The sequence below is a fragment of the Apium graveolens genome, chromosome 6, assembly GCF_009905375.1.
Source record: "Apium graveolens cultivar Ventura chromosome 6, ASM990537v1, whole genome shotgun sequence".
Classification (NCBI taxonomy): Eukaryota; Viridiplantae; Streptophyta; class Magnoliopsida; order Apiales; family Apiaceae; genus Apium; species Apium graveolens.
Window position 1 is genome coordinate 193,396,318 of NC_133652.1, and position 72,089 is coordinate 193,468,406.

General features: G+C 35.4%; 4 protein-coding genes across 5 annotated transcripts; all 4 read left to right on the plus strand.

Annotated features, from left to right (window-relative positions):
- The first annotated feature begins 19,819 nt into the window (after positions 1–19,819).
- Positions 19,820–27,200, plus strand: LOC141668307 (histone acetyltransferase GCN5-like). Of its 2 annotated transcripts, none has more exons than XM_074475124.1 (13): positions 19,820–20,380; positions 21,690–21,754; positions 21,881–21,961; positions 22,575–22,646; positions 22,870–23,038; positions 23,204–23,247; positions 23,521–23,620; positions 23,927–23,995; positions 24,556–24,610; positions 25,117–25,235; positions 26,365–26,458; positions 26,817–26,889; positions 26,962–27,200. In XM_074475124.1, the coding sequence occupies exons 1-13, from the start codon at positions 19,919–19,921 to the stop codon at positions 27,026–27,028; spliced, it is 1,470 nt and encodes a 489-aa protein (XP_074331225.1). In that variant the 5' UTR covers positions 19,820–19,918; the 3' UTR covers positions 27,029–27,200. The 2 variants fall into 2 exon arrangements, with proteins under 2 accessions (XP_074331225.1, XP_074331224.1); XM_074475123.1 differs by having other exon boundaries at positions 19,821–20,380; positions 26,748–26,889.
- A 1,956-nt stretch (positions 27,201–29,156) lies between these two features.
- LOC141665648 (uncharacterized) lies at positions 29,157–32,156 on the plus strand. The gene is made up of 3 exons (XM_074471636.1): positions 29,157–30,089; positions 30,246–30,926; positions 31,347–32,156. Exons 1-3 carry the CDS (start codon positions 29,157–29,159, stop codon positions 32,154–32,156), a joined length of 2,424 nt encoding a protein of 807 aa, XP_074327737.1.
- Positions 32,157–32,591: 435 nt separating this feature from the next.
- Positions 32,592–33,158, plus strand: LOC141665650 (uncharacterized). The gene has a single exon (XM_074471637.1). It carries the CDS (start codon positions 32,592–32,594, stop codon positions 33,156–33,158), a length of 567 nt encoding a protein of 188 aa, XP_074327738.1.
- A 19-nt stretch (positions 33,159–33,177) lies between these two features.
- LOC141665651 (uncharacterized) lies at positions 33,178–33,582 on the plus strand. Its single transcript, XM_074471638.1, has one exon. It carries the CDS (start codon positions 33,178–33,180, stop codon positions 33,580–33,582), a length of 405 nt encoding a protein of 134 aa, XP_074327739.1.
- Positions 33,583–72,089: the final 38,507 nt, after the last annotated feature.

Consider the following 72,089-nt stretch of genomic DNA (forward strand, 5'->3'; position numbering starts at 1 on the left):
ACCTACATCTTCTTCACTATTTCTTCTTATTCGATTTACTTGATTTTGGAATTTCATTTGGTATTCCATGATAATAAATTCTTTCAGTGACCTCTGCGATTAGACAACCTTGATTATTGGAAGTAAATGAAAGTTGACTGTGAGGAAGAATGAAAGTCCTATATAAGGATGTTATTTTAAAATAATGGTAGCAGCAAGGATTCAGGATCTAATAATGGAGTTATAGCCTCTGGAAAGGTAATCCAGTGATTGATGAATCACTTGAGGGTGATAAGAAATCATCCTTGGAGGAATGGTTGGTTGAAATTTGGACTATGGTGCCTGGAAGAGTCTAGCGTTCCTTAAATTGATCTGATTTTTCAGTTTGTTTAATGTAGGTGGGTGATATAGCCAGCCAAGTCTTGTAGTATATTAAAGTTAATGTGGTAATTGAGTAGTGAAGGGAAGTTAGTCAGTTGCTGTTATATTGAGGAGTCGCGCGATGGTGTTTAATTTCTTCGTATTTTAGTCTTCCTGAACTGTTGTTGATTCTGCTACTGTCATTGTTGTTGTGATTGCTAGTGCTGTTAATCTAGATTTCTTTTATAAATGGGCCCCGATATTAAAGACATGGGTACTGTGATTGGGCAGCATTTTCCTGATACAGGTGCACCGTTTAAACGGTGATACCTGTTGTCAAATAATTTTTGTTATGTTTTGAATAAACTCATTTATATATTTCAGGAAGATGCCACCCAAGAAAGCTACCCGGTCTAAAGAAAATAGTAGTAGTTTTGCGGAGGGTCCAACTATAAATGAAATTCTAGACTTGTTGCGCCAGTAGCAGCAACAACAGTTGCAGTTAATCCAACAGGTTTAACAGCAGCAACTACTGTTGCAGCAACAACAGCGAGGAGTGAACCAAATTACTAATTTCAAATCTTTCCAGAGTGTTAAACCTCCTGAGTTTAAATGTGAACCTAATCCAGTAGCTTCTGGAGCATGGTTAAAGGAGATGGAGAAAGCTTTCAATCTTGTTCAAGTAAGTGATAATCTTAAGACTGATTATGCAAGCTACTTCTTAAAGAATGAAGTGAATTACTGGTGGGAGTCAACCAGAGTGTTAGAAGGAGAAGGCCATGTTCCATGGACTAGGTTTATTGAGTTGTTTTTGGAAAAGTATTTCCCAGATTGTGTGCGGAGTCAAATGGAGATTGAGTTCCTAGAATTGAAGTAAGGCGATAGAAATGTAGCTGAGTATGAGGCTAAGTTCACAGAGCTGACTAGGTTTGTACTAGATTATGTATGCTCTGAAGCTCAGAAGGCAAGGAGGTTTCAACAAGGATTGAAGCCTAAAATTCGTAGTGGAGTAGTGGCATTACAACTCAAGACGTATCCTTCCGTAGTTCAGGTTGCCTTAGTAATTGAATTTGATCAAAAGTTAGCCGCTAGAGAAAAAGAAGATAAGAAGCGAAAGATAGATGATGTGGAAGAAGCATCAGGTCAAGACGGCTCTAGCCAGAAGTCTCAGAAAAAGGTTGGAAGGAGTAAGAACAAAGAATTTAGAGGGCAATGTCTTTCTTTAAACATGATAAGTAACACCTCATCCGCTCTAATCAAGCCAAGTCAGTTAAGTCGCCTATATCGGAGTGTAAGCAATATGGTAAGAGGCATGGTAGAAGGTGTAAGTCAAAAACTGAATGTTTTAGGTGTGGGAAGAAAGGACACTACGCGTCAGAATGTAAGGTGGAAAATCCAAGAGTCACCTGTTACAACTGTGGCAAGGTGGGGCATGTTGCCAAGAACTGTAGAAGTGCTTCTCGAGATAGCATGAGAGGTAGTGCATCAAAAGGTTTGACGTCTAGTACAACCAAGGCTAAGACTTATAATATGAGCAAAAGATCAGATGCTCAAGACCCTCATAAAGAACTAGGGCAATGATTGATTACCAGAAGAAGCAAATAGTAATATCTACGGAAGCTAACAATAGGATGAGTATCCAAAGGCATAAGAAAGTATATAAGGCGTGACTAGCGCATGTAAGGGATAATAAGAAGAAAGCGCCTAAGTTGAAAAGAATCCAGATAGCAAGTGAGATCCCAAAGGTTTTATCGAATGACTTACCAGAATTACCTTGAAGTATAAGATATAATCTCTCATTAGTTACTAAACAGAGTCGGGTTGGTGTCAAAAGCCCGTATCGGATGGCCCAATAGGAATCAAGCAATTGATTAAGGGAAACTTCAGGATTGTGAGATAAAAGACTAATGAGACAAGGTGTAATCCGTGTTGTGAACTGATATGGTTTATAGAAAAAAGGAATGGATGTGTGATGTTACGTGCTGATTATCAAAAGTTGGAGAAATTGATGAAAAGAATTAAGTGATCCCTGCATACAATTAATTATCTATATGATTCAATTAAAAGGACGTGTTGGTTTGTGAAGGTTGACCTAAGATAAGGCTATCGTTAGCTAAGGTAAGCTTGAGGTCATACTAAAGACCGTGTTTAGAGCAAAGTATAGGCATTACGAGTTATGATGGTAATATTTGGATTAACAAATGCATTATTCGTATTTGAAGATTTATTGAACAAAGTGTATAAGGAGCACTTGCATTAGAGTAATTGTATTTATTGATAACATCCTCAGCCATTTAAAATCTAGAAAACCCATATAGAACGCCCAAGGATTTCCCTCCAAAGATTGGAAAAGGAGCAACTGTATGTTAAGATTTCAAGGTATGAATTATGGTCTCCTATTAACGATCACTCAAGAAAGACCAGTATATGTGATTAAGATCCCTGTGGAATTAACAAAAGAATCGGAAAGAGTGAGGGTTGAAGTTTGAACAATCGAAGGTGAAAAGAAGCCTCTATATGAAGTTCATCCTCAATTTAAATTGATTGAAAAGTTACAAAAATTGTTGGATCCTGAACCAGTTCACTAGATTATGAATACGGTATATTGATTGGGAAAGGTTAAAAGTAACTCATGGTATACCAAGGGCGAATGCGGATTCGTGTCAGAAGGATATATAGATAAAAGTTGGAACATTGATATCGCGGGAAGTTTTGTCTTAAAAAGGAATAGTAAGATTTGAGCATAAAAGTAAGCTAAGCCCTAGAAATTCAAAATCGTGTGAAATATTAAGAAAAGTAAATAAGTTGTCTATGAGCTAGCATTGTTGCCATAGCAGCAACACGCTCCTAATGTGTTTTGGGTCTTTATGTCAAGGTAAGGTATTCTTTATTTAATTAAAGCAAGGTGTATGACCCAATCTAGATACTAGATCATAGAAAACGAGACCTCAGGAATGCGTTTATTCCTATAGTGAGTATGTTTTGGAAGAATTCCCGAGCAGAAGGATCTACTTAAGAATTAGAGTCAGATATGCTTGACAAATATCCTCACTTATTTAGTTAGATCAGATTCTGAGGACAAAATCTTTTTAAGGGGAAAGAATATAACGCCTCGTGTATTTTTATATTATTTAAATATGTAATTATGGAATTATTAAATAAATAAAATATGTGTATAGCTTTTGTCAGCTCGGTGTTATTTTATTATTATTTATGTGTGATTTATGGGGTACCGGGTTGTTCGTGTAATTAATTATGGAGTTGTATTGAATTGTTTTCACTTTTAAAAGTGAATTTAATGCAAATTTATTTGCATAAATACTTAGAATGTCTCTAAATTTTTTTATGGTTTTATAATTATAATAATTATTTTTGGGATTTTACAAAATTTAGAAATAAATATTTCATCAATTATTTAGCCCTGTATGATTTTCTGATTTCATTTACTCGTAAAATCCGTATTTAACTCCAGAATTTTTCAAAAATTATGGAACTCATATTTATTTAAGTTTGGAATATTCAGTGAATTTTAAAATTATTCTGAAATTTTTTGGGATTAATTTCACCAAGCGTTGTTTCGTTAATTGTTAAAAAGAAGGTATAAATTGCGCTTCAAAAAAAATTAAAAAATTTATGTTTTTATAAACTTCGGGGTATTTGTAATATTTTAAGACTATTTTCGTGATTTTCTGAATTTGTTTTAAGTGCAGCTCGGCTCATTAATTGTGAAATACGGGTACGAGTCGCGTTTCAAAAATGCTTTAAAAATTATGAAAAATTGATTTTATTAGTTTTGGGATATTTATAAAATTTTAAAATTAATTTGGAATTTTTCGGGATTGTTTTCACTCGCGCGATGGTTCGTTAAAATTACAAAACGGGGTAAAATGGGGCTATTAGAAAGGGGAAACAACACGTGGCGGGTTTTTGGAAATGCAGCAGATACGTGGTGGTTGTTAATTGGTTGCAGTAGATTAAAAAAAATATTGATAATAAACCCAATTATCCCCTCCTCTGTTACTTCCTTACTCCTCCCTTTCTCTCTCTACTCCACCCCATTTCTTCTCTTCCTGTTATTGCTATTCATCGGTTTCCGGCGTGGTTTGGTAATTGGCTGTTATTATTGGTATGTATATATATATATGCACACGTCTGTATATATATTTTACTGTGAGACTGACTGTTTTCATTCCGTCTGGTTGCCGTCGCACTAATTTCTGGCGAGGCAACCCTGTTTTGTTGGGGCGGCGCGTGTGCGTTGCCAACTTGTTCAGTGTTGTGATTTGTGTTGTGACTGGGTGTGGCAGTTTGTGTATCTATTGATTGCCTGCTTGTTTTTTTCCGGTTAACTCCGGCTGTTGCAATTGTTTCTGGCCGATTAGGCTTTGTTTGGGCCCCTGACTGATTTCTTTTTACAGAACTATTCTTGATTATTTTTACGAAAATAATAAATATTTTATTTTGTAGGTTTATATTTAAATCGGTAAAATTCGTATTGGAAACCCAAACTAATTGGGCACCAACGAATTTTGCCGCCGTCGGCGATGAGCCTCGGCGAGCCGACGGTGGACTGTGATGACGCGATTCTGAGTCCTACGAGTTAAAAAAAATAAATATAAAATACGAATTATGATAGTAATTAATTGGTTTGAGTCGGAGATTAGGATTTATGGAATTGAATTTTGATTGGATTATTGTTGCGATGATTGTGATTGAAATTTGACGTCGAATTGCTCCGACGGGGTAATCCGATAAACGAAGGAGATGCTGCCCGATTTCCGGGAAATCGAACTACGGAAATACGGGAGCATATTCGGTGATTGTCGGGACTTCAAGTGAATATATAAATATATATATATGTGTGTGTGTGTGTGTGTGTGTGTGTGTTCTATGTGGAATTTGATTGTATGTTGTGATGAAATATTTTTATTGAAACCAATAACCAAACTTGTGGCGTGTGATATTATAATATGAATAATTACGAGTCGGGATTTAATATCGAATGGGTAGGTTGTTAGTGAGGATATGTCAAGCATACCTAGACGTCTAACGTAGGGTATTTCGACTCTGTTGGTTCCAGTCGAAGGACTCAAGAATTGATATCGAACTAAGATAACCTAGTGATCAATCGACAAGCGCAGTGAGGTTCCAAGCGAAGGACCTGAGCGTTGAAGTCGGATCAAGGATAGTCAAAAAGTAAAGCGATAAAGCCGAGTGTCCCAAATCGGTTCAAGGTCAATCAGAGATAGTTATAATGCTCTGCAAGGCAAGTACCCCTGACCATTCTTTTATGGTTCAGTATATATGAATAGCTGTTGTTTTATTCTCGTAATGGAACATAATATTTTAAGTTACGTATCCCCTGTATTATAAATCACTGTTTTCAATCTGTTTTAGGGGAAAAGTAACTTCTGAAAGCGCCTATCTCTAAACGTGATTAAAATGAAAAGAAGTTTTGAATAGTGTGTTGTGACATAATGGTTTTAAAAAGAGATAAGTGACAGTGATTTTAAAAACTGGATAAAGAGACTGTTTTAATCCACCTATGTCGTGGAATGTTTTGATCCACCTATGTCGTGGAACTTTGGGAAGAGAAAAAAGGGAATTCAGTTGATCTATTAGAATTAAGTAGGCGTAAGTGGCTAATTGGGTTGGGCATTCTGTTTAACCGATTAGTCCAGCGTTAGGGGAAAGACCTAGCTAGTCTTTTCCCAAGTTCCGGAACACATTATTTATTATGGATGGCCGTTAGTCGCTGTCCGGTGAGGGTGGACTGATCAGCTATCTTCACCCATTGAACGCCCAATAGATTTGATTGATTCGGTTTTGAAATTATTTAACAAATTAACTTGTTTGAGACAGATGATTTGAAAATAAAATAGCATGCTAAGATTTAATTATGGTATTTATACACAGCACACGACTGATATTTTTATTTTATCTCAGAGCATGCTAGTTTTGAATATCCAGTTTATGAATGTTTGCTTTTATGAACGAGTTATAATTTCTGTTCCTATCACTATTTTATCATAAATTGTTTTATCTGCTATTCTTATAGTGGTACTACTGAGCAATTGGTTGTTCACCCTTGCAGAATACTTTATATATGTATTGCAGATGCCTAGGAGATTCTTTCGCAGTAGTCAGGGCAGAGTTCCAGTTCCCTATGTATCAGGCTCCTCTGAGGTAGTTGTGTTCGACCAAAGATGGTCTATTGAGTTGCTGTATTTGGTTAGTTGAGTTTGAATGGTTTGTTGTACGTCAGGTTGTAATAGTTGTAACCTAAATCATACCTGAACCTGGAAAAGATCTTGGTAAAGGGGTCGTGGTTTTGTATAATTAATGATTTGGATTATGTTATGTTTATTATTATTATTGTTGGTGACGTCAACTCCTGACCCTGGGGTTGAGGTCGTCACATGTACCATTATAATGGCTTGATTTTCATAGTATTTTGACTGGTTTAAGTGATTTAAATTGATATGTTTTAATGATTAGTTTGCGTAATTGGCCAAAATTATAGACTAATTATATGCAATAATGGTGCTAGATCCAGAGATAATGTACTAATTAGAAGCACACATATGATTAGCTGAATGAATATGAATACTAGAGTATCATTGGATTTCTGAGAGCGTTAATACTTGAGAGAGATCGACATATATTCTAATCACTTGACCAATTAAATTACTACAAGTTATTATTGTGTAATCATGTTCCAAGTGTGTTAATACTTGAGAGAGATTGACAAACTCTAGTTGTGTGACCATTTTAGTCGCTTTAGCTTAGGAACTAGTTTGGTGTAAGCACAGTGAACCCAATTGCCTTGGACTTTTAATTAATTGATTCTCAAAATATAGTTATTTGCATTATTTAGTTATAGAAAATTCTCAACAATCATTATCACTGTAGGAGCAATTTGCAATAATTAGATTAAAATTCTTGAGATTTATCTCCTTGTGGATACGATATTTGCCTATATCTGCTAATAAAATACATCGTGCACTTGCAGTACTATATAAAATAACACATCAAGCCCCCTTGACATAAATGAACATATGAACCTAATATGGTGATAATTATTATTCCAAATTTTGGATTATTTGAATACATGTCACACCGTGAACAATGACTCAGTAAAGTTCAGATGGACATTATGGTGTTTGTCCTTCAGAAAAATTAACTAAGTTTTATAAATGAAGTAAATTATATGTCAAACCACCTAGTATGCATAACACCTCTTCCACCTATAATATATTATAGTTCATGCTTACATTGTAGCTCCCCACTTCGTACTCTTTTCAATAACAACTTCTTTTTGAGAAGTTCCTATTAGAGATGTGCTTATATCCATATTAACAAATGTATCCTTTTGAGAGGATACATTGTGGTTAGGCTGGTCCTCAATAACCTCACTCTCCTTATCCTTGGGGTTTTGTTGATGTTCCCTCCCCCAACACTCACCACCACCTGTGCACTCCCCTCTAGTTGAGATTTTACAATTTTTACAACAAATTTTTTTAGAGACATTTGAGGTGATTTTAGCCTTGGATTTAGGTTTTATTTTTGCTTTTAGCCAAGAGGCTGTTGGGTACTTTGCACCAGCTTCTATTGCAACACTAGAAGGTGATGAAATGAGAGATTGAGAAGAAGTCATGGAAAAGAGATATACCTGAACAATGGGTGGATAAACTAGTTCCACATTTTTATAAAAAATTCATTATGAGAAGGTCTGCAATGATCCTCCTATTTTGCACCCAACAATCAAATTTACTGGCTTTGTTCTCAACTACTAACTTGTTGTTAACATGGTTAGCAAATATCATAAAGAACCTAGCATAATATATTTTTCTAGCCCTATTTACTAGTTTACCTAACTTAGCAGCTAGTTTAAACAACACAAGCTCACCACAATTAAAGTACTTAACATTTAACAACATGTACACCATAATTAACATATAGTTTGTGATTGCATCAAAGTTACTGATCATTCATGAGAAAACCTTAATAAATACATCACAGAAAAAGCTCAACTCTTTCATTAATCATTTCATCTTAATATTTACCAAATTATCAGTCTTTAAAGAGAACCTATAGTTTGTAGCATACACTATAGCAACATTATCAAGCTCATTTAAACAATTATTCTCTAGAAAATGAAAGCAAACAATTATAGCGTCAGAATTAACATCATAATTTTCACCTTTGTGAGTAAATTTTAAGACTTTATTACTAGAATCATAAGTGGTTGTCCAAATTTCTTCAATCACTTCAAAATAGGTAGTGGGTGCCTCCAGCATGACATAAGAGAGCTTGCATCCCTTGATAAAAACTTCATTAGTACATGAACTTCTTGAGGAGTAAGGTAGTATCCACTAGAGCAACAAAGTTGTTCTGTTTAAAGATGAACCCATAACTGGACATGATTTTAACTACATGTGCCATTGAGAAATTTGAGTTAAAAGCTGAGAAATAGGGTTTTTTCTTGAGAGAGATAGGGGGGAGAGTTCTTGCTTATTTATTCAGAGATTTATAGAGTAAGATGAAAGTAGCTTTTATACTTACTAGAAATAATCACTAAAAATGATTAATAATTGTTAGATAAATTACCTGATTGGTGCAAAAATATAACCGTTAAATTACCTGAAAGTAGATTTTTGACTATAGCTTTTATACTAAGATCGATAATTATGGATATATTTATGATAAAAAATTAGACTCTTATACGTGATTATTCCAACAATTGATTTAAAACTGATTCAACCGATGATCTTTTCCATTAGTAATATATGCAGATCTCTTAACTGAAAAATTATGAAGTATAAACTGAAAAATATAGGTCCAAACATAGCCGATGTTGGATTACTTGCAAGAACCACTGCTGTAGCAACAATCATCCTGCTGTAATTACTTGGAAGAACAACCACTTGTAACATCTCACATCGATAAGATTAAGAGTGTTTGGGGCCTTTATAGATACAAGTAAACTGAAAGGAATATGTCCTAAGTCCAATCATGTATTAGGATTTAGGAATAACTTTTTATGTAATTTGTTTTGATTTCATTGATATTAATAAAAGACTTGTTTTGTTTTTATTACGGGCTTTATCTATTTAAGTGTTTAAATAAGATATACCATAGTTTAGAGTAAAACTTTTTATGGATTATGATGAGATCATAATAGTGAGACCTAAAATATGATAACTCTAAACTTAAATAGTTCCTGGTCATAGGATTACTAACTGGTAATTAATAATCCGTAAAGATCGGTACATACTATGCTTGCTTCATTATGAAGGATGTCTGTTCTCATAGACATTTGTGTGGTGACACTATAGCTAGTATGTAGGTGTTTATTATAGAATAAATTCACTGAACATGACTCGCACAGCTGAACAACTGATGGAGTTCACTCACGTGTCAGCAGTTGTTCACATAGTGATAGTTGTACAAGTATCCTTAGACTTGAGGTCATCATAGTCATCTTGTGTACACTGAACTATGCTTTGGTTTAGTTCTTAGTCTCCAGGGACAACTATTAGGGCTCTACTAGGTATAGAAATTTGTACACGAAGATAGTGTATGATCAATAAAGGATCTACACCTTCCAGTGAAGGAAGTGAATGTTCAAGGCTAATCCACTTATGCTAGTTCAGAAATCTCTGGCCAGAGTGAATGAAATTAGAAAGGAGTTTCTAATTTGCATAAAACTACGCATAGTAAATGCTAAGCAAGAGATTAAATTAGATAGGCTTGACACGAGATCCATGCCTTGTATTTAATCGGGACATTGTAGGGTAGAAGGAGTTTATTGTACGGTAACTATTCACTGAATAGGTTCTTGGTATTCTAAGGAGTGAATTCATATTATCCGGATAGTCGCGATATGCTGAGAAGTATCCCTCACGATGTAGAAAAAATGTGATTAATTAATTAATCATATTTAATAAATTAGAGAATTTATATAAATAATGATAAAATAGTTTTATTATTATTAATTTCTACTATCGGCTTAATATTGAACCTACAGGGTCATACCATAAAAAGAAAATGATTTAATGGTGGAGAAATTAATTAATAATGGCTGATAATTATTTATTTTTGAAATAAATAATTAATTGGCAAATTTAATAATTGATTAAATAAGATTTAATTGATTATAAATTAATTAAGAAAAGTTCTTAATATTATTAATTAAAGGATTTACTTTTTGGAAATTAAATCAAGAGAGAGAATTATTTCTAAAGTGTTTAGAAAAAGGATTAATAATTAAAAGGTGTTTTAATTATTAATGAGAATAATAAATGGGATAATAATAATATTATTTATGGGAAAATTTCAACTGAAATTTTGCCTATAAATATACTATTATAGACCCTATTTTCATTCGAACCCCAAAACCCAAAAAGTTTGGAAAACCCAATTATCTCCACCTCCTTCCTCCTCCTTAACATCGTTTTCTTGGTGGATAGCGGTGGAGTGCTTCACACTTGAGGAGCAACTGCTAAGGATCTCTGATCTTTGTCTCCGAATTATTTTAAAGGTTAGATTCGATCCCTCGAATTTTTATTCATGATCTGTATGCTTTTATTTGGATTTTATATGTGTAAAAGTGTTTTGCCATGGCCCGCTGCGATTAAAAATCCAACAATGGTATCAGAGCATAGGTTGTATGCATATAGATCTGTGGTAAAAATTTCAGAATTTTATGTGCTTGTATGAATTAATTATGATTTTTACAAATTATATTATGGATTAATTTTGTCTGATGAGAAATCATTTCTCAGAATAATTTTGAATGTTGATCTGGGTTCTAAAAGTGTTGTAGATCGTCTGGGTATTTTTTTCATAATTTTAGGATGTATAGATTTTTTATTATGAATTTTTGAAGTTCTTACAATTAAATTCGTAATTAAATAAATCATATATATATATATATATTGATAGTATGTATCTATATCTTCTGTTGCCTCTGTGATGTCTGACTGGTGCACGGAGAAAGCAGACAGAGAACAGTGGTGTCAGGCGGCTCGTTTTTCGAGGAAAGCAACGGCGGCTGCTGCAAAAGAAAAAAAAAGGGTGTCGCGCATTCCGGGAATGCGTTACACCCTGTGGCGCATTCACGGAATGCGTTACACCTTTTAATGGCTTAAAAGGCTTGTAACGCATCACCGGAATGCATTACAGGGCTTGTAACGCGTTCCTGTAATGCGTTACAGCCCGACTGTTTACATTAAAATTGATTTTCTGGGAGTTTTGTAACTCCGTTTTAGGCGTGCAATATACCGTTGGATTCGTTTTTCCGAGACGGATCTAATGGAGTGATCAATTTTAGTTTATATAAAAGTTTTGAACTGTTTATATTTCCATGAAGTGTTTTAAAGTTGTTTTTGACTGTTTTAGTTGCTTTTAAATGCTTCATGTGATACATAGAGATGTATAATGCTTAGACTAATGTTCTAGATGATATAACATGCCTACCTTGATGTTTATTCATGTTGATATATGTGATATATGCTTAGTTTATCATGCGATGATAGATTTAGGTGAACTTAAATGAACATAAGGCGTTTGTTAGACAACCTAGTATAGTGAAATTATTTCATAACCTTAATAACAATATTATGAATACAATCATGAGATTCTTGTGTTTGTGAAACACGTAATTGAATATGAATTTTCGATATGAGAGAAAGGATGATTTTGTCAACAACAGATTTCTATCTGTAAGAAAGGGTTATTAAGTGACGCCTCTTGACAATGCTCCACCCGATCTGGGAATCATCTGATTATTGATTATTGATTTGAAATATTTAATTTAAAAGGAAGAATCTCTTTATAATATGATTATGATTGTAACGTAATATAATCCCTCTAAAATTAAATAATATCAAGTAATAATTGGCCAATGATACAACGGGCTTGTGTCGGTCATAGCCTTCCAACATGATAGAAAGTAGTTCTTATTTTTGAATCATTGTCGGTTCGTGCTACAGCCGAGGGCTTTGATTTCGAAATAAGAAATACTTGTCTATTACATAGAGATGTGTACATTGAATAAGAATCTAAAGGTCGGTACGTGCTACAGCCGTGGGCCTTTGGGGACTGATTCAACTGTACGGAATGTTGGGTTAGACTTGACTTAGAATATTGAGTTTGTCGTGCCACAGCCGAGACTCAATTATTCAAGAGGCTAAAGTTTGATTAGGGAATAACATAAGATGTAATTGAGAAGAGTTGTCTGCCTACTGAACATTACATGGCGGTTCGTGCTACAGCCGGGGTTGTGTAATGGAATATAGGATCCCTATTCCCACTAGCATTATGAATGCTTAATTTTTCACGTAGGGGGTTGAATAAATTAGGTAAACTAGTGGGAGCCACTTATGAATAAAGACCCGATTCATATAGTGTTTTAATATGAAATCGAATATTTACTAAGTGTTGTTATGTGTTTATCATTTACAGATTTACTTTGTACGTTATGTCTTCTGCATTATCACTCAGGAGCATACTGGATGCTCACAAATTGACTGGTCCTAATTATGCTGACTGACTTCGAAACTTGAGAATTATTCTCAGGATTGAGAAGCTGGAATACGTGATTGACTCACCTAAGCCTACTGAACCTGCTAGTGATGCACATAATGATGAACATGTTGTGTATCGTAAGTGGATAGATGATGCAAATGTTGCTCAATGCATCATGCTAGCTTCCATGAACATTGAGCTACAGAAGCAACATGAGCATATGGATGCTCACACTATCCTCATGCATCTACAAGAGTTGTATGATGTGGCGGGGAGGACAGTTCGATATGAGATATCGAAGGAGTTGTTTGGTTGTAGGATGTCTGAGGGATCATCTGTGAATGACCATGTACTTAAGATGATCAATTTGAATGAACGTCTTGGACAACTTGGTTTTGCCATGGATGGGGAGCTGAGCCAAGACTTGGTCTTGCAATCGCTTCCGAGTTCGTTCTCGCAGTTTGTTGTGAACTTTCACATGAATAAGTTGGATGTCATCCTGACTGAACTCCACAACATGTTGAAGACTGCGGAATCGAATTTTCCCCCTAAGAAGAGTTCTGTTCTTCTAATTGGTGAAGGTTCCAATCCTAAGAAAAGGAAGAAGAACCCTTCCAAGAAGAAGAAAGTAGGTGAGAAAACGCCGGTTCCACCAAAAGCTGAAGACCCCAAGAGCAAAGTTATTTACTTTCACTGTAACAAGGTGGGGCACTGGAAGAGGAACTGCAAGGTTTACCTTGCAGAATTGAAGAAGAAGAAGGGTAGTGAGACTACCGCTTCTGATTCAGGTATGTTCATGATAGAAGTGAATATGTCATTAAATCAAATTTCTACTTGGGTATTAGATACCGCCTGTGATTCTCATATCTGCAATTTGTTGCAGGGACCAAGGAGAAGTAGGACTCTTGAGGAAGAGGAGGTGATTCTACTGATGGGAAATGGAGCAAGAGTTGCTGCTGAAGATGTAGAATCATTTCATTTACATATGCCTACGGGCAAGACTATTGTTTTAAATAATTGTTATTTTGTTCCCTCGATTGTCAGGAATATTATTCCCATGTTAGACTTGGCTGGATTTTCATTTATTATTGAGAATAATGAATGTTCTATTCTTAGAGATAATATTCTTTATGGACGTGGTACTTTAAATAATGGTCTGTATAAATGTGACATAATTTACTTCAGATTGAACAAACTTATAAAAGAAAAGGGATGATGAAAATCTCACTTCATAGTGGCACTGCAGTCTCCATTTAGTAGACATGGAGAGAGGACTGCAAATTTGCTAGGAATGGTACACACAGATGTATGTGGACCAATGTCTACGCAAGCCATGGGTGGATTTTCATACTTCATTACTTTCATAGATGATAGATCTGGATTCGGATATGTGTTTGATGAAACACAAGTCTGAGGCCTTTGAAAAGTTCAAAGAATATAAGTATGAAGTGGAGAAACAACCAAACATAGTATTATAACTCTTCGATCAGATCGAGGTGGTTAATACTTTAATGGAGTGTTTCTAGATTATCTCAAAGTAAATGGTATAGTCTCCCAGTGGACTCCTCCAGATTGGTATCTGAAAGGAGAAATCGAACTTTGTTAGACATAGTTCGGTCCATGATGAGCTATGCAAATCTTCCAGTATTCCTATGGGGTTATGCATTGGAAACCTCAGCATATTTACTGAATAAGGTGCCTTCCAAATCTGTTCCTCAAACTCCGTATGAGATATGGAAAGAAAGGAAACCGAGTCTTAAACACGTTAAGATTTGGGGATGTCCAGCTTATGTCAAGAAAGTTGACCCAGATAAGCTGAATATCGATCCGTAAAATGTAGTTCTGTGGGATATCCTAAAGAGACTCTAGGGTATTACTTTTACACCGATCATCGGGTGTTTGTCTCCAGACATGCTACCTTCTTGGAAAAGGAGTTTATCCTTGAAGGAAACAGTGGGAGCAAAATTGAACTTGATGAAGTTCAAGAAGCACAAACTACTACGGATCAAGTGGAAACACCTGTTCTGACTGAACAACCTTTTGTGGAACAGCCCATTCATAGATCAGGGAGAGTGTCTCGCCAACCTGAGAGGTAATATGGCCTTGTCATTGAGAATGACAATGAGTTGTCGATCATTGATGATGACGACCCTGTGACCTATAATGAGGCTATGAGTAGTGTTGACTCAGAGAAATGGCATAGTGCCATGAAATCCAGAATGGAATCTATGTATACGGTATAGAAAAGATAGATTATAGCAGATGGCCAGGTGGAGACCTATAAGGCCAGGCTTGTGGCAAAAGGATTCAAACAAAGGCAATGGATTGACTTTGATGAAACCTTTTACCTGTAGCCCTGTTAAAATAAGTTCGGATTTTGCTTGCGATTGCTGCTTACTACGACTATGAGATCTGGCAATTAGCCAGATGGTTTTCTTTCTAAGAGAAATGAAAACCTAGTGTGTAAGCTGCTGCGAACCATATGTGGTTTAAAGCAGGCTTCTCGAAAGATGGAACATTCGTTTTGATGAGACAATCAAAGAGTTTGATTTTATCAAAAACGTAGATGAACCATGCGTCTACAAAAGGGTTAGTGGGAGCGCGGTAACATTTCTTATATTATATTGAATTATAGTTGACACACATAACAACATAGCAGACCCACTCACAAAGCTACTTTCTGAAAGTCACTTTGATCGTCATAAAGACTAGATGGGTATTACATACCAGAGTGATTGGCTTTAGTACAAGTGGGAGATTGAAAGGAATATGTCCTAAGTCCAATCATGTATTGGGATTTAGGAATAACTTTTTATGTAATCTGTTTTGATTTCATTGATATTAATAAAAGGCTTGTTTTGTTTTTATTACGGGCTCTATCTATTTAAGTGTTTAAATAAGATATACCATAGTTTAGAGTAAAGCTTTTTATGGATTATGATGAGATCATAATAGTGAGACCTAAAAAGATGATAACTCTAAACTTAAATAGTTCCTGGTCATAGGATTACTAACTGGTAATTAATAATCCGTAAAGATCGGTACATACTATGCTTGCTTCATTATGAAGGATGTCTGTTCTCATAGACATTTGTGTGGTGACACTATAGCTAGTATGTAGGTGCTTATTATAGAATAAGTTCACTGAACATGACTCGCACAACTGAACAACTGATGGAGTTCACTCACGTGTCAGCAGTTGTTCACATAGTGATAGTTGTACAAGTATCCTTAGACTTGAGGTCATCATAGTCATCTTGTGTACACTGAACTATACTTTGGTTTAGTTCTTAGTCTCCGGGGACAATTATTAGGGCTCTACTGGGTATAGGAATTTGTACACGAAGATAGTGTATGATCAATAAAGGATCTACCCCTTCCAGTGAAGAAATCGAATGTTCAAGGCTAATCCACTTATGCTAGTTCAGGAATCTCTGGCCAGAGTGAATGAAATTAGAAAGGAGTTTCTAATTTGCATAGAACTACGCATAGTAAATGGTAAGCAAGAGATTAAATTAGATAGGCTTGACACGAGATCCATGCCTTGTATTTAATCGGGACATTGTAGGGTAGAAGGAGTTTATTGTACGGTAACTATTCACTGAATAGATTCTTGGTATTCTAAGCAGTGAATTCATATTATCCGGATAGTCGCGATATGCTGAGAAGTATCCCTCACGATGTAGAATAAATGTGATTAATTAATTAATCATATTTAATAAATTAGAGAATTTATATAAATAATGATAAAATAGTTTTATTATTATTTATTTCTACTACCGGCTTAATATTGAACCTACAGGGTCACACCATAAAAAGAGAATGATTTAATGGTGGAGGAATTAATTAATAATGGCTGATAATTATTTATTTATGAAATAAATAATTAATTGGCAAATTTAATAATTGATTAAATGAGATTTAATTAATTATAAATTAATTAAGAAAAGTTCTTAATATTATTAATTAAAGGATTTAATTTTTGGAAATTAAATCAAGAGAGAGAATTATTTCTAAAGTGTTTAGAAAAAGGATTAATAATTAAAAGGTGTTTTAATTATTAATGAGAATAATAAATGGGATAATAATATTATTATTTATGGGAAAATTTCAGCTGGAAATTTTGCCTATAAATATACTATTATAGACCCTATTTTCATTCGAACCCCAAAACCCAAAAAGTTTGGAAAACTCAATTCTCTCCACCTCCTTCCTCCTCCTTAACATCGTTTTCTTGGTGGATACCGGTGGAGTGCTTCACACTTGAGGAGCAACTGCTAAGGATCTCTGATCGTTGTCTCCGAATTATTTTAAAGGCTAGATTCGATCCCTCGAATTTTTATTCATGATCTGTATGCTTTTATTTGGATTTTATATGTGTAAAAGTGTTTTGTCATGCCCCGCTGCGATTAAAAATCCAACATAAACAACCAATGTATACCAAATTGATAGCTTTTTCGGACTAACATGTGGTGGCTTGTTGGATCCGGTATGCATTCGGTTGCGGAATTGAATGTTATAAATGGTATCAGAACTCTTCCCGGCTGGAAGTGCGGAGGCACTGTCTGGGTTCCGTATGTATGTTTGTGAGATCGACGAGAACGTCGATCCTATAAGAGGGGGTGTTTGTAATATTTCACATCGATAAGAATATGAGTATTTGAGGTTTTTATAGATACAAGTAACAACCAATGTACATAAAATTGTTAGCTTTTTCAGACTAACTTGTGGTAGATTTGGGTCCGGTATGCATTAGGTTGCAGGTTTGAATGTTATACCATTGTAGCAATTAAAATATACCAATAAAACCAAATAATTTTCAAGGTTAAAAAATAGCAACTATTGAAAGAAAAACATGTCTAGCAACCAATGTTTGTTAGAAATAAATTATTTTTTCAGTATTCTTCCATGACATACGAAAAGGAGCAGGTGGAAAAAGAGAGAGTAAAAGCCAAAAACTAACAATTTCGAAAGTTCAAACCTTTGTCCAAGAACAAAGTGTTTAGGAGGCAACAATCGAGTGTTGTATTCTTCTTGCTGATTTTCATGATTTGAAATTTTTGTATCCGGGGAGCGAGGGCTCTGATATCACTATTATGATTGAAGCTATTATAATTTTTATTAAGAAATTTAAAAGAAGAAAATACAGACAAGCAGGAAAAAGAAGAAGCAAGATAATAATATTCTCATTTTATAAGTCTTGACATGTTTAAATGTGTCATTTATTCTTTATTGAAGTACATTTCTTTTTGCCAGGTATACCTACACGTCGATAAATTGTATCAAGATACAATACACACGAGTGATTTCTTTCTTGCAATAACGTTTATCATTTAACCGAAAAATATATAAATATATCTTCGAACATTTAGACAATAAAGTTTTAATGACGAAAAGAAAAAATCCATAACATCAAGTCGCTTATCCCTTACTTTTGAAATCTTTTGTTTCTCCAAATTTACAGCCTGAAAAATATATGACAGTGAACACATTATTTAGTCTTATGTTATCATAACAATTATATGTATTAAATATTCTAGTAAAAAGAAACAACTACTCAACTTATATTCAATTTTATATATCTAGAAGGATAAAAGAAATAACTAAAGGTTTTATACCATGCTATAACAAAGATGAAAATATAACCAAGGAGGGTTACTTTGATTATACATGATACAAAGTGATTATAATTTAAGCAGTAATAATTGAGAAAATATACAAAAATCATCGCATACTTGAGAATTATGCTATGTACAACGACATACCAAAATATGTTTGATTTTTACAATAACAATTACCATGAACGGTATTCTGGTGTCGTTTGAAGACAAAAAAAAATCAACCACCATTGCCATAATGAAATTATAATGATTCATGGCACCAAAACTTGTAGCACACACATATCTCAATTAAAAAATTATATAACTAATAATTAAGAGAACAACTAAATATATTCAAAATTTTCAATTTAATAATCAATAAAATAATAAGAAATAAGAAATCTGGAAGCTTAGAAATCATAACTCCATATATAAATTTTAAAAAAAATTGTCTGCACTAAAAATAAATTGTCCAGAATTTATGAGCTATATATGAGTCGTAATTATAATTCAGGCGAATTTACCTATTTTTGGAGTAAATAAGATGTTGAAAATTATCAACTTGAATATCTTTTAAATTTTTAATACGCTTTCGGATCACCGTTATTAAGAACTCGCATCTTTCTTCAAAAACACTGATTCAAAAAAATATAAAATGAGAAATAATTCGACTCGCAGTAAAAACCGTAAACCAAAAATTGACCCACAAAATAAAATATAATAATATAGGTAGTCTCCGAGGTCAAGTGCCTAACCTATAAGCCCTTACTAATTATGGTATAATATAGCTTGCCCCGGTAATAGTCCTAGAAGGTGATATATATAGGTGTGCAACCTTTATTGACATTAAGACCATAATACCCTCATGTATACATTTAATTACAACTCCTTTTTTTGAAAAAAAAATTACAACTTCTTTTAATATTTAATAAGAATAATTTAGTCATAATTTTAACAAATGAGCGTGCATCTATACATTAAGGATGTGTGCATATATATTAAGGATGTGCATATATGTGCTCCCTAATTCTAATCCAATTTATGACATTATCCACGACAGGGACTAAAGAGAAGAATTGCAATTTATAAGTTTTTAAATGATAAAACTGAATTAGTGATAGATGATATATTTTAATATATTCTATTTATATTTAATTTAGCATCTTCGTTCTATCATTTATTCATAAATTATATATTTCATAATTATTTAAAATTAGTTGGAATTTTATTTTAAATTTAATAAATTATTTACACTACAGTTATAAATAAAAATTTATATCGGATTTCAATAATGGAATAAGTGGATTTAGAATAAGGTAAATTAGTGCATTTCATCCCGGTACCCGGTTCTCTATTTTACTATTCCTATCAAAACCAGCCACGCCAAAATTCAAAAAACCTGAAACCCCGAGCCCTAATTTCCCCAATTCTCAACAACTCAAACCGAAATGGACACACACTTGCCACCAATTCCACGCGCCCTCCCCACCCACACTCCCTCTCCGTCCCACTCCGCCTCAGCCTCCGCCACCTCCTCTCTCCACAAACGCAAACGCGCCTCTCCTCACGCGCCGCCCTTCTCCGACGACCTCGAAAGCATCAGCGGCCGCAACAACCACTCCTCCTCCTCTCCTTCCTCCTCCGAAGAAGTCGTTGATGAAGATGAAGATGATTATGATGCTACCATACGCACTTTCACTTCTTCCAGACTCGAAAATGCCGGGAATAATGGAAGTGGACGGAGTAATGTGAAGGTTAAGACGGAGAGTTTGGTTAAAGTTGAGGTTAAGGAGAGTGGAGCGACTGCGGCAGGGTTGGTGGTGAAGGAGGATAATGTTAAGAGTATTTTTACGGAGAATATTCAGACCAGTGGCGCGTATAGTGCTCGAGAGGAGAATTTGAAACGCGAGGTAGTTTTTGTTGTTAATTTATCGATTACTGGTTTTTGTTGTATAATTTAGGGCTGTAGTTTTAGTTGAGTTCTTAATTATCGAGTGTAAGTGCTCTTATCTAGACACGTGATATTGTTGTTGTTGTTGTTGTTATCAATTCATGATTTTATGTTGATTGCTGGTTTTTAATATATAGGCTAGGGCTGTAATTTGATCCAAGATGAGTTGAGACTTGAGTATTTGATTAATGAGTTTGAGTATTTTTTAGTTGGTTTAGTTGAGCTTAAAATTTATTGAGCTAGAGAAATTGTGTTCGGACTTAGAATAGTTCTCTCTGTATATATATTAGTGGCATTGAGCAGAGAACTAGTTTAGATAAGAATGTAGGAACACTAGTAGTTCTCAAGAAGAGAAAATGAAAAGTTGGGTAGACATAAAACATAAGATTCATCAAAATGCAGGTGAAGTGCACTAGAATAGACATACAATTCAAGGTACTGTATGTAGAGTTTGTAGAGTAAGATTGTCGCTTTGAAGACAATCCTATATCTATGTAGGGGTACCATATAGTGGAAAACTAGATAAGAATGTAGGAAGATAGTAACTCTAATTCTCGCTATTGATGATAAAAAGAAAATGCATTCTAGATTTGTTTCGATAAGGCAAATGTTTTTATTTTTCTTTGAGAACCTCGATAGGTTAAAAGTGGTTCTTATAACGAACTAAACACTATTTGTATGTTATATTTCTACTTTCCAGTTGAAAGAAACATCAGTAACTATAGAGTTTTTTGTTGATGAGATTCAGTTTCAACTTATGGGTGAAAAGTGAAAATTTGTGGTTTTTTTTAAACTCTCTAATTTTCTGTAATTTTAGATGAACTATTTTAATTAGTCTAATAATCTAATTATTTTTAGATGGGAAGAGTAGAATGATTAAAAAATCTATGCCAAATATTGTTTTACGGAATATACATATTTGAGCTTGACATAAGTCAGTCCATCTAAACATGTATTGGCATGTTTGTGTTTATATATATATATAGCTCATTAAGTCTATTGTTATTAAAGATAAATTATGTACTTGCTATGTTTTTCGAAGAAAGATACATTTAGCTCTTAATAATCTTAACCCCCATCCCTGAGGTCAACAGTGTCCCATCTTAAGTCCGATTGCACTGGTTGTTACTTGTAGTGGCTTTCTTACTTTTAGCGTGTAAAGATGTCATATAGTAGCATAGAGCTGTTTCTTGTGGTAATATATTGCTTAAAATTCACCTTCTTCATTCTGGGTAGCTCATCAATCAAGAAATCTTCGAATTTTATAGGAGGAAGCAGGACAACTCAAGTTTGCATGTGTAAGAAATGATGGTATAGATGAGCACATGGTTTGGTATCTATCCTTTTCCGCTGTGCTTTTCTATTGGTTCTCCATTCATAAATTGCAATATTGGTCATTTTCTTAGAAATTGAGCTTTCTAACATAATATTAATTTGAGAACATTATGGTGTTGCATAGGTTAATAGGATTGAAGAACATCTTTGCCAGACAACTGCCAAATATGCCAAAGGAGTACATTGTTCGCCTTGTGATGGACAGGTGATCTTTTGTCAACAGTCAATAAATTGTTAGTGCACAAAGTAGTGACAAGAATATCGCTTTTTGTAAAAGAATCTTCACTAAACCACAAAGCTTTTCAATTTGAGTTTCTAAAAGTATGTTAAAGTAATCACACACAAACCCGCATTAATAAGTCCATATCAAAGTTCTTTTGCACTGCCACATCTACATATTTCCTTAAATCAAAGGTTTTAAATGATAGAGACTATTTCAGAGTGCAGTTACCATCTTTTATTACAAGAACTCAGGTCGCTAGAGTTTACATGTCAAGGACTTTGACTCGAGAAATGCAAATTCCGGCAAGTGTTTGATTAAATGCTGCCATTTTCAAGTATCATATAGCTATCAATATATGGTTATTTGTGTTTGTTTTAAATTTTCAGCCTCTAATTTTTTTTAAATGTACGTTTTAGTGAATGTTATCCTTACATTGGATTTGTATTATATGTATGCCTAAATTGAATCTGCTTCTAGAAAGCAGAGAAATAATATGGACCATTAATCAAATTCGTGATGCTTCCTGTAACTACCACTGCTTTGTGTAGTTCTCTTTGTTTCACTGACACTGACTTTTTCAAATTGCCTGTTGCAGAAGTCATAAATCTGTAATGCTTATCAGACGTAACACAGTTGTTGGTGGGATAACATACCGGCCGTATTTAAGGTATAAGTGTTATGATGTGGAACACATAACTTTTCATTTTCTTGCATTCTATTCACTGGTCAGTGTTTCACTAAATATTATCAGTCTGAATCAGTATTATTATTATCATATGTAGTATGAAATCTGAGATATGAAGTTATATTGTACTATTGGATATATGCATGTAGTTTGAAAATATTGCAAAGTGAAATCTGTTCTTGATTTCGCTCTATGACTCTTGTAGCCAGAAGTTTGGCGAGATAGCTTTCTGTGCAATAACATCAGATGAACAAGTAAAAGGTTATGGCACTAGATTGATGAATCATTTAAAGGAACATGCACGTGATGTTGATAGGCTGACACATTTTCTGACTTATGCCGACAATAACGCTGTTGGATATTTTAATAAACAGGTCAGAGGTGTTTCTTAGTTATGCAGTCATCTAGATCTTTTCTTCTTTTGTAATTTATGTGTCGGCTCATTCTGAAAGTCTCACATCCTTTCTTTAATAATAATTGCTTTCACCAACATTGGTTTGGTTTAATATGCTCCTGTATAACGTATTTCATTTATACAGGGTTTTACCAAAGAAATTTACTTGGAGCAAGAGCGTTGGCATGGGTATGTACATGCATGACCCCTTTACTGATCTAAGCCACGAGTCCTTGTTTTGCATAAATTATAGTTTGTTTAGTAGCCTTGAACAGCTGATGCTGCTTTCTTGTTCTGCTTTTTATTTCATTTCTAGACATTTTTTTATATTTAAATATTTGGTGATATTGCTGTACAAGTGAATGTATATCTAGTCTCTGCACGAGACATCAATTATGATTTAGCTCTAAATTTTGATAATCGTGTTTTTATGTTCTAAATTTCGTTTACAATTGCATCCAGGTATATCAAAGATTACGACGGAGGGATCCTTATGGAGTGTAAAATTGATCCCAAGCTGCCATACACTGATTTGTCAACTATGATCCGACGTCAGAGGCAGGTAGTAGGAATCATCAGAGCTTGTTATCATCTTTAAATTATTCCATGTGAAAAACTAAGTCATAGGCATAGTTTCATTATGTTGTCAATGCTTCTGCATCGGGTTATTCTCTCTTGTGAGCCATTTTAATGTTTTTTTGTTCTTTAAAAAATGGTTGGGTAAGTAGAAGTTAAGCATCAGAACAGTGATACTTTTTAAAGAAGTGCGAATAAAGCAAAGCATTCAGACATTTCTAACTTTTATCTGGTACTGTTGTTTCATTTTGGCAAATAACATAGTAAACTGTATTTGTGTTGGTCGGGGCAGGCAATTGATGAAAAGATACGTGAACTATCAAATTGTCACATTGTCTACACTGGAATTGATTTCCAGAAGGTACAGCCAATCTTTATTGACTTCACTTTTTAATTTGCAGCCCTATTAAGTGTATGTATACTGTAAATCTTATTGGCTAGCATTATTACTGATAATTTCTTAATTTCTTATTTATTCTAATTGCCAGTTCGAAGAAAAAAGAAGACCTAGCAGTCAATTTTTTTGTTTACTTGTATTTGTTCTTTGAGTATGATAAGCTTGATCAATGAATCCTAACAAATTAATTTTATGTTTCTTAGCGTCTGCTCTTATGTTCTTGCATTGAATTTTGTTGTACCCGATTGTAACTAACCTTTTCTTAAATACTTCAATTTCTTTAGTTCATTACTGAAATTAATCTTGAGCAAGAGCTAACAATATAGTGCTGCGGGAAAACTTAATGTTTTTTCTGTGATGTATAATTTTTTCTTGTGATATATAAAAAACATTTGACTAGTTGTATTCTAATACAGTAAAATATGTTTTGAATTGTGGTATCATATTTACTGTACAAATATGACTGCAATGTATATGATTGGGTAACATGTCTTCTTTAATCTGATAAAAATCATCTTGTTCAGAAAGAAGCCGGTGTACCTAAAAAGCTCATCAAAGTTGAGGATATCCGTGGTTTGAGTACGTTTCTCCTTCCCCTATATTTACTATTATCAGTTTACCCACTTTTAATAAATGAGCAAGACTGTCACGTCTTAAACTGCATGGATATTTTGAATCCTGTAGTTTTTCACTTGGATATTTGAAACCTGTAGTTTTTCACGTAAACTATCAATTTTATTATTTTACCACTAAACAAAGACCAAATAAAACTATGATATTTTACTATAAATAATGTAGAATGAATGACTATGCTTCTGAACCATGAAAGTTCGCAGAACCAATGAGTATTTGATTGTTAGCTCTTAATGACACTGTCTACACCAAGACTGTTGCCTGAGTTCTTGGTTCCTTTCGTATATATAGTCGGCGAAGAAAACATAACGTTGCTTGTTTCCACTCATTGAAGATTCTATCTACAAAAGAATGTATACAATTGATAGATGCTTATTACATATGAGTTCACCACATTCGGCATGCATTTCCACCTGGATATTTATTTGAAGTTGGTTTAACATTCATAACAGGAGAGGCTGGATGGAGTCCTGATCAATGGGGTCATTCCCGTTTTAAAACGGTGAATGCTTCTGCAGACAGCACAGCTAATCAGAAGTCATTGACTGGCTTCATGCGTACACTTCTTAAGGCAAGTTCTTGGAGATCATTTCTTTCCCTTGTTTGTGATGTTATTAATACATCACTAGTCTACCTCATGCCTAAGGTAGAAACTACGGTGAAGTACATGTTTTCCTGAAGTTTTGTGAATGAGGCAATCATGAGATCCATATTATTTTCCCATTCCATAAAAGCATATACACTTGCACTTGGAAACACCTGCATCACGAAGTTAGCAAGTGGTCCATAAGGATATTTGGAGAGAGCGCAGTTTAATTAAATTTGTAGTGGTACATCAGGATATTTGGAGAGAGCACAGTTTAATTAAATTTGTAGTTTTTGTTGTACTTCTACATTTGCACTTCTAGCAACACTTTGTTATTCTCCTCTATAGTTTTTAATAAGTAGGGTAACGTATTTCTTATCTTACATGGTTGTAAAGGATGCAGTCACCTTTATCATCCCTCCCCCCCTCACACACACACTGACTGTCACACTCCCTCCCCTCCCCCCTCTTCCTCGCAACAAAGTGCTCTGTCCGAACTGTAGAGTGCAGTCAAATTGCTATAATTTAAAATAATCTTGTGTTATCTTTAAAGAGGATGTTATCTCTTTTGTACATCACACTTCTGCTAGCTTCAAAGCTAGTCTAAGGTTCGATACAAGGAAAGAGTTGCTCTTGCACCCCACTTTTATAGTGTGGCTGATCTCTTAAGTGTTGTCTTGGGCCTAAACTAATATAGAGGTGGCAGATTGTACCATTCCGAGTTCTGACTTGGTGATTGCGTAAACTAATATAGAGGAATCATTCGCAGCACCATTTCTACTAAACCTAACTCTTTATAAAATTTTGGGGTGAACATGGAAATAATTACAGTATTGAAGTTTGTAATATCTGCAGATAGGGAGTCCTTATGTAGAACAAAGGAAGTATTTCTCAGTGGTACCTGTGAATTGTGATAAATTGCAGGACTTGTAAGTTAACTGATTTTGACTAGTAGGAAACTGGCTTTACGTATATTTACTTATTTACCAGTCCTAGTTTCACAGAAGATGAAGTTAAGAACCCTTGGTTACTTTTGAAAAATTTCATGTTGTCTCAGTCTCCTTTGTCTTCTTTAGTACAGTAAATTAAATGAGAGTACTCTCTTTTTCTGCAGGCAATGTATGACCATCCTGATTCTTGGCCATTCAAAGAACCAGTTGATTCATGTGACGTGCCTGATTATTATGACATAATCAGAGATCCTATGGGTGAGGTTCAAACTAAAAATGGTTATATTGATTACACATCTATATTGCTATTTTTCATCATCTTTGTGATGCATGTTCAGTATCATTGTTGTGATATATAGTTGGAGTGGATGTTATTAGACATTGTTTTGAATTGCAAATCAATATAGTCCAACTTTATACATATTTTCATTTATACACATTCACAATTGTTACTATTATCTTGCTCCCTTTACTTGAAATTTCCAATTTCCTAAGTGGACATCGGTGCTACATTCCTAAATTACTCTGACGTTATCTTGGATTTTAGATTTAAAGACAATGTCAAAGCGAGTTGAGTCAGAGCAATACTACGTCACATTTGAGATGTTTGTTGCAGATGCAAGGAGGATGTTTTCAAACGCACGAACATACAACTCTCCAGAAACTATATACTATAAATGTTCAACCAGGTTCGGTGCTGCCAACTCTTTGCAGCTCTTTTTTCAGTTCCTAAAATTTACCTGATATATTGTTATGGACAGGTTGGAAGCACATTTCTCAACAAAGGTTCAAACAGCTCTTCAGGCATGTCTCAAAATTCAACAGTAATGCAAGGGAAGAAGTTGTACAATTACAAGGGGTCATAATTTTATGTCAGTGCAGAAGTGAAATTGTCACACTGCATGTAGTTATTCACCCAGAATGTTGTACCTTTTTTCTTTTCCCGAATCTAAACATTTCTAACATATTTAGTGGACTTGTGGCTGTGTTTTACCCTTTTCTTTTCCCGAATCTAAACCTTTCTAACATATTTAGTGGACTTGTGGCTCAGTATCAATGACTTGGAATTTAGATGGACAACTATATTAGTCCCTGCCGATGCCCGGTTAATATTTGTTTATTTGAAATGATCGTGTTAGTCTAGTTAAAAATTATTTTAAATATATATTAAAGAAAAAGTTATTTATTAACATTTTTATAATATTGTACAAATAATTTCTTGTGTATGTTATATAAAGGTCATAGAAAAATTTCATTTTACAAATTTATAATATTGTAAATTGTAAATCAGTCAAAAAAATAAAAAATGAGAGAGTAATTAGAATGAGTGGAAAATGGAAGATGAGAATTAATGAAGAGAGAGAAGTAAAGAATATGAAAGAGAAGATTTTAAAGCAATATAAAAAATGAGATTAAATAAGAAATTGACACATAAATAACATGACATCATCGTAACATAATAACTTGATACATTAGTTATAGTGACATTAACTGTACTTTGTTTTAGTATATTGTAGATGAAACCATTCAACGACATTATTGTCTTTCCTTGGTATTATTTTGGAAAATAATGAACTTATATATTAAAATAAGCACAAAAAAAAACAATTAATGTCCCTCCTAAACATTAGTAAGTACGTTTAATCTGCATGATAATTTTCTTGCTCTTTTGCAAGTTTCTCTGTCTTGCTCTTTTGCAAGTTTAAACCATATGATTTATTAATCTTATTTCTTTTATATTATGGAATCTTTTTACGTCGAAGTGTGTCAATTAAAGAATTATTATTATGGCTACATCCAAATCATCACTGTATGCGAGTCTGTCATTAAAGGAAGAGGATGATAGAGGAATTGACGTGGCAGAGAGTGATATCAAAGCACGTAATACTTTTATTTTGGTGGGTCGATTTCTCACAGACAAGAACATAAACTTTAATGCAATGAAGAACGTCATGGCATCATTGTGGCGTCCAAGGGAGAGTATGGATGTATTGGATCTGGGAGAACAAAGGTATTCTTTTGTTTTCTATCATATTTTGGATCTGCAGAAGGTTTTGGATGGTGGCCCATGAACTTTTGAACAAAAACTACTGGTGTACCATTGGTTGAAGGATGGTGAGGTTCCACAATCAGTCCCGTTGCATACAATTGATATTTGGGTGCAAGTATATGACTTACCAACAGGTCTGATATCTGAAAATATGTTCAAGAACATTGGCAACTACGTTGGTGAATTCATTAAATCAGATCCGGCGAATATTAATGGGGGATGGAAATTATATTCACGTATTAGAATAAAAATGGATTTGAGGAAGCCAATCAAGAGAAGAATGAAGGTTAAAAGGGCTGGGGGAGATTGGAGTTGGGCTAATTTTAAATATGAAAGACTTAGTTCATTTTGTTTTGTATGTGGATTGCTTGGACATCAGGAATGTGATTGTGCGATTGTGTATGCTAATCCTGACAAAGAAGTAATCCGAGCTTATGGTACAAGGCTGAGAGCACCGGGGAAAAATGCAAAGAGTATAAATGTGGGAGTAAAGTGGCTTATGAGTGAGGGAGATGGGAGCAAGAAATGGGGTGCGGATATGGAAAAGGAAAGTGATGAAGCCACCGTGCAGGGCGGTGGAGGAGTGCAGGCGAGGTTTATGAAAGTTGATGGAATCATATCCGAGATTCAAGGAGAAACTAGGGCGATTAAAGTGGTTCCAAAAAATCAGGAAAGTAGTTTGGATAACAACAGGAGTACAAATCAGGTGGAGGAAATTGAGGGGGGAGATAATTTTGAAAATACTACGGTACTAATTGACCCGAAAAGAAGGCGTACATAATCTAATATTGTAGCAAAACCCATTGGGCCAGTCGAATTTGATGGGCCAAAAAACGTGCATGAGGCGGGACCTGTGTTGCAGGCCCGCCTAAACCAATGATTCTATTGGCCTGGAACTGTCGTGGGATGGCCAACTCACGTACAATTCGATACTTAGGTGACATTGTCACTCAAATACGGCCGAGTTTTATTTTCTTGTCTGAGACATTGGTTAAAAAGAACGTAGTTGAAAAGGTGTGTAGGAAGTTAGGCTTTGCAGGGTTCCATAATGTTGATTCTTATGGTACGGGGGGAGGCTTAGCATTGATGTGGAAGAATGAATGTAATATTGTGATTAAGGATAGCTGCTTACATTATATTGATTTCGAAATAAGTATTGATCAAATTGGAAGGTGGCGGTATACGGGTTACTATGGATGTCCTGAGAGAGAACGAAGACAGGAATCGTGGAACATGCTTCGTGATTTAGCTGGTAGATCGATGTTGCCATGGTGCCTTATAGGTGATCTCAATGATATGATGCTGGCGGATGAGAAGCTGGGAGGGTGTGCTCACCCAAGACGCTTATTGAAGGGGTTCACAAATATTATAAGTGGTTGTCAATTGATGGATTTAAGGTTTGTTGGCAACAGGTTTACATGGGAACATGAAAGAGGTGGTAACAGGTGGATTCAGGAGAGGCTTTATCGAGTTTTGGCGAATAGTCAATGGAGAAACCTTTTCCCACGTGCTGAAGTTATAGTGTTGGATGTATCGACTTCGGACCATCTACCTTTAAACTTACAACTTAATTGCAAAATGTTTGCTCCCAAGTCACATCGTTTTCGTTTCGAAAATATGTGGTTGAAGGAGAAAGATTGTTTGCATATTGTTCAAACGTGTTGGAGGGAGATGATTGATCAGAGTATTATGCAGAAAATTAACTTTTGTTGCCTTAAGCTGTTAGAGTGGGGTAGAGGTATGATCAAGGAGTTCAAGGGTAAGATTAAAAATTATAAGCAGAGGCTAAAAAATTTGCGATCTAGACGAGATAGGGATGGGATCAGGCAATATAATGAGGTTAGATGGGAGTACTTGAAGTTGTTAGAGAAACAAGAGATTTATTAGCATCAAAGGGCTAAACAATTCTGGTTGCAACATGGAGACCAAAATACTCGTTTTTTTCATAAATATGCTGCAGCTCGAAAGAGTAATAATAGTATTGATGGATTGAAGGATCAAAACGGGGATTGGAAGGAGGAGGAAGAGGATATTCAGAATATTGTCATTCAGTATTTTGATAATCTCTTTAAATCTAATCAGACAGAGGAGATGTTAACACCGAGGGAGGTGGTAACCTGTGTTACAGAGGAGCAGAATAATGAGCTTATGAAGAGTGTACAATATGATGAAGTTAAAATGGCTGTATTTTCTATGCAGGCAGAGAAGGCACCGGGGTTAGATGGTTTAAATCCTGGATTCTACCAAGCGTTTTGGAATATAGTGGGCGACGATGTAACGGAGTTTTGTCGATCTTTTTTCAACACAGGGACTTTACCTCAAGATATAAACCGTACTTTGGTATGCCTTATTCCAAAAGTTAAAAAACCTACGCAAATGACAGAGTTGAGACCGATTTCATTGTGTAGTGTTTTGATGAGGATTGTCTCTAAGGTGTTTGCCAACAGACTCAAACCGTGCTTAAAAATGATTGTGTCCGACAAGCAAAGTGCTTTTATTGAAGGGAGACTCTTAACAGACAATGCATTGCTGGCCTACGAGATTAACCATTGTATTAAAAGACAGACACCAGGTAAACATGGATTAACAGGGCTTAAGTTGGATATTTCAAAGGCGTATGATAGATTGGAATGGCATTATATTGAGTACATGCTTAAAATTTTTGGCTTTAATTCAGTATGAAGTCAGAGGATTATGGCGTGTATTAAATCTGTGACATATAGTTTTTTGCATAATGGTGTCATTTTTGGAGAAGTTCAACCACAGAGAGGCATACGGCAAGGAGATCCTATCTCCCCGTATATATATATATTTTGTGTGCGGAGGGTTTAAGTTCCATTCTTCGGAGACATGAGGAGGTTGGATTATTGCATGGAATTTCAATTGCAAGGGGGCACCTTATATTTCGCATCTCTTATTTGCAGATGATTGTTATATATTTTTTCGCGCGGATGCTATGAAAGCAGTGTTGTTAAAAATGTGTTGAATAAGTATGAAAGGGTTTCTGGGCAAGCTGTGAATTTCAGTAAGTCGAGTATATATTTTAGCCCAAATACAGCGAATTCAGAGCGTATTGAAGTATGCCAGATTTTTTAGGTGCAAGAAGTTCAAACACCGGGGAAATACTTGGGGATGCCTATGAGTATAGGAAAGAGGAAGGTGTCAGAGTTTCACTTTATCACAGATAAAGTCAAACAAAAGTTGCAGGGATGGAGTAGTAAACAAATTTTGAAGGGGGGAAAATATACTTTGCTGCAAACGGCTGCTCAAACAATGCCCAACTTTTGGATGAATTTATTTTTGATTCCTCAAGAAATATGCGAGAATATAGAGGTGTTTCTTAACGGTTTTTGGTGGGGGAGTGGGCAGGATAGGAAAGGTATACGGTGGAAAGCTTGGGATAAGTTATGTGTGATAAAAGAGGCTGGAGGTTTGGGATTTCGTAAACTTCGAAATTTCAATATTTCTATGCTTGCCAAGAAAGGTTGGAGGTTGATTAATAATGATAACCCTTTGGTTACAATGTGTATGCGTGCTAGATATTATCCTAATGGCCATTTTCTGTCAGCAAAACTCGGTACTAACCCGAGCTACATGTGGAGAAGTATTTTTGCAGCACAAGAGATAGTTGGGAAGGGGTGTCGTAGGCGGATAGGAGATGGTCAACAAACTGAGATATGGAAGGTTCCATGGTTGCCTGATGTGGAGAATGAGTATTTAACTACACCTATGCCTGAGTACCTTGCAGGTAGTAAGGTTTGTAATTTGATGCAGCTAGATAATAAGGAGTGGGATGATGAAATTTTAAAGGATGTATGTAATGAAAGAGATAGAGATCTGATAAAGAAAGTGCCTCTTCTACGACGTAACGAGGATGATACATGGTTTTGGTTACTTGATGACTAGGGCTGTTTCATGGTGAAGAGCTGTTATAGAGCTCTACAAGGGGAGATTATGGCTCCTCATGCAAGTTTTTGGCGGAAAGTTTGGTATCTCAAACTCCCTAGTAAAATTGTTCAATTCTTTTGGCGTGTGTGTTCTCTGTGTTTGCCTACAGCTGCAAGACTAATTACAAAATGAGTGCCTATTGATATGCTTTGTTCATGGTGTCGAGGAGATGCTGAAACAGATAAGCATGTTTTGTTTCATTGTGACATAGTGAGGAATACATGGATAGAGGCAGGGCTTCGGAATGTCTTGCAACAGGTAACAGGTGAGGATATCTTTCAAGTATTTTATGATTTGTTTCAAAACTGTAGTTCCACGCAATGTACCCAGATTATTCTTATATGTTGGAGCCTGTGGACGAGACAAAATAAATGGGTTTGGGAAAGGGTCAATATGTCGAGTTTTGGCATAAAAGCAGCTGTATCAAATCTCTTGATTAAATGGAGGAAAGCTCAGGACGAGAAATTATGTGATGTTAGTCATACCAGAAGATCGATAGCTGTGAGTAAATGGGAGAAACCTCAGCAAAACTGGGTAAAAATAAACATTGATGCGGCATTGTTTGAAGACATTGGGTATGTTGGGATGGGGAGTATTGTTCGAGGAGCAGATGGCCAGTTTCTTTTAGCTCATAGTGTAAGAAGAGAAGGGATGGTGCCGCCAAGGGAAGCTGAAGCTTTATCCCTCAAGGAAGCCTTGTCCTGGCTTAAAGATAAGGACTTTCGAAGATGCATATTTGAGACTGATTCTCAAGTTCTGGCAAAGGCCTACAACAGTGTTACTGGAAGATCTTATTTTGCAACCATTGTTCGAGATTGTATGGATTTGTTTCACCATTATGATGAAGTGGATGTGTGTTTCACACGTAGATCTGCGAATAGTGCTGCTCATAGTGTAAGAAGAGAAGATTGGGTATGTTGGGATGGGGAGTATTGTTCGAGGAGCAGATGGCCAGTTTGAAGACATTGGGTATGTTGGGATGGGGAGTATTGTTCGAGGAGCAGATGGCCAATTTCTTTTAGCTCATAGTGTAAGAAGAGAAGGGATGGTGCCGCCAAGGGAAGTTGAAGCTTTATCCCTCAAGGAAGCCTTGTCCTGGCTTAAAGACAAGGACTTTCGAAGATGCATATTTGAGACTGATTCTCAAGTTCTGGCAAAGTCCTGCAACAGTGTTACTGGAAGATCTTATTTTGCAACCATTGTTCGAGATTGTATGGATTTGTTTCACCACTATGATGAAGTGGAGGTGTGTTTCACACGTAGATCTGCGAATAGTGCTGCTCATGCTCTTTCGAGGGTGGCATATTCTTTGTCAGAGTCTAGGGAATGGAATTTAAATGCCCCTGAATTTATTCATCATGTACTTCTTTCTGAAGCTTTATAAGTAATGCAAGTACGTTTTTTGACAAAAAAAGCACCAAAATGAGCACCTCTTTTGCGGGATTTTTTCCTGAAAATACAAAATGGAACACCTATTTTTTGCCCAAAAAGGAGCCTTATACTACTATCTTTGATGGACATTTTTGGTTTGATTTTATTTTATCTACCGAATGATTTTGATATCAATTGCTAGACAAGTGTCAAATATGAAGTTTGATGGAAAAAGTAGCTAATTTTGACCCCAAAAAGTAGTAAGAATGAAAAGTCAACCATTGGAATTGTAGTGTCCGGTCACATGGGTATTCTACTATTCGGGCCCAGGTATCTCTAAAAGTATCTAGTTAAAATTAAATGCCAAACAAATTAGTGATTGTAACTATTTTTTCATTGCTTAACAAGTATCTAGTAATCAACTTTTGTTAATTATTTTTCAAAAATGAAGAAAAGAAAATTTAATTTGGTTGTAGAAGGTTTTCTTGCTGATATTGGTCAGAAATAAGCCAAGAGACATAATAAATATTATAATAATTAGACCTAATATGGTCCAATAACAAATCCCAACTAATGATGCTCAAAACCCTGAATATTAATTATTTTTATAATTAATAAATCTGGTAAAATCAACTGATAAATAGAGTTCAATTGAGAATATAATTTCTTGGAGATTAGCATCCAAGAAACCTCATGGGATAAGAAATCAATTTACCGCATTCTATGACTACAAAGTCCATTCTAAATCTGAGACTTGTTCACCAAGTCTCCTTAACCTAATCTAATTTAAGGCATCCCGCGCCTATATAAGGGGTCTCACCCCATAGATCAAAACTACATTTTTGACTTGATCCTTAACATACAACAAGGTACGTAGTGTTATTCCCTAACAATCTATCAACAGAATTACAGAAGGGGGGTTGAATGAAATTTTGGTTACTTTTGAAATTCTGAAAAACTTCTTACTAAATATATATCAGTGTTTGAATATGCTTGTGTGCGAATAAACAAAGATAGTATACAAAGTACAAAGTAATTAAACAGGTGTTTAAAATTTTTTTGGTGGATTGATATTTACACCATATATATAAATGTGAAGAAATCTTTGTGATGCAAATATCACACTACTGCTTACAAGTGTTTACAACTTAGAACTCTAGAGACTAAGATACAACTTGCCTTACTATGTTGTTCTAAATAAAAAATCTAATAGTTATTTTTAAACACTTGCTTCTCTTGGTTTATATATTACCAAGTTACATGTGAAATAAGACAAAAACATAAAACCTATTAGCTAGGTCCAATCACATGTTTTTTCATTTTTCTATCCAATGCAATCCACTTAGATACAACATCTTTGAACGTCCATGTTTTGCATGGAAATGGAAATGGAAATGTTTCATTTTCTTCTAAATCCTGATTCTAGGCTGCCACATTTCTTTTGTATACAATCAACCCATGTAACTATCAAGTCACTGTCAAGTCTCTTGTATCTTGCTAGTAGTCAACATGACTTAAAATTAACTAAAACTCCCAATTCCCCTAGCTAATCTAATATACAGAATGTGTTACAAACTTATTCAAATAAGCTAATCTTTTAACAAATAAATAATGTGATCACCCGTTGAAAGCTACAAAATCATTCAACTTATCTACTTAGAGTTTTTTTGGTAAGTTATCATCAAACCTACAACATATTCCTTATAATCTCACCTAATTTATGTCTAATAGAATTATATGCATAAATTCAGGTTAACTTGATGATAACAAAAACATCCTAATTAAGAAAATTACGGTAAACAGTAGATAAATTACAAAATGCTTCAATTAAAAATTTAACCACGAAAGTAAGAAATATTTACATGTTATTTTCAAGGTGCTCCTCTAGCCTGAGCATATCATTTACTTGTCCTTGAATCCCTTTTCTTCTTTCCCAACCTCTTATCATTCTCCTCTATCTAGTTCTAAAGTTGTCTAAAGAATTCAACTTCATTTTTATTGTTAATATCCAGCATCTCTTGCATTTTTTTGAGTGTATCATTGATTGATATTTGCAGCTGGCCTTCAAGTCTGAAAAATCTCCTGACAAACTTTTCATCACTAAACTCCATCATCCAGTAGGGTCTCAAATGCACTCTATGACCAGTATATGGGATATTCAAGATTCTAGAAAGCGCATTTGGATCTCTCTAGCTTTGTCTAATTTGGTTGATCTTGCTAAGTGCTTCTGATATGGCCACCTTAGTGAATCCAAAATCTTTCTTCATGGCAGAAAACACCTTCACCAGAACACTGTAGCCTTCATTGAGAATTCTGTAGAGAGGCTAGGTAATCTCCTTGCCACCCTTATATCTAAACACCAATCTTTCTGGAAGCTTGTATGAAGCATAAATTCCTCTTATTTCCTCTAACTCATCCAAATAAAAATTTATGTAAGAGAATTCTTTGATGTCACATATGAAGAGTTGGTCCTCATTGACTGTGGGCTTTGGCTTAGAGATGGCTTTGAATTGAGGTGATTCAGTCTTGATTCCAATGTGTTTCCTTCTTGGTGTCTTCTTTTTGACAGGTAATGGTAGATTTAGATCAGGTAGAGGTAAACTTTTCAATATACGGGTTCATCCTTAGGTATAATTGGTTCATCATGTAAATTTACACCTGGATGAACCTTGAATTTAACTGGCTCCACAGTGGGAACAGTTGGTTGACTTGAGGTTGTAGATTATGTTGGCTCAACTTCCATTTCTTCATATTCAATGATCTTGCTCTTTGCTCTAACCTTCCGGTACCCTTTTCCTGACTTCTCTGGTTCTTGCTTTTCTTCAGATAAGGTTTTCTCAGTTCTAGTTGAAGTTGCAGGTTTTCCAATTTTCTTTTCACTCCTTTAGTGGCATGCTTCTTTCTTCTTTTCTATGCTCCTAGACTTCTATTATTTTCATCTTTACCTTCCCCAAACTGAGGGTGCCCCGTCAAGACACATGTCATCTTTTCATATCTATAAATTCTTGCTATTTTTGGCCTTAAGATGGCATCCTTGGTTGTTTCGAAACTGGAAATTGATGCACCCACCATCTTTTCTTCATCAGGCCTAGAAGGAGAGTAATTAACCAACATTGGATGCTTTTTTGACATTGTGAAACTTGCTTGTTTAGACTTTAGCACCACAAAGTTCTTGAATTCATTCTTTATTGAAGATTTACCCTTCTCCCCTTTTCCGAGCTTTATTTCTTCCAAAGTAATTGGCTTTAACTGTGTGGAATGCCTCACAGATTTTGCTTGATTAGCAGTTGAACCAAAAACTTTTGCAATTCTGTCATCAATTTGTTTCCTTTGCTCCTTTATATTGAGCTCAGCTGCTGCAAGATTGTTTAGATCAATATTGTCCAAGACTGGTGGCTTTGAGATAGTAATAGCTGGCACTATCACTTTGCTGACTTGAATGTGCACATCCTTCTACCCCTTTTTGTTAGCATCAAATTAAGCAGGGTTTGAAGTTTGAGCAATCACCAACTGTTGAAGGAGTTGAGTTTGTGTTGCTTGACCTTCCAGTATCTTGACCACAAAAGTTTCAACTATTGAGAGTCTATTAGTGAGGGCCTTAACCTTCCTTTCCAAGTCACCTTCCTTCTTAATTTGAGTTGTACCTCCCTCATTGTAGCTTCTGGAAGTTTCTCCTCAAATTTTTCATTCAACTCTTTCTTAACTGCCTCAACTGCATTCTTAATGTCATCCATATTTTGAGCCTTTTTAAGATTTTGAATTTTGTGCAGTTGGAGAGACTCAAGATGGGCTTCTAGGAGAGTTTTGGTGCTAGCATCTGTGGTAGCTTGAATGGATGATTGAGTTTCATTTATTAATTTGAACATTGTTGATGTGAAGTGATGATAGCTTCGTTCCTTACCGAGCATCCAAACTGGAGTTTGTATATAAGAACTAGGGCCTTCATCTCCTCCTAAGTTGGTGCCAGCTTCATCATCAAAATTATCTTCAAACTCAGAAGCACCACGAGCTTCAAAATTTGAGTTCACATCATTAGCTGTAGGAGGTGGAGAGGACAAAACATCCTTAGCCCTTTGCATAGATGCTATTGTGTGTACTAGATTTAGAGTCCTTTCAGCCTCTTTCTTATCCTGAACAACCAATGTTTGATAGGCTGTAATAGGGTGAGTAAATGTCTCAGCATCTAGGGAAATATAATCTATAACAAATCTGTATTCTTGCTGATTTAGTCTTTTCCTTTCAGCCTCATTGGCATTCATTGACTCACTTGCAATGGCTTCCAACCTTATCTCTCATGTACATGTCTTTCTCTCATAATCTCTATTTTCTTGCATCAAGGGCTCCCCTTGGCTCACAACCCTCACACCCTCACTTTCACCATCTAAGGTGGGACTCCTCTCACTCTCTTTTACCATGCTGGAGGAAATAGCATGCATAGATTCACTCTTTTCCCCTCCTTTTTCCTGGGAGCAACCCAGCCTCTCACTCAAATCACTCCCTTCCCTTAAACCTAAGAGTGATTGGACAACTATTAAGTTATTTGCACTCATGATAGCTTTTAAAATGTAAATTTATGCAATGACATTCAATGGATGTGAAATATCTGTTGAAAGTGTAGTTGGAATTATCAACGGATGACTACTGTGAGGCATATCCGTTGAAAGACAACCACTGCTCAACGGATGATAGATATCCGTTGAATGAATAGAAGAAAAAGGAATAGGGGTTGAAACTATTGTTGAGTCTTTGGAGATTGATTTGAGATTTTGTTGCACAGACTCTCCAATAGTTTGTGTAAGAATTGGCAAGTGATCCAACAAATCATCAATAAGATGATGATCACTTGCTTGAGATTTTAGCTCCTCCATGAATTTGAGAGATGAAGAATTAGGAATTGATGTATTTATCATATCCACATCCAGAGAATTTGTTGGAGAAGTTTGTGTGTGTTGTGTTTCGATTATGAGAGAATGGGGCTGCGACTCCACATTTATTGGAGCGACATCAATCTGACTTTGAGATGGTGCAGTAACTGAGTCTTTGACTGCAGTTGCCACTGTGTGTGAACCTTGTGATTACCCCATAGGTTTAGCCTTCTTCTTTATTATATAGGTTTGTGTTTGGTTAGTGTCCCTACCCCTCTTATTTCATGCTCTTGGAGAAGAGCCTGTTTCAATAGCTGCACCCTTTTGGGAGGATGCAACTAGAAATGAGGTTATTTCCTTTTGAACAACTACAGTCTTTTGGGAGACTATAGTGTGGCTGTTTTGGGGGACACTTGCCTCACAATCCTTATCCCTGGGGCTTCTTTGATTTTCACCCCTTCTCTCACCAAGCTTACTACCCTGTACACTCCCCTCAAGGGTTGTGGTAGTTTTTACAACTGGTGTCTTTTGAGAGACACTAGAGGTTGATTTCTTGGACTTTGGTTTTGAAGATTTTGATTTAGTGGCTTGGGTAGGCATCTCTTTGGTCACTGTCACAGATGCCATTGCAATTGTTGAAGTCAATGAAACTGTAGGTTGGGGAGAGATTGGTAGAGAAATATTTACCTCACTTACCTGAGGTGCCTCAATGATTGGAAGATAGTTTAGGAGCACTCACTATTGAGATTGTTCCTATTTAAGTCTGCAAGAACTCTCTTCTCTTACACCCAACAAGCAAGCTTGTTGTTTGGATTCTCAATTACAAGATCCTCAGAAACATGGTTAGCCATCATCATCAAAAATCTAGCATAATACACATTCCTAGGTTTTTTCTGAATATCTCCTAACTTGTACCCTATTTCTAACATGACATAGTTGCTAAAATTAAAATATTTGTCAGATAAGAACATATAAAGCATGTTAACCAAGGATGAAGTTATGGCATCGAAATTACTTATTTTTCCTAAGAATACCTTAATGAAAGTATCACACATAAAACTCCACTCTTTTATGAGGCCCCTCCTCTTAATATTATCTAAACTAGCAGTATCAATAGAACAACCCATAGAATTGAGCAAGTTAACCACATCAGTGTCAGTGTATGGAATAATTGTGTTATTTTCAGGTAATTTAAAACAAGACTGAATTGCATCACAGTTAACACAATAGTTTATACCTTTGAGAGTAAAGGTAATAGTCAAGTTTTTGGAATCAAACACAGCAGATGTCCATACCTCTTCCACAACTTTACAGTAAATTGTTGGTGACTCGAGCATGATATACTTTAATTTACAGTTGCTAATGAAGTCCATCATTTTGTGGCAGTCCTCATGTGCAACACTTTTGTCCACTAGTGTTGTGAAATTGTTCTTCTCATAGAAAAAATCCAGATTGAGACATGGTTTTAACGATATGTGCCATTTGTGCTATCTTTTGAAGTTACAGAGAGAAAAAGGGTTTTGGAGATGAAGAGAGTAAATTGCCTTGTAAATTTAGAGAAAGATAAAAGTGAGATCTGTAATGGAAATAGGCTTTTATACTTTCTCAGTAAAATACAAAACAAATAATTAAAAATAAAATTAAATACCCAATGATAATAGCAAAAAAAATCGTTTAAAAATAAAGTAAATTGTAGAAATTCCAAAAATAAACTATCAACGTATACTTACAGACATGTAAGTATATTTTGATGGATAAATATTTGGATTCAACGGTTATGATTGTTCAACGGATGTTCAATACACCATCATCCGCTGAGGTATAATGTGTCCAAAAATATTTTTGACTTTCAACGGATAATCCTTATCCGTTGAATTCCATCAGTATTTACCTTTAGGAAATCCTGATTTTGGGGTCAGGATTTGTCAACTTGCAAATCCTGATATTGGTGTCATGATTTGACAACTTGCAAATCCTGATTTGGTGTCAGGATTTAACAACTTGCAAATCCTGATTTGTAACTATAATAAAGTTAAACTTAATTCTGGCTGCATTACGAATTGCAAAGATATCAACAGAATTGAATCAAGAGTAATTAAGTATACCTAACTCACTTACCAACCTAGTAAAAGTTGATTAATCAAGTGGCTTGATAAAGATGTCTGCAAGTTGTTGCTCACTTGGAACAAAATAAAGTTCCACAGTACCATTCATAAAATGCTCTCTTATAAAGTGGTATTTGATGTCAATGTGCTTTGTTCTTGAATGCTGCACATGATTTTCAGTGATGGCAATGACACTTGTGTTGTCATAGAAGATTGGAAACTTGTCCACATGTAGACCATAATCCAATAGTTGATTTTTTATCCAAAAAATCTGTGCACGACAGCTGCCAGCAGCAATATATTCAGCCTCAGTTGTGGAAGTAGAAATTGAATTTTATTTCTTACTAAACCAGGACACAAGCTTGTTTCCTAGAATTGACATGTGCCAGTTGTGCTTTTCCTGTCTATTTTGCACCTTGCATAACCTGCATCTGAAAACCAATTAGATCAAAGTCAGAATCTCTAGGGTACCAAATGCCAAGCTTTGGTGTACCCTTGAGATATCTGAAAATTCTATTAATAGCTACTAAATGAGATTCTCTAGGATCACCCTGAAATCTAGCACAAAGATAAGTAGCAAATATTATACCTGGCCTACTAGCTGTCAAATATAAAAGTGAACCAACCATGCCTCTATAGTTTAAAATGTCCACAGACTTTTCAATAGTGTTCAATCAAGTTTAGTGGCAGTGGCCATGTGAATTTTTGCATATTACAATCCATTAAATTAAAATTATTTTAAAGATCATGAATATATTTAGTTTGACTAATGAATATTCCATCACTAACTTGCTTAACTTGTAAACCAAGAAAGTAAGTTATTTCTCCCATCATGCTCATTTCATATTTACTTTGCATTAATTTGGAAATATTTTTACAAAGTTTCTCATATGTAGAGCCAAATATAATATCATCTACATAAATCTGAGCAAATATACTAGAGCCATTAACATTTCTAAAGAAAAAAGTTTTATCAACAATACCTCTTGTGAAATGGTTTTCCAAAAGGAACTTTGACAAAGTATCATACAAGGCTCTAGATGCTTGCTTCAATCCATAAAGTGCTTTTAAAAGATAGTAAACATAATCTGAAAAGTTGCGGTCTTCAAAACCTAGAGGTTGGCTTACATAGACTTCCTCCTCCAAATCTCCATTCAGAAATGCACTTTTGGAATCCATCTGATAGACTTTGAAATTGGCATAGGATGCATAGGCTAGAAAGACTCCGATTGCTTCAAGTCTTGCAACTGGAGCAAATATTTCATTAAAATCTATTCCTTCTTGTTGATAGTAGCCCTTCACAAAAAATCTATCTTTATTTCTTATGACTGCTATTCTCATCCATCTTGTTTCTGAATACCCATTTGATGTCAATAGAGTTCTTGCCTTTAGGTTTGGGTACCAACTTCCATACTTTATTCTTTTCAAATTGGTTGCGCTCTTCCTGCATAGCTAAAACCTAATCAAGATCCATCAAAGCTTCTTCTACCTTCTTTGGTTCTTCCTGTTACCGAAAGATGCTATACAGACATTCAACTTGAGTTGTTTTTCTTGTTTACACTCTAGATGTTGCATCATCAATGATCAGTTCAAATGGGTAATCTCTTGTCCATTTTCTTTGAGGTGGTAGATTTTCTCTAGATGAAGTGGCCTCATGAGTGTCTTGATATGTAACTGAGTGTTGACTAGTTGACACTCCCCCTGCGTTTGTGGATCTGTGATTTGAAGATGGGGTTCTGTCAAACAATGATCAAGAGTTATTTTCAACTAATACTGAATTCTGCCTTTCAACGGATGATGCACTGTCTCTCAACGAATGTTGCACTTTTTCTTTTAACGAATGTAATATCTTATATTTTAACGGATGTTACACTTTGTCTTTCAAAGGATGCAGCACTATGTGCATCAACTATTGTTCCTTCATTTGAAGATAATTTTGAATATTCTTTTGTCAATATATCTAGATCAATTTCATCATCAGTTTCATCATAATATGTTTCAACATTGTCAAATTTGAGACTTTTATGGAAACCTTCATCTGTCAGTCCATCAATCTTTTTATCATCAAACACAACATGTACAGATTCAATTACAATGTTGGTTCTTAGATTATAGACTCTATATGCTTTTTCAACAACATATCCAACAAAAATACCTTCATCAACTTTGACATCAAACTTTCCATGTTGATTAGTTTGATTCCTTAGAATATAACACTTGCATCCAAAGATATGAAGAAAGTTCAGTATTGGCAGCCTATTCTTGAACAATTCATGAGGAGTCATGAATTTGGTTTGAATGATCAAAGAAATATTTTGAGTGTAGCATGTAGTGTTGACAGCCTTAGCCCAAAAATAAGTTGGTAACTTTAATTCTTCTAGCATTGTTCTAGCTGCTTCAATCAATAATCTATTCTTTCTCTCAACCACTCTATTTTGTTGTGGTGTCCTTGCAACTGAGAACTCATGCATGATTCCATTTTCTTCACAGAATAACCTCATGGTTGAATTTTTTAACTCAGTTCCATTATCACTCCTAATTCTTCTTACTTTGAGATCAGGATAATTGTTGACTTGCCTTATATGATAAATAATGATTTCACTAGCTTCATCTTTGGATCCAAGAAAATATGTCCTTGAGAAATTTGAAAAATCATCCACAATCACTAGGCAGTACTTCTTATTTGAGATTGACAATACATTGACCGGTCCAAACAAATCCATGTACAGTAGTTGTAGAGGTTCATCAATTATTAATTCAAGCTTCCTTTCGAATGATGCTTTCACTTGTTTTCCTTTCTGACAAGCACCACACAGTCCATCCTTTGAAAACTCAACTTGAGGAATGCCTCTAACAAGGTATTTCCTGACCAATTCATTCATGGTCTTGAAGTTCAAATGAGAGAGCTTCTTGTGCCATAACCAACTTTCATCTTGACTTGTTTTGATGAAAAGACAAGTAATAGAATCTACATTTGTTAAGTTGAAATCAGCTAGGTACACATTTCCTTTCCTCACTCCAGTAAGGACCACTTTATTATTTTTCTTGCAGGTAACAATACAGGCTTCAGTTGTGAAAGTAACGGAGTTGCCTTCGGTATATAGTTGACTGACACTCAAAAGATTGTGTTTGAGTTCATCAACTAAGGCAACTTCTTCAATAATGACATTCTCTCTTGAAATCAAGCCATATCCCATAGTATATCCTTTGCTGTCATCTCCAAAGATAATGCTTGGGACAACTCTCTCCTTGAACTCGGTGAGCAGGGTAGAATCTCTAGTCATGTGGTTTGAGCAACCACTATCTGGATACCAAAGATTCTTTCTGTTTCCCTGCACACATCAAAACCAAATCAAGTTGATTTTGGTACCCAAGTTTCCTTGGGTCCAGCCTTGTTAGCATTTTTCTTAAGCTTCTTAGTCTCTCCATTATTAGACTTAGGTGACTATAAATCAAACTTTGTCTTAGTAGTGGGACTTTGAAACCCTTGATCAGTCTTATAATTATCAGGCACATTGGAGTTAACATGGTATGATAAATATTGTGCAAACATGTTATTCCAGTAAGGCATGTTGAATGACATTTGGGGCATATTAAATGTAGCATAATAAGGATTGTGTGCAAATGGCATATTAGCATAATGTACATATAAATTTTGTGCAGGCATAATAGGCAAAGCATGCATGGGTGATATGGAAATGTTAGGCAAAGATGGAGGTGCAGACATGGGTGCATGTATCACAGACTTATAATTAGTAGATAAATGATTAACACTGCCACACTTAACACATGTCTTTCTAGGTGCATACTTATCAGGTGTTTAGTTATTGTGTTTGTTAATCCCTATTTTCCCATTCCTATTTTTTCTGAATCTGCCTTGACCTCAATCTTCTCCAATCTGTCACCCAACTACTTCATTCACAGATGCCCTACATTCACTATGCTTGCATCTTTGGCTTTGCTTGATTCTCCTTGAACAAAGTGCTTAGTCACTGAACCATACTTCTCATTTAGCTTTTCTAGTTTTCCTTTGCTAATGGCCTTCTTCTCATTCAACGGATGAGAATCAACTTTCAACATATGAGCTTTGTCTTTCGACGTATAATTTTCGTCATCCGTTTATAGACCATCAACAAATTCTTGGTCCAGTTTCTTCTTGCTCTTTTTCCAGGCTTCTTCACACCTTGAACTTTGGAAATTTTGGCACTCACAACTATTGATGATTTCCAGGTCTTGATCACTTCTTGCTCATATTCAAGCTGCTTTCTCAACATCTCTTCTTACTTGAAAGATTCAGTTTGTTCATCCTTGGCAATCTTACACTCTATTTTAAATTTCTTAAACTCAATGAATTGAGTTTCTAACATAACATTTCTATCACTTAAAAACACATTGTTCTCTTAATTATATTATTTTCTTTAGTGAGTGATTTTAATGTTACAGGCAAGTGATACAATTCAGTAGATATATCATTTATAACATCATTGCATTCAACTTTAGAAAGGTGTGCTAGATTTGTAGTGATTACCTGATTGCTTGATAAACTGACTTCTGTCTCATCTGACTTGGCCATTAGGGCTAGGTTGACATAATTTATATCTTCATCTGCATCCTCACCATCAGCTGCCCGATCACTTTATTGAGTGTTAAGATCCTTTTCCTTTTGTTTGATCAATTTAAAGTATTTCTTCTTATAATCCACATGCTCAAACTTTCTCTTTTCTGAGCTAGGCTTTCTGCATTCATTGTCAAAGTGACCATTCATCTCACATTTGAAACATTTAAATTTAGCTTATCAACCATGTTCCTGTTGGATTTTGCAGCTCCAAAGTTTCTCTTGAATTTGAGTTTGGCAAATCTCTTTGACAGAAAAGCCAAATGCTCATTAATATCATCCATTTCATCCTGGATTGTGCAGTACTCATCTTCAGCTATCAATCCTTTACCCTCGCCTTCACAAACACTTGTGTTTGGTGTATATTTATTATCTTCAACCTTCAACTCTTTTCCTCTCTCTTGTTCAGCTACTAATGCAACAGATCCACCCTTCTTTCTTCCTTTTTCCAACAACTCATCCTGCTCCATTTCAAGCTCATATGTTAAAGATACCATACAGTCTCTCTAGAGTAAATTCTCTATACTCTTGAGAATTTCTGAGAGAGACTGTCATTGGCTTCCATACTTTTGGTAGAGACCTCAAGAATTTCAGATTTGAATCTTTAGTTTGGTAGATCCTCCCATATAATTTTAAACCATTCAGTAGTTTTTGAAACCTACTGAAAATGTCACTTAGTGATTCACCATCTTCAAAATGAAAATGTTCATATTATTGTATGAGGAGTTGCATCTTGTTTTCTCTTACTTTCTCAGTTCCCTCACATAGCACTTGAATTTGGTCCCAAATTTCCTTAGCAGTATTGTAGTTATTGACATTATCAAACATATCTCCATCAAGGCCATTGAAAAGAATATCCATAGCCTTTTTGTCTTAATGAACTTGCTCAATGTCTTTATCTTTCCATTCTGACCTTGACTTTGGGACTGTTTGCTCATTTCCAACAACTCCTTCAACATCTGTTGCAGCCCTACGAGGAATATGAGGTCCTTTCTCTATGCAGTCAACATATCTTTCATCTTGAGAGAGTAGATGAAGGTGCATCTTCACTTACCAGTGATGATGGTTATCTTTGTCCAGAATTGGGATCTTCACTCCAACATCCTTTCTACTCATGTTAGATTTCTTGATCTTTAAACTCTTTGTATGTCAAGAGCTTGCTCTGATACCAATTGTTAGTCCCTAACTATCTATCAACAGAATTATAGAAGGGGGGTTGAATAGAATTCTGGTTACTTTTGAAATTCTGAAAAACTTCTTACTAAATATATATCAGTATTCGAATATGTTTGTGTGCAGATAAACACATATAGTATTCAAAGCACAAAGTAAATAAACAGGTGTTTAAAAACTTTTTGATGGGTTGATATTTTCACCAGAGATATATATAAGGGTGAAGAAATCTCTATGATGCAAATAGCACACAACTTCTTACAACTTTGAACTCTAGAGACTAAGAATACAACTTGCCTTGCTTTGTGTTTCTAAATCAGATGTCTAATTGTTACTTTTAAACACTTGCTTCTCTTGGTTTATATATTACCAATTTATATATGAAATAATACAAAAACATAAAACCTATTAGTTAGGTCCAATTACATGTTACTTCATTTCTCTATCCAATGCAATTCAGTTAGATACAACATCTTTGAATGTTCCTATTTTGCATGGAAATGGAAATGCTTCATTTTCTTCTAAATCCTGATTCCAGGCTGCCACATTCCTTTTATATACAATCAACCCATGTGACTGTCAATTCACTGTCAAGTCCCTTTCAACTGCTATTTGAATTGATTATCCGTTGAGGCTTCATAGGTGTTATAGTTTGAAGCTTCATCTGTCATCAATTGAAACTTAACTAGCTCATCTGTTGAAAGTATTATGAGTTATCCGTTGAGCTTTATAGGGTCATCCGTTGAAACTTTGTAGATTAGCAGTTGAAGTAGATTCTATAGCAGTTGATACTCTTTCACTTATACAAAATTACAAGGCATCTTCTATATACAATTAGCCCACCTATTTTGTATATCTTGCTAGTAGTCAACATGACTTCTAATGAACTAAAACTCCCAATTCCCCCAGCTAATCTAGTATACAGAATGTGTTAAAAACTTATTCAAATAAGCTACTATTTAAACAAATAAATAATGTGATCATCCGTTTAAAGCTACAAAATCATTTAACTTATCTACTTAGATTGTTTTTGGTAAGTTATCATCAAGCCTACAACATATTTCTTACGCATAGGCATCTTGTGAAGACAGATTGAGTCATGAAATACAAGAGCAGTCAAATAGATTCTTCGAGCTCACAAACCCTAGCATTAAATACATCATAGTTTTTTATCCATAATATTTGGCTCCATCTGTAGGAAGGAGACAACAACCATGGTACTCACACGGAGCAGAAACAACGTTCCTAAAGAAACATCAACTGGAACTACCCAAACAATCTCATCCTCCATTGAGATTCCCCCTCACTTGACTTACTCCCAAGGGACAACGAATCCTTTGATTCCTTGATCTGAATCTCATCCACCCCCGGCTTTAGGGGTGAACCCTCAAAACCTGAATCTGAATGCTCCTTTAGGGGCACAGTAGGCGGGTTTTGAGATGTCAACCATAGTGCATCACATGCCTATAAACCCCACTTATGGGATGCCAATATACTCAGAGGATGGAGGGAGTAAGCCGCCCCTACCACCTTGATCACCGCCTTGGGATAACCCTAATTATCTTAGAGATCTGCAATCAACCAACAATGAAAGAGATGTATTCGGACCCTATACAACTGAGGAGAGTCAATGATGAAGATGCCCATCACAGGAGGAGACGAAGGGATAAAGATCCCGTTGAAGGCAGGTGCCTCGAGGCCGTTGGAGGCAGGAAACCTGAATTTCAAGATGTTCAAGGAATGGCATCCCAGACTTTCGAAGAAAGGATACGTCCTCGTGATGCAGAAATCCTAACTCTAAGGAGGGATATGGATAGAAGTTAGGCTAGACATCCAAAAAGGTCCAACCAAGCTAGAGGAATTAGGAGAGCTGCTCAAGTCATCGATTTGGAGGAATCTCCTAGGAGAAAATTAATGGATATCCCGCGGGGAAACCCGTTTAAGTTGCCCCCCCGGAGACCCAGACGATCCAACCCCGCCTTTCACGGTAGAAATCATAAGCGCACATATCACAAGGAAGTTAAAGATGCCGACTATAAAGGCCTATAATGGAACATAGGATCCATCAAATTATGTCGGGACCTTATCTAATGCACTGTTACTGCAACCCGTGAATGATGCGATCAAATATCGGGCTTTCCCTCAAACCTTATCAGGCATGGTCCAAAGGTGGTACAGCCGCTTGCCACCAAACTCAATTGAATCCTTCAGAGATTTAAGTCAAGATTTCATCAAGCAGTTCATCAGTGGAAAAGTGCATGAAAATAGCTCAGCTTCTCTCATGAGTATAGTGCAAGGGGCAAAAGAGTCTCTTAGGGATTACTTGAATCGATTCACAAAGGAGGCCTTGAAAGTCCCCGATCTTGATGATAAGGTAGCTATGACAACATTGCAACAAGGAACCAAAGATGAGTTCTTCAAAATATCATTGGCCAAACGGCCACCAAAGAATATTTTGTAGCTTAAAAGTAGAGTAGGAAAGTATATCCAAGTTAAAGAAAGTATGAAGAAGACAATGGTGAACCACGAGCCCACTGGTGGAAAAAAGCGAAAGACGGACCAAGAATACAGTGCCCAGGACAAGTATCCCAGGGTTGACAAAGAAGCTGTTTTGTTAGGGCTAGAACACGCGCGCTAATATTCACGCAAGTATATGCGATCGCAAGTAATATAGAATTAATTCTAGTTCGTTCCCACAGGGATTGGTTTAGGTTAATTTCAATCAATGTATTTATGCAACACTAGTATGATTATTATCCAATGCTAAGACGAATAATTATTTGAGGTTGTTTAACTAAGAGATTATACTAAAGACATAAACTAGGAGATTAAAAAGAGTTGAATAATATATGACACAAACATGGGATTCTAACTTCATTAAATACTTCATTCAATAGCCTTTTCATTCTTAACCTTAGCATGTAATGGTGATAACACTAATCAGATAACACAAAACTGATAAATGCCAACTTTCGTTGTACGAATACCATACTACCGGACATCCACAAAAGAGATAGAAGCTGAATAAACACCAATTATATTGAGACCCTATATGTCTATAAATTTTTGACAACATAATGGTTTAATGCTCAAGTTATCTATCGTGATTACATAGGGCAAGTAAGATGGTTAAAATTACATATGAATCATGCATATCACATACATGAACCTATTCTAGCATGGTAAGTGCTAAACCCTTAAATTCATTTTCGCTTCATTAAATATTAACACACTATCTTATAAGTTTGCGACGCTCATAAGATGAAGCATAACCAATACTAGGTTATCATAAAATCACCACACAATAAGTCATCGAAATAAATTAAATAAAGAAATCCATAAATAAATCCGTTAGAACCCCACGATAATGATTAGCCCATAGTCGGACTCATCATCAATGTGAGTTCCGATGAAAGTATGGCATAATAAACATAGACTTTATACTGAATAAATAAAACCAAGTATAAAACAAGAGTATAGGTTCACGAATAAGAAAACTAGCATCCAAAGTTATAACTTCAAACAAACAATCACAAGAATAAACTAGATCTTCTTCGCCTTGGTTAAATTGTGCTCTACTACGGTCTTCTTATGCCTTCTCCTTAAGCTCTGGTACGTCTTGTTATGAAAAACGAGCATAGGTTATATTTATATAGCAGCCCATGCAGAGTAGAATTCCAACGCGTCAAAATTCAATAAGAAACAGGATTTTATTTCCCGACCTGGCGCGGGCACGCGCTTGACCAGCGCGGGCGCGCTGAGACTCTGTCATCCTGGCGCGGGTGCGCGTTATCACAGCGCGGGCGTGACGTCTCTCTGGAGAAATTTCTGACTTCTTTCCTTTCTTGCAGATTTGAGTTGGTCTTTTCATGAGCTTTTATTCTAGACACCATCCTAACACCAAATTAGCATCCAAACAATGCCAATGTACCTGTATTCCTGATAAATGCCTGAAATATAAAAACACTACAAAAACACATTAAAAGACCAACAACTTGAGTACAAAACACCAATTCAAAACTTTACGGAGCGTTATAAAGTGTCATAAATGCCATTCAACATACCCCTAAACTTGAACCGATGCTTGTCCTCAAGCATAAACAGACTCAAAGAACAAGAAATAAAAATGCATGAATGCAACTATATGAATGCAACAATCCCCATAGAATAACTAAACCAATCAACAAGCAACATATCAACAAATGACGTTATTCGCACAAAGATCAATCAAACCCCACAAATCAACTTACAAACCAGAAACGTGCGTGTGTGCAAATGCTTACAGATAAACTATCGCCTCTAGATCAATAATCATGACTCACCAATCATCAAAACAATTCCAAGGTTATAAATAGAATAAAAGCTAGACTCAAAATAACTTATAACACTTCTTTTCTTATATCAGAGTTTTACATGGATTCACGATTTTATTCTCAACACAAATATGCTTATTTGACCGTGCAATGAGTGAGGTCCATAAAAGACTTATACAGTAATACCCATGTAGCGAGCGTTAGATTAGTGGATCCCAGACTTTAAAAAGCCTTAGGTCACTAGGCATAAAGTCCCCTAAGAACTTAATAACTCATGTATTAAAGAGCCTACTCGTGATCAAATATACATAACACATAATTTTTTTTCTTTTTTTTCCTTTTCCACAAATTTCTGAACGAGTGCGTTTCGCTCCATCTCTTTCAACCCTAGACTATTAATATAAAATGAGCTGGCTACTAGCCATTTGACACCTAGCCACAACAACTGTAATATCTGGGATGTATCATGTAATTATTTTTGCTAATAAATAAATATTCTGTATTTATTCTGTGATTATTTTATAAATTATTTGTTAAGTGGTATATGTGTTTGGATATTTAAATATGATATAATTTGAGTATAATAATTTTTATATGTCCAAAATAAAGTGTAGATAATTGTCATATTTTTCTATTAATTTTCATGTTATTTTATGATTTTATAAAAGATTTATGGATTTAATAAATTATTTTTTTCGAGTAATTAAAAACTATTTTGTATAATCGGGAACCAACCGACTTCAGCCATTCTTATGTTTTTACAACCCGAAACTCTTCCAGGAACTCCTTCATAACCTAATTGCAATATTTCGAGCATTTTCCATGTTTAGACTTTTTCGATCCAGCGTACGGTTTTCCCCGTGTGGGTCCCGACGTAATATTTTCGATATAAATTCGTTTCGGTAAATCGATTAACCCGTATTTTCGAGAAACAGGATAATTTTATTAAACTATTATAATTATCATCTCGTAGTATGTGTAACCAAAGCATTGAGACCAAGACCGCTGTATAAAATGTGTAGATTTGGATAATTATACTAAAATCGGTACCGTTTTGGATCTGTTTTCTCAAATAAACGTAATATTTTATATCTGGTATGATCCAATGAGATACCAATATTCCGTAAATATAAATAGCCCTTACAGTATTTTATTTCGTACAGAAAATCATTTGCAAACAGTTAATTATATAATTTTGCAGAGAAAACCCTAATTTCTTAATAGTTCCTGAGAATCAAACTTCAATTTCAAGGCGTTAGAGAAATTCGTTTGAAAAGCTCGAGTACTCAAATCAAAGCTCTTGAAATATACTTTCAGAATCTGTGCTTCCTACTACTGCAGAATCAAAGGTTTATTTTCTATTTTTTATTTAAATTCGAATTATTTTTATTTAAATTATGAATTTTTATTCGAGATGTTGTTTGTATGATTTGATGATTGCATGTTGTAGAGCTTTTCTACTTGATGATTTTGATATATTATATGACTGATTTGGAGTTCAATAACATGTTCAAAATTAGGTTTTAATTTCGAATTATAAAACTAGGATTTATAACCCGTATGAATGTTTTTAATTGAAATATGGGGGTTTTTGTTTTAGGGGTTATTAAATTATTTGGTCGGTATAGATTTGTAGAGCTTGAAAAGAGGAATCGATTGGTGTTGGTCTCGTCAACAGACGATACCAGAATCGAGCTGGCCGAAGCAAGCAAGAACTCGCCGTCCGGCGAGTTTTCTTCGAGCTTTTCCGGCCAACTCTTGGGTTATTGATGAGATTTGATTGCATAGTTATGTTCCTGGTGTTGTGTAGAATAAATCTGGAGTTTGTGGAGGTGTGAGGATTCCGAGAACGCTGTCTCCGGAGAGACAGGGCATTTTCCGGCGATGGGGTGTAAAATTTGCACTTTAGTCCCTGTAGTTTTCAAGAAGATACAGTTTGGTCCCTGTGGTTTCTGAAATTTGCAGAAATTGGATTCCTGTTTTAAAATTATTTAAAAATCATATTTTCTATTTATTTTAATTACAGAAATTCATTTTTAATTATTAAAATTTTAAAAATTATTATTTTAATTCCAAAAATTATTTTTAATTCAAAAATAAATCTAAATTAATTAGTTAATTAATTTTAGCTAATAATTAATTAGTTAATTGATCAACTAATTTGAAAATTAATTTATTAATTGATTTAATTAATTATTAATTGATTTTAATTAATTATTTAATTAGATTTAATTATTTATTTTGATTTAAAAATTCCGAAAAATAGTTTCGAGCTTTAAAATATTATTTTAAATTGTTTTCAAGGATCGATAATTATTATAAAATTATTTTCAAGCTATATTCAGGCAATCGAACCCTGTTTATTATTTTAAAATGATTCAACGGCTCGTTTAAATTCTGAAAAATGTTTAAAAATTCGTATTGGATTTCCGAAAAATCATTTTAACATCAAATCATCTTTGAAAAAGTATTTTCATCGAATATCTTATGTGTTATATGTGAACTGATTGACGTGTTATATGCGTATATGTGTATTGTTTGACTGTTTTAATCGTAACTTTCAATCCGTAAATCAGATTCGGGTGAAACGAAGGGTAGATAGAAGCTTATATCGAATAGAATCGAGCGAGAAGAGTATTAATAGATACTTGTGATATCTGAGCAGAAGAATTAAGGCATAGGAAAGGGAGGCAAATAGTCGAGGAATAAGAGATAGTGATTGAAAGCCAGTGGAGTGTTAGCGAGATAAGACAAGGCAAGTGTTCCGAACCTTCTCAAGATATATTGCGAGTAATTGATAGTTCTGTTTTATATTACAAATGCTTTGAAGCACTGAACCATATACCTTGATTCCATTTATTGATCTTTGAGCCGTAATCCTTATTCTTTCTGAACTATTGATTGTTAAATACCCGGATACGAACCATAGATATACGATACTACTTCCCAAATACATATGAATTAAATATCAGACACTGAACCAAAATTGCTTAAACACTCAAACTTTATACCTTATACATTGAAAGACCAAATCCTTATCACCACAAAACTTTGATTCTTTTGTTATCCAGTTCTTGTACCGGCTGATAGCCAATTCTGATAACTGCCATATTGTTCCCTTGTGAAGATAGCAAACCATCTTATGTTTGAACCCCAATGTTGTTTATGATTCTGTTTATTGCTTCACATTGTTTATTCTGTTATTGTTATAGGATTGGATTATTTTATATAATGTGGACCAGATTCGTGGTCAGACCAGATTGGTGGTCAAGTTAGGCCAATATGCGCCTTGGATCCAGTAATTAGAGCAGAGCTGTGTGCCTTGCTCGGGGTTCATGCGTGACTGATCAGCAGCCTAACCTTGGTTTTTAAAATGAAAATTTAATATCCAATTGTAAATCATTGCTTATCAATAAACTTGATACCTTCATAATTTCAATTGATCATTATTTAATCTCAGTATTGTTAGTTTGACTTGCTGAGCTAGTTAGCTCATTTGTGCGATTCTATTTATGTTCTTTTTTAGTTAAGAAGGAACCTGTTGGTAGCGAGGATCCCCAATCAAGTGTGCGAGCTAGGATTCCAGTTTAAGAGGAATAAGCTAGCTGAAGATTTTTTTGATATTTAAGTTTGAAGAATTTATAAGAATGTTTAATATTCAGTTGTAAGTTGAATAGTTGGGATTTGGATGTTTCTATTATAAGTGTGTGTGTGGCTTGTGTGCATACTTTAACCTGTTGCGATCCGTGGATGTTGGTAAGTCGGGTCACTGCATATTATTATTATTATCTTTATTATTGTTATATATGGTGTGTGTGTTATGGACCCCAAACTTCTGACCCGGGTTTCGAGGGCGCCATAGGTTTGGTATCAGAGCTACAGGTTATAAGTCACTAACACAAGCCTAGATTGACGGGAATGGGTAGAGTGTTAGGATTAGAAGTAAGGAATAGAAAGATAGAACGTCGAGAGGTTGAGTGCGACTGTATAATAGATGTTAGTATGATTTTCGTTGTGGTTCGAGATTTTTATTTTGCGTTATGATTTCAGATAGCAGCGATGGCAGATTCCTTTATTCCAGTACCAGATGATCATTCTGAGCCTTCAGTCGGAGGACTATCTTCTGATCCACGTCTTGTTCTTCCACCGGTGTTGGCTATACTACGTCCTGTTATGACTGAGGCTGTACCACTGCGGGCTATTCCACCCCCTGGTATGAGGCCACCTATCCGAGGACCCCCACCTGCTGGTTCAGATTCTACTGGGCATTCAGTTATGGGCGTACCTTTTCAGTTTTCTCCACACCATGTTCCTTACCATTAGTTTGAGGCCTGCCTTATGGAGCAGCGGCATCTACAGGGATAGATCCGGGAGTTACTACATATTATGCATACCAGGGATATCGAGAGTGGAGAGAGGCGGCTTAGAGAGAGGATTTAGGTGTTTCGGAGAGCAGCTGCTGTGAGGATAGCTGAGGCTACTCATGAGGATATTACCCCTGACTTTCTTGTGGAGTGGGCTAAGTGGGTTTTAGAGGAAATTGAGGAGATTGGAGGTCTGGATTTGCCATGAGCGAGAGATAGAGATGCTTGGCCAATGTTGTTATGGTTGTTTTATTATGTACATTAGTGTGTAGCGTGTATCAGTAGACTTTTGGCTTGTATTTATAGACAAGATCTGCTGAGTAGTGTGTAGGCCTGTTATACCCATTTTGCTTTTACTTTTGAAGCGTTTTCACGCTTGTACTACCCAAAACTTTGATCTATATATATCAGTACCTTTTATTTTCCAGCATTGTCATTTACATTACTGCACCTCCTTTATCTTACTTTACTTATTGCACTAGTTATAACTCTTGTGATATCATGTACCCTACCCCCTTAACTGTTTACATCCTATAAAAAAGCATGCAATATACTTAGTTCAACTGTTACAAATGCTTTCAAAAAGAGATATTTTTTTTACAAAAACTTTCAATAAAAAGGATTTGATTTAAATGCTAAATAAGTTGTTTGATTCTTTACAGAAAATGCCACCCAGAAGAAATACCCGTTCTACCAACCAGAATGAAGAAACCAACAACAACAACCAAGACAACAACAACCAGAATACAAAACCAGGTCCCATAGACCCAACAGTAGCCCATATTCTTCATTTTTCTTTATCCTTAAAAGTAAAGTAATTTCTGAAAATTTGACCAGCACTTTCCCTATACCATCAACAACCAGTCGGACTTAGGCCGACACCATCAATCAACTAAATCATCCACAATCATAATCACCCACTTGCATCAACCAAATCATCAATTCACCACAATTCACAGTATATCATTTTGATCAGCAGCTGACTGGCATGGCATATATCTTTTTAATTGGAATTGGGTCTTAAATCAACAATGATTAATATAACCATACCTTTCTCAGTTCTTTCAGAATATTACAAATTGTTATTAATGAACTTAAAATTTGATTTCGCGATTCTTTTAATTTATTTCTGACCATTATTAATCGGTTTATTATTATTTTTTTTTTGATAAGCGCCCATGGTCTTCATTATTATCGTCGCAATCTGGTGGAAACTTAATCATTATATCATTATTTCTTAAAAGGTTTTACGGTCGAGTCTCCCTTGCTTCATCTTCACCTATATTCCCGTATCGAACTTTCGTCACTGGCTCGACTATGGTGCTAAATTTATCATAACTCATTTACTCAGATTAGAGAACCTCACAATTTCTTGAAGAACACGTTCGAAATTTGGTTGCCATTAAGATTTCTTCTATCTTGAATCTTCACGACCAATATCTTCCCGCGACGAAGGGATGCTTCACGTATTAATTGCCTGTCTGAGTCATTGTTCATAATTCTCTTGATCTTTGATTATCGTCCCAACACTCGTTCGCTTCGTCTGATGCATACATCCTTACTTCCTTATTTTATAATTAATTTATTTGTTACGGTTTGCTAACCATTCATTTCACGTCAAATTCTCCTGCCTTAAAGTGAAATGTCAAATTCTCTCGATTTAATGCACATCATTACTACAATCTACCGTACGGGCGAGATCCTCATAACAAGAATAATTGTCTGACTTGATATCTTTTCCACGACCACATTATCGATGCATCCATTCTTTCCTGCTCGCAGATGTCCACAATTTATCGGGTTACAGTCGTATCTATGTTCGTTATGTGATTCCACGTGCTACACTATTCCATTTCTTTTGAAATTGTCAGAGAACCGATTCTACGTAAGAGGAGAGTTTATGAATATGATTTTGATTGAAAAACTGAATAAGGAATAATAACGCAACAAACGATTGGGAGGATTTGTAAGTCAATAAATTGAAGGAAGAAGAATGAGTGAAGATGTGGATATGAATGAGACAACCATATTCGTACTCAAGATGGCCAGTCTTTTATACTATATGGTATACAACACATGATTAGGTGGCGTCCCACCCGACTCTTCGTCATTTCGACAAAGCGTCATACCACAACACTGTCTGTCTCAATCAGGAATCAATAATTTGAGAAGAGAAATAATTCAGAAAGAATACAATAAATTTTCTTTCATGTTCGCCTCATATGATTTATCAACAGAAAAACTCATACGTATTCAAGAATCAAAAAGAACATATGCTATCGTATTAAAAGAAAAAATGTGAGTGTTGATCACCTTCCACGCTTCACGTACGTATGCCTTTAGGAATCGTTCGAATGCGAGATTCACAGTTTCGATCATATTATAATTTCGGAATGTCATCTAGGAATTCCTCCATATAAAATGCTTTAATGATTTGATCATAATCGCATCCTTACGGAATTCATATTCACTGCTCCCTATGTCGCGTAGAATAACCCTCGCTCACGCAACGCCTCAATTTCGTCGATAGAAATACGATTCTTCTCCAAATATCCTCTGTCCGTTCGAATCACAAATCTCGTTAAATTTTAATAATTTTATGAATTAGGTAAATAATTTTTTAACGTGTTAATTCAATTATGGATATTATTAAACAAAGTTTACTTTCGTCTTTCACGAAAAACTTTTCTTCCTGCTGGTGGGTCTACTTGGTTCTTCGAACTAACAACACCGAGTCTATATCCATTCTTCTTTTTAGGTCATTTTTTGTTTATAATAGTGAGAACTTAAGTAGTAACTCAACAACCAAATTGTAAAACTCATTTTATGCAAAAGTTCTTCTAAAAGTTTATTAAGGAAATCTTTTTCAAAAATCTCATTTTAAAATTTTGAAAATCAAATGTTTGGTCATCATTACTATATAAGTCACTTGCTATTCTTATGATCCATTAATGAGATATCTAATTAAAGGAATGCCCATATAAGGGTCTCTCCATTGTGGTACATCTTCTACTTTTCCTTGGATTCTGCTCGCACTCATTATTCGAAACTTCATTTACCGTTGTATACCATTTTATTCCTAACTTGAACCCAATGTTGACGCCTGCCATTGGCTTTCATATTCTTGTCGTCGTCCTTGACATTATGCTTACAACCACGCATGTGATTTGACGTTCTGTCTGTAGATAGGGTCGCACCTTCTTGCTAGTCTTACCTATATCTAGTAAGGTAAATATCTTTCCTCGCGCAGCGCCCGGTATTTGATAAGAGTCTTCTCGCAATAGTGGTGCCTTTGCAGCTTGCAACTTTGGCCCTTCATTAGCTTCCATCAACTCGTGGCCTCCGACGTGGAGCTCTTCCTATTACCTAATTCTAAGTTAAATCATACTAATACCTTTATGCTAATGCTCTTGACTTATTTTTCTAAGTCAAGAGATCTCTCTAACTTCTGCTGTCTATCAAAAGCTATTCACTTCTATCATTATCTGCTTCTGGAAGAAATAAGAATTACAAAGCAAGAGTGAGCAAAAAATGCCCAGCAAGTATATAATTTGAGTTTCAAATATTAATAATAAAGGAAAATTTCCGGACAAAATCTTTTAACAGTTCCACTTATTTGAGGGAGTTGAGCGAATAAACATTGGTTGTTACCAGCCTTTAATTATAAGTCCAAAAGTGACAAGCGATTCCCAGATTCATCTCCTGAATCAGGGTTTTGTCCGGTTTTGGAATCATAAAACTTTCGAGAGAGAATGCCGTTAATGGCTATCAACAACAAATTAGACTAGACACTAGTTTGCATCTATATCCTGCTGATCAGTCAGGATACAGTGCAGATCTATACTTACATGTATAGATCCAGTCGAGTCCCTAGGCACTACGGCCCATCTCAAGGCACCGGTCATGTCCCGGTCCTTAGGATTAAGTAAAACTTAATCCCACACATCATCATTATCCAACCCGTGGAGTATTTTGATGTCAAATCATTTTGAATTCAAAACATCCTAATTCAAAGTCCGCAAATAACCCGAAAGAATGGGTATTTGCTCAAGAGAGCAATCGAATTATAGGAACAAGAATAAAAGGATCATGCATAATCAGAGTAATTGCAGCGAAATATAAAACCGTTAACTATTCTGAACTTAGAATAGGAACGAATAAATATTTGCAGTATTTAAAAAAAAAGTTCAGGAATACTTGCCTCGATAAGCTTTAACCACTATTATCGGTTGACTTCATCTCTGCATCAACATCCACTTCAGGTAAATTTTCAGGTTCTGAATCATTATCATCAGAATCTGATGACTCTGAATCAGACTGTATGATGAGAGCCTTTCCTTTTGCCTTCCTAGAGACAATTGGCTTTTCTTCAGTCTTTAAAGCAACTGCCTTAGACTTCCCTCCATGCCTCTTCTTTCTTTGCTCCATCTCAAGTTCATGAGTCTTGAGCATTCCATAGATTTCATCAAGAGACATATCAACAAGTTTATAGTTGTCTCTTATTATAGTAGCTTTCAAATCCCACTTTTCAGGAAGAGCTAGTAGGAATTTCAGATTTGAATCTTCTGGATCATACTCCTTATCCACTAGTGATAGATCATTCAACAGCTTTGTGAATATGTCATATGTATCAGTTAGTGACTCATCATATTTTGACTCAAAGTGCTCATACTCATATGTGAGTAGTTTGTGAATATCAATCTCAGCACTTGTGCCTGGGTCTGCGGTAGATACTGGTTCATTTACAGGAGACACAGGTGGTGTTGATACTTTATCTTGAGCAGTTTCCTGAGTTGGTGACAATGGAGGTGCAGATGCAGTGGCTTCAGCACATTCTGGCTCTTTTGAGATCAGAGATTCCTGATCTCCTTCCTTAGCTGCTGCTTCCTCATCCTCTGAAACTGACTCAACCATGTACCGTTGTGCTCTCTGTTTCTTGTATCTCTTTGAAGATGGAGATTCCTTGGGAGTTTCAGCAGAATACATCCTTCTAAACCTTTTTAGAAGCTTAGAGCCCCCAATTCCAGTATCCTTCTGAGAAGAGACCTTCTCAGCTTCTTTGACAACAGGTTCTGACATAACCTGTTCCTCACTGTCTGACTCATCTCTCAGAATAATCCTCCTTCTCTTCTGTGGTGTCTGAGGGACAGTCTTTGTCCTCTTGGGCTTTGAAGATGAAGCCCTCACAGTATGTGCTCATGATGAAGGTTGAGATATCTGTGAAGGGTTGATGTATGTTCTGATAGAGGGTTGAGTAGGTTGAGGTGTATATGTGGTATGTTCTGATGGTTGTTGTGGTGTTTGGGATATGTTGGTGGGTTGAACATCAGGGTAAACAGATCTGTAGGTTTGAGGATCAGCATTTACCAAGATCTGTTTTACAGACTGAGGTATCTGTAAAGGTCTAACCACTTTTTTCTTAAGGTCAGCATTTATCAAATCATTAAAAGCCCGTTTTGCAAGTTTAAAGGGTGGAAATAAAGAACTGGCTAGTTGAGGGTCATCAGCACAACAAAACGTATATATAAGCTGACAGAATCTAGCAAAGTATACTACATTCCTATCCTCTGTTATCCTATCCCCTATAAAGCTTAGCACATCACTTCCATAATCAAAATGAGTTTGGTGAATAATAGCATACCCTATGTGTTGACTCATAATTGGAATGGCATCAAAGTTGGAACACTTATTGGCGAATGCCTTAATGATGCAGTCGAAGAAAAAGCTCCATTCCTTTATGATATGTGCTCTTTTCAACTGTCCAAGCTTGGCCAAACTCTTCTCATACCCCAAATTGGCCATGAGCTGCTGTAAAACAGGTTCCTCCGGTGTTGAGAAAATGCAGCCTTCTGGTAAGTGTAGAGCTTTACGAACTGCTCCAGGAGTTACCACATGCTCAACATCATTTACTTTAAAAATAATGCTTGGAGTACCAGTAGCACCACCATTATCAAAATGCCCAGTGCGCCAGAACGTCAGAACTTGTTGCCTGGAAATGACTTGAGGCTGAGTCAACGCATACCCAATCTCACTGTGTGCTAGAAGATCTTGCACAAAGTACAAATCAGATGGAGCTTCAGCATGGTTTAAGATTGCAGCATAGTTGTTGGGTACAAACTTGGCTCCATCTATAATCAAATCCTTAGGTGACATGAGAAAAATTGAGAAGTTGGGTTGCCTGAAAGGTGTTTGATAAAATATCTGTATGAAAAAGAACGTCAGGAGATGAGAGAGAATAGAAGTAAAGAAAGAGAGATAAAGTGTGAAAGTAAATAAAAGATTTTACAATCTTCTCTCTCTTTTACTTATATACGGTAGAAAAAGTAACCGTTGGACACCTGTCAGACATGCAGCAGTAAAGGATAATTAATGGGCACGGGAATACAGTAATCATTACTTATCACATGCAGTATTTCAAGGAAAAACTATTCCACTTACCAAGTAATCCCATTAATTAAGGTAGTTCAGTTTTAATTTAAAATTTAAAACTGTTCCCACTTAATAAATTATTTTTACTGCGAGACCAATATTCTGTAAAAATATGACCAATGATAAAATAACCATAAAGAAACCAAGTAGCAAATATTTACACGTCAGAATCAGAACTTGATTTGTATCAGAGTTAAAACGGTCATCAGAATATGGGTAAATCAGGATTTATAAATGCATCAGAATATCAAACGACTCAGAGACAAAATCTTGCATAAATTTAAAATTTCATTAATATATTGAGCAAATACATTCCATGAAATTTAAATTACATCAGAAAAATACAAGATTGTCCAAAACTACAAATCCTAACATCAACAGCTTTTGTCCTAAGCTAAGAAGCCAGACAAAGCTGACGGTGAAGAGAAACAGGTAGGAGAAATTATTTCTTCTTCCTACTCTCAACAAAAAGAACAGCAAGACGAATAATACACTCCTGCTGGCGGAGAGCTTCCAACCGTTCCTCTTCCAGTCGCTCAAGATGGCGATGGTAGTCCATGTAAAAGAACAAGAGGTCTGTAAGGACCTCTTGGGGAACCGAGTCCCAAATCTCATCAGGAATGGCAGTGATATGCCATTCCTGCTGCCATTCTGTACAACTCATTGTGAGAGTGAAAGTATCATAGTTCAGAGCTAAGTCGTAATGAACCATGGTTGTGAAGAGAGAAAAAGAAATGAGTTATAGAGACTGAAAGAAAATGAAATGAGTTGTTCAGGCTGGAATGAAGTGTTGGTTTATATAGCCAATGGAATATCAGGAGACGCAAGGAAAATTGAATGACTATAGGTAGAAATAATTCTACCTCGTCTCCCTAGACTGATGAGAATAAAAACAGCCATTGGAAGTGTAAAACAGGGTTTAATGCACACAAGAAACAAGTAAAAATTACTGTGCATAGACGTGTACAACGAACCCTTATTGTATTGACTGTTAATATTTCACCCAAACATATTCTGATTTTTAGGAAGACTGTTTCAGATTTTAACCACAAATAAGTCAAGTAAAGAATCAGATTGTAATATCAGAACTTAGACTTATATCAGAACTTAACAGTCATCAGAACATGATTTCTCAACTCAAAAAGTAAAATGTCTATATCTGCAATGCTTCACACAAATTCTGATTTTATTTCTTCAGAACTTAATCATCAAAACTTCCATCATAACTTGTCCTCAGAATTTATGCAATCTGACACATAAACTGTTCATCTAAAACATCATTTATCACCACAGTAATTTTCATCATTCATATGGAGTATATGTGTGTGCAGTAAGCTAAATATCAGATAAGGATTAAAGTCTGATTCACTTCAGTACATCTTAGAAATAAGGCATAACTAAGAACTTTGCTCAAAATCTGTCATAATTCAGAAGTATACTTTAGAATGAGTTCATGCATGGTCCACCTCAACTATTTTGTGCTCATTTTATGCATCTTTTAAAATTCCATTTTACAGTGGCTTCTCAGTGTAAGTGAGTCACGACTGCTTATCATAATTTATGCTATTATCAGAGTATTTCTCCAGTAATCATAAAGTGTGAAAAGTCACCAAGAAAAATATTTATTTTTGCTTTTCCGATGCATATTACTTAATACCAGTAATGTACTTGGGTCTTCCCTTCCACAGTTTTTACTCTAGATCTCAAAGGAGTACCTGATTTTTAATGCTTTTTCTTTTCCTTTTCTTTTGATAAGTGAGGCTTATCAGCACTTAGTACATTCATCAGATTTACTAACATCATAACTTAACAGATGAGAAGCATTATTCTAGTTTTTGACTTAGTAATAAGATAGACAAAGTAAACTTTACTAAGCTCAATATCAGAATTTGCTTGTGTCAATAGATTTCCACATAAATAATTACTTCTAACATGAGATTTGTTAGTATATTAAAGACTACTAGGTCAACATCAAGCATATTTATCCTCATTGGATTTAATAATCACAGAAACATTCATATCACTATCAGAGTTTAGAAATTTACATCAGACAACAATCAGTACGTAAGCATCTTTCAATTAGGCACAAAATACACAAAGATAGTAACATCTGTAAATACTGATCATTAAGTCTGATGCATCAGAACAAAAGCTAAGCAGATTTAGAGAAAGAACATGAAACCATTCCAAGTTCATTTACCAATCTTGTAAAAGTAGCTTCACATAGTGGTTTGGAGAAGATATCTTCTAGTTGTTGATCTGTTGGAACAAAGTGCAATTCCACTGCACCTTCATCCACATGTTCCCTTATAAAGTGGTACCTAATGCTGATGTGCTTTGTCATTGAGTGTTGAACTGGATTACCTGTCATAGCAATATCACTTTGATTATCACAGTAAATAGGGATTTTAAAATATGTTAACCCATAATCCAGTAACTGATTCTTCATCCAAAGAATCTGTGCACAACAACTTCCTGCAGCAATGTACTCTGCTTCTGCAGTTGATGTGGAAATTGACTTTTGTTTCTTGCTAAACCAAGAAACCAATCTGCCTCCAAGAAATTGGCAGCTTCCACTTGTGCTTTTCCTGTCAATTTTGCAACCTGCAAAATCTGCATCTGAGTAACCTATTAGTTTAAAGTCTGATTCTCTGGGATACCACAATCCCAGATCAGCTGTTCCCTTAAGATACTTGAAAATTCTTTTTACAGCTGTTAAGTGAGGTTCTCTTGGATCTGCTTGAAATCTTGCACAAAGACAGGTAGCATACATGATATCAGGTCTACTAGCAGTTAGATAGAGGAGAGAGCCAATCATACCTCTGTAATCAGTAATATCTACTGATTTATCAGTATCCTTATCCAGTTTTGTTGCAGTGGCCATGGGAGTGGATGCACTTGAACAATCTTGCATTCCAAATTTCTTCAGCAAATTTCTGGTGTACTTGGTTTGACAAATAAAAGTGCCTTATTCATTCTGCTTGACTTGAAGGCCCAGAAAATAGCTAAGTTCCCCCATCATACTCATTTGATATCTTGACTGCATCAGTTTGGCAAACTTCTTGCAAAGTCTGTCATTTGTAGAACCAAAGATGATATCATCAACATATATCTGAACCAAAAGTAAGTCCTTTCCATTATTGAGGTAGAACAATATTTTGTCTATAGTTCCTCTGTTGAATCCACTTTCCAGAAGAAACTGAGCTAAAGTCTCATACCATGCTCTTGGAGCTTGCTTAAGGCCATAAAGTGCTTTATCAAGCCTATAGACATGATTAGGATAATTGGAATCTACAAAGCCTGGAGGTTGTTCAACGTATACTTCCTCTTCCAATTCTCCATTGAGAAAAGCACTTTTCACATCCATTTGAAAGACAGTAAACTTCTTGTGAGCAGCATAAGCCAAAAATATCCTTATGGCTTCCAATCTAGAAACTGGTGCAAATGTTTCATCATAATCAATTCCCTCCTGTTGAGAATATCCTTTTGCAACCAACCTTGCTTTATTCCTTGTAATTATGCCATCACTATCAGTTTTGTTTCTGAACACCCACTTTGTACCAACAACAGATCTGTTCTTTGGTCTTGGCACTAGGGTCCAGACTTTGTTTCTTTTAAATTCATTTAACTCTTCCTGCATTGCTTGCACCCAATCAGCATCTTGAAGAGCTTCTTCCACTTTCTTTGGTTCAGTCTGAGAGAGAAAAAAATTATAAAGACATTCACTTGAAGTAGCTGTTCTAGTTCTGACACCTGCATCAGGATTTCCAATAATTAAGTCAGGTGTATGTGATTTAGTCCACTTCCTTGCAGATGGAAGGTTTTCTCTAGAACTGGATGCTCCCCCATGATCCATGCTATCTTCATCAATATTTTCTGATGCTCCCCCTGAAATTATGCTCTCTGAGTTGGATCCTTCAGAATTTAAGTTTTCAGAACTATCAGAACTTGGCTTATCAGAACTTGATGAATCAGAACTTGAAAAGCCAGTTGTATGTTCTGATGTTTCTTGAGATGGGGTTGTATCTTCAGTATGCTCCCCCTGCACTGGTACATCTTCCTTTGACGTAGACACCACAATTTCAATAACATCAGAGTTTAATCCATCAGAGTTTGCAGTATCAGGATTAAACTGCCAGGATTTTCAGTATCAGAATTTAAGTTTTCATTTTCGAATCTCAGCTGATCATGATCATTGAAATCTTCAAGTCCAGTAATCTTCTTATCATCAAAGGAGACATTGATAGATTCCATGACAACCCTTGTTCTTAAATTGTAGACTCTGAAGGCTTTTGTGGAAAGTGGATATCCAACAAAAATTCATTCAACAGCTTTTAAATCAAATTTGGATAGTTGTTCAGGATGAGTCTTAAAAATAAAACACTTGCATCCAAATACATGAAATTACTTCAGATTTGGCTTATTTTTCTTCACCATCTCATATGGTGTCTTTCCTTGCTTGTTAATGAGTGTTGCATTCTGAGTGAAACAAGCAGTCTGTACAGCTTCAGCCCAAAAATAGGTTGGAAGCTTTGCTTCATCAAGCATAGTTCGTGTAGCTTCAATGAGAGTTCTATTCTTCCATTTAACAACTCTATTTTGCTGTGGAGTTCCGGGAGCAGAAAATTCCTGCTTGATTCCATGGTCTTTGCAAAACTCTTCCATTGTCAAATTCTTGAACTCAGTGCCATTATCACTTCTTATTATTTTCACAGAATCTTTGACCAATTTATCCAGTTGCTTGACTTGATCAATCAAGATAGATGCAGTTTCACTTTTTGTGTGTAAGAAATACACCCATGTGTATCTGGTGAACTCATCCACTATGACCATAACATATTTCTTCTTTGCAATAGACATGACATTCACTGGACCAAATAGATCAACATGTAGTAGGTGATAAGGCTCAAGAATTGATGATTCAGTCTTGCTCTTGAATGAAAATTTTCTTTGTTTAGCCTTCTGACAAGAATCAGAAAGGCCATCAGGAGCAAATACTGACTTTGGAAGTCCTCTCACAAGATCTTTCTTGACTAGTTCATTTATATTGTTGAAATTTAAATGAGAAAGTTTCTTGTGCCAGTTCCAGCTTTCTTCAATTGATGCTCTACTCATCAGACAGATTGCAGAACCATGAGTACTTGTTGAAAGCTTGGCTTCATAAATGTTACCATGCCTGTATCCTTTCAGAGCAACTTTGCCTTTAGATTTGCTTACAATTTCACAGTGTTCTTCAAAGAAATCCACATGATAACCTATGTCACAGATTTGACTAACACTCAGCAGATTATGTTTAAGTCCTGAGACCAGAGCTACTTCCTTAATGATGACATTCCCAAGATTGATATTTCCATATCCCAATGTTTTTCCAATGTTGCCATCTCCATAAGAAACACTTGGGCCAGCCTTCTTCACAAAATCTGATAGCAGGGCTTTATTTCCAGTCATATGTCCTGAACATCCACTGTCCAGAACTAGGATGTTTTTCCTGTTGCCCTGCAATCACAAAGACCACTAATGATTGTTAATATCTGCAGCGGATTTAGCATCAGAGTTTATGTTAACATTTTTCTTATCAGTATTTATACTATCAGACTTTGTATCAGAACTTACACTAGAAGGAACAATGCTAACTTTCTTTAAAGAAGGTTTTATTTGATAATAATCATAGTACAAACTATGATATTCCTTACAAGTATAAATGGAATGCCATAAACTACCACAATGAAAACAAGGATTTTGTGGCCTATATCTAACAGACTGACTCTTAACTCCTGACTTTGAAGGTAAGGAGTTTATGTTCTTATTCTTCTTGCAAAAAGAAGCCAGATGGTTAGAACTACCACAGTTATGACATGTTTTTCTAGGAGCATTAGGAACAGGCTTATAATAATTGCTTTTATTCACACCTTCCTTTCCATTCCTATTTTTCCTAGGAGACTTTACCTTGTTTATTTTCTTTACATCTTTCAGCTTATGCTTAAGCTGTTTCTTTGTCATTAAGACTACGTTAACTTTAGTTGTCTTTTCCTGTTTTAGTTTGTCAGAAGTTAATTCCTCTTTAACTTCTGATTTCTCAGTATCAGACTTTATAGCAACAAACTTAATAGGTTTTAACTTTGGCTTTTGTTTAACAACTATAGGCTTAATTTCTACAGTTGCTTTATCATTCTTATCATCTCCATAACCTAAGCCCTCTTTCCAGTTTCCACTACTTAACAAATTCTGAGTTGTTCTGCCAGAGTTAGTCCAAGTCCTGATAATCTCTTTTTCCTTTTCTAACTCAGTTTTTAGATATTCATTCATTTTAAGTACTTCATCCCTAACATAGAAAGCATCATCTCTATCTTTCTGAGTTTGATGGAGCATGACTAACTCTTTTTCTAAATAATCATTCCTCTTTTTACAAGTAAGATTTTCAGAAGTTAATCTTTCACATGTTAAAGTTTGATCTCTATAACTAATGAACATGGTTTTAAGATATCTTCTCAACTCATTAATATCATCAGTATGAAAGGCATAAGTAGTTTGAGGTACCTTTAACTCCGTAGCTTCAGGACATCTATCAGCATTAGCCATATCAGCATTTGCCATCAAGGCATAGTTCTCCTCACTTTCAGAATCTGAAGTGTCTATCCAGCTTTTCTTCTTTGTGACAAGAGCCTTGTCTTTGTCACTCTTCACTTTCTTGCAATCAGGAGATATGTGGCCTTTCTCACCACAGTTGTAGCATTTGACATTTGTGTAATCTCCTCTGTCAGACTTTACTCCTTTGCCTTCAGATTTTCTGAAATTCTTCTTATCAGAACTTGCACCTTTCCTGGAAAAAATCTTTCCCTTCCTGAACTTCCTGTATGCAATCCTTGTGATTCCTTTCACCATAAGAGTACACAGCTTCATCATCTCTTCATCAGCATCCATCTCAGGTAGGCTTTCAATTTCTGAGTCACATCACTATCAGAACTTGATGACTCAGTATCAGACTTTGTGATGAGCACTTTTCCCTTGCCTTTCCTTGAGGCAGCTTCCTTGGGGGATTCTTCTTCAGCCTTAAGAGCAACTGTCCTTGACTTTCCTCCTTTCCTCTTGCTTCTTTGTTCCATCTCAAGTTCATGAGTCTTGAGCATCCCATAGATTTCATCAAGAGTCGTTTCATCAAGATTATAGTTGTCTCTTATAATTATTGCCTTCAAATCCCAACTTTCAGGAAGAGCTAACATGAATTTAAGGTTTGAATCTTCAATATCATACTACTTATCAACTAGTGACAAATCATTCAAGAGTTTGACAAATATGTCATATAAATCAGTCAACGACTCATTAGACTTTGAGTCAAAGTGTTCATACTCTTGAGTGAGTATTGTCTTCCTGTTCTTCTTAATTGAATCAGTTCCCTGGCACCTTGTCTCCAAGGCATCCCATATCTCCTTTCCAGTCTTGCAGTTAATTACCCTGTTTGACATTACATTATCAATGGCACTATGCAGCAAGTATCGTACCTTAGCATCCTTAGCAATTGATGCGATATCTTCAGCAGTGTAATCACTCTTCTCCTTTGGTACAGATTTTGCTGCTTCACCTGCAACTACAATAATGAGTTTTGTTGGCTTGTGAGGTCCTTCATGGATTCTGTCAAGATATTCTGGATTAGTAGCTTTCAGAAACATAGTCATCCTCACCTTCCATATGGGATATTCAGATGGCTTCACTATGGGAACTCTAATATCCTCATATCAACTATGGATTTGAGTCTTTGGTGGTTCTTAAGTTTTGGCGGGCTTGGTTGGAGTTTCTGCTTCAGACATGATTGGTTTTGGATCTCAAACTGTTTGTGTGTTAACAGATAGGCTCTGATACCACTTGTTAGGTCACACACACTGTAGAAGGGGGTTGAATACAGTGTATAGAACAATCAAATCGAATTCTAATAACACAAGTAACAGAAAACAGACTTTATTCAATGCAATAAACTCTGTTACAATATGGAACTGTCCTCTCTTAGTGAAGAACAAATATCACGAGAGCTGCTAGGGTTACAATGAATGATATTCTCGATAATGATAACACTTATAGTTTAAACCCTATGTTTGTGTTTATATACTACACAGTTACAAAATAATCGCTAATTAATATGGAATATAATTTTGCTTCCTAAAATATATCAATCAGATATCTTTTCTTCCATGTATTCCATTCTTCATAGAATTTCTTCTGCATGCATATCTCTTCTTACGTTTGTCTCGATCTTCTTTCCTTTCAATCAGCCGCCTTCCTTATCTGAAAGTTTCCTTTAATTCCTGATATTATCTCCTGATAAATATCTCCTGAACCTTAAGTACTGATAACTTAAGTTATGACTTCAGTATAAGTGCTGATTTCAGTTAAGTACTAATTTTTCCTGTTTAAGTAAGATCTGAAAACTAAACATAAATCATATTAGACATGACATTATCAAATATATCTAACATAGTTGCTGCTCTCAACTTCTTTGGATGAGAAATCAACTCCGAGACTATGGACTTGATTTGAAGAATATTCCTATCTACTATGACAACACAAGTGCCATAGCAATCTCAAACAACCCTGTTCAGCATTCAAGGACCAAACATATTGATATAAGGTATCATTTCATTCGAGAGCATATAACAAATGGAATTGTGGAACTTCATTATGTTCCCATAACGGACCAAATTACAGATATTTTCACGAAACCACTTGATGAAGTTACCTTCAATAAGTTGGTTAGTGAACTTGGCATGTTGAATTTGTCCAATTAATTGAAAATCAACAAATGTAATTCGGTGCGGGTAAACTTTACTACCCCGATGATGATGCTATGAGGGGAAAGTAAGTTTATATATCCATTCATTATACACATCCATGTTTGTAAACTTGTTTTGAAGCTAACTGATTACCATGTGTCACATGTTATATGCTAGTGGTAAGTGATGCAATATATGAGTTATTTGAATATTTAAATGTTATATGTTTTCTCTGATGTAAACACTCTTGATATTGACATTTACTTTAGCACACACACACATCTCTGATTATATTCTATGTGACTGTATCATGTTTTCTGAGTAATTCTGTATGATTTTTGGAGTCTCAGACCCTAGGCAACTCTTAAAACAGACTCCTTGGTCACTCTGATTCTCTGTTCATGCTAGAATAACTCTGTCTGTCTTGTGCTAGAATAAATATGCAGCATAACTAGTAATAGTTGTGATATGATTGATTGTATGACTTATATGTTGACCCTATATGTAACTCTAATGATCTTACTATGCTTATGTTTTGTTCTGGATATTTGATCCTGATATATTTCCTATATTCTGATTACCTTATGCATATCTTATAAGCTTAAAATAATGTTCATCTCCTTCCTCTAAAGTATTGATCTGTATTGGACTAACTTTGAACTGTTTTGAGTTGATGAGATTTGTCTGAGTAGCATTGTCAAAAGAATCAGAAAGCATGATCATCTGAGACATCCTTCATGAATCCATATTGTGGTAAGTAAAGGTAAAAGATCTTTGGTTCTGATATCACTCTGTTCTTGATCATCAAATTCTCTGATATTGTACTTCGGATGTTTGTGATCTTCAACACCCTCAGTGGTTTTAGGAACTGACTAAGAGCCTACCACACCTCATAGGTTCTAGCCCAAGTCATTGGAACCAAACACTTCTCAAACAGTTTTCCATTACCTTACTCTGATACATCCCCCAAATTTTGCTCTGATTCACTTAATTTTCTTGAGATATCAACTCAGTGATCAGACAAAATTACCATTTAGTTTTGGAGTTGTGTTGAGAATGAGGAAGATAGTGCCAAGAAGCACCACATAAGGAAGGAAAGGTCAACCCTACAGCTCTATCTCTCACAAAGAAGTGGAGTATCTATAACCTGAGACATCTGTAAGCCCATCTGTATTCTCTCAAAAGGATATAGAGCTGAAAAAGGCATATAAATAGTTACTAGGTACATTCTCCCAACAAAATGTTATCTATTGAAAATTCGCCTATCAGCCGAGGCATCTGTATAAGAGTCACTACCCCTTGATTAAAATGTTTCTAATGCACATGTGAGATTCACACACACAAGGAAGGTATTGACACAACAATCATTGTCAAACCATATCAAGGTCAATGGCAATAGGTTGAAATCCTGGATCATGTTCTAATCTTTATCCCTGATTTTGAATAAGAACATATGATCTTAGTTGGTTACTTTGATAAGTCCTTACAAACTTCAGAAGAAATCTTTGAATTCTAATGGCATATCATTGATCACTGGTTATCTCCCAGAATTCAAATCTGGATATGATTTTGATTTAGTCAAAATAGCAACTTGTAAATGAGGACTCAGATATCAACTGACGAGTTTATAAGGTATACTTCTTCATGGAAGCTGAGGGATATCACGATTTCTGCCACTTAAAAGAATCTTAATTTCCCCTCTCAGAAGGAACATTTCTGAATCTCTTGACTGAGAGTTTCCATCCTTGAAGGTGGAAGGCAACTTTTCGATGAAAAGGATTTTCTCGCAGGTACACTTGGATGTTTGGAGCTTTGAGTGAGTGACACACTGTGAGACTGAGTGATAAACACTTGAGTGTAGAGTGGAGTGAAACACAATGTGAGATCACTAAAC

Bases quoted from the DNA above. Each gene is read 5' to 3' on its own strand.
- LOC141665650 (XM_074471637.1), top strand. From the start codon at position 32,592: ATGTCGAGTTTTGGCATAAAAGCAGCTGTATCAAATCTCTTGATTAAA.
- LOC141665648 (XM_074471636.1), top strand. From the start codon at position 29,157: ATGGCCAACTCACGTACAATTCGATACTTAGGTGACATTGTCACTCAA. The intron at 30,090-30,245 runs GTTAGATGGGAG...GATGGATTGAAG, and splicing joins GGATCAGGCAATATAATGAG to GATCAAAACGGGGATTGGAA. The intron at 30,927-31,346 runs GTATGAAGTCAG...CAGATTTTTTAG, and splicing joins AAATTTTTGGCTTTAATTCA to GTGCAAGAAGTTCAAACACC.
- LOC141665651 (XM_074471638.1), top strand. From the start codon at position 33,178: ATGGGGAGTATTGTTCGAGGAGCAGATGGCCAATTTCTTTTAGCTCAT.
- LOC141668307 (XM_074475123.1), top strand. From the start codon at position 19,919: ATGGACACACACTTGCCACCAATTCCACGCGCCCTCCCCACCCACACT. The intron at 23,248-23,520 runs GTATGTACATGC...AATTGCATCCAG, and splicing joins GAGCAAGAGCGTTGGCATGG to GTATATCAAAGATTACGACG. The intron at 23,621-23,926 runs GTAGTAGGAATC...TGGTCGGGGCAG, and splicing joins TGATCCGACGTCAGAGGCAG to GCAATTGATGAAAAGATACG.